Raw genomic sequence first — 60,948 nt, forward strand, 5'->3', positions numbered from 1 at the left:
TTTCAGGGCAAACTTTGAGACAACTGTCACTATGCTCTTTATCATTGTGTAGAATTATTCAAATAGTAATGATTTGCCAACGCTGTTTATAAGATGTCACCTAAAACAAGAGAATCTTATTAATTCACAAATGAATTAAAAAAGATTTTAATGTGAACAGGGTGACAATAAAAGCAACTATTATAAAGGCATTATGATACACATAAAAGTCCTCACATCCCAGTTTAAAAAAGGGGGCATGATTATAATAGAAATCAGGGTAAAAACTGTATAAAGACTTTAAAGTAAACAGAGTGACAGTAAAAGTATTATGAAAGGATACAGTATGATAAAACCTAATGAGTTGTGTCTTATCTAAACCTCTTCTGTCTGGTGGTACAGTCAGTATTGTTCAGGTGGAAGATTTGCTATACGTAAGTTACAACTTTAGCAATCCAGGACTCGCTTATAATATGCCAAGGGTTTAAACCAATCAAGCAATCCACCGCATATTTTAGATGAAATTTTAGACAGCTCCTTCCTACAAATCAGTTCGAGATCATAAATATTTGTGGATTGTCTAGACCGCACTGCCCTCTTTAGGTTTCGATACAACATCTCATCCAAAGAAACAGGACCCACAGCAGGAGCACAGTATTGGTGTGAGGGATATTCAACAGATGGTTTGGTGTTTTCTCTGGAGTTTTAATCAGCCATAATCGCCTATGGTTTGCAGAATTAGTTTTATTCATATTTTGATAATCGATCTATGAGGCATAAATGGATTGTTTTGAGACTTTGGGAGGTCCTATGTAAATCGCATGACGAGGACATTGATAGTTTAACTGAGTGTATTGCAGACTGTATCAACTTTTGAGTTGATAACACAGTACCCACCAAAAAGGTCAAATGTTACTCAAATAACAAGCTATGGGTTACTCCAGAGTTAAAGGCGTTATTAAGCGGAAAAAAAACTTTTTAGTGGGTGACAAAGAGGAACTGAAACGGGTATCAATGATTAAAAGTTAAGATTAAAGGGGGGGGGATGTTATAAGTTAAAAATGGAACAAAAATGACAAAAAAAGAATGTGAGAGAGGTATGGAGTGAGTGCAGGGATATACTGCCTCTAGTGGACAGATGTGGGTGGATGAAATGAATATCTTTTTTAACAGATTTGATGGAGGATCTAGTGATTTAAACAAAACTTTTCCTTCAGATGGTATACCGCTGACCTATGTAGATCCCCCTTCAGTCTTAAGTTCATCCTATTTTCCCACTTGTGAGTCTGTATCTTGTGAGTTTATACGGTATCAATGAAACAAGTAAGAAGTGGGTTAAGGAGAATTAAAAAGAAGAAATCTGCAGGCCCTGATGGCATTAGTGCTGGAATTCTTAAATGAGTTCATATTCATGATATTTTTTATTTGACTTTGCGCTTGGAAAGGGTACCCGTTTTATGGAAGACATCATAGTTCCATCATTTTCACTTTACAGACCAATAGCTTTAACGGCTCAGTTGATGAAGGTTTTTGAGAGATTGGTTTTAAATTATATTAAGCAGTTATTGTGTGCTGATGAGGATAAACTGCAGTTTGTTTACAAAACTGGTGTTGGGGTAGATGATGCAATTATTTCTCTCTTAAACAAATGTCTAAGTCATTTAGAGACGTCAGGTAACATTGTTAGAATTACATTTTTGTTTTATTTTTCTAGTGCATTTAACACTATCCAGCCTGCATTACTCAAGAATAAATTAGAAAATGCTGGATTACACCAGAGTATGGTCAGTTAACTGACTACCTCTCAAATAGACCACAGTATGAAAGGATGCAGAACTGTGTGGCCCAAGTAGTTACGTGCACTGGTGTTCATCAAGGAACGGTTTTAGCTCCGTTTTTATTCACTTTTTATACATCAGACTTTCAGTATAACTCCAAAAACTGTCATCTTCAAAAAATTTCTGACGACTCAGCAGTGTTGGCTGCATTTAGGATCATGATGAGAGTGAATATAGGGATCTTTTAAAGAATTCTGTGGACTGGTGTGAAACTAATTGTCTTAGGCCAGGGGTCTTCAACCTTTTTGAAAGCGAGGGCTACCTGAAGAGATTAAATCATCTAGAGAGCTACTTGTTGATAAAATACTTTCAAACTTTAAACATGTGATGCATTATTTTTTCGGCTCACGGATCAAATTGAGTTTTCTTTCACATATTTTTGCACTTGAATATATTAAAGCTTAAAGGGGTCATATGACACGGCTAAAACGAATATTATCATTTGTTTTAGATGTAATGCAATGTGTATACATCATTTAAGGTTCAAAAACGCTGTATTTTCCACATACCATGCATGTTTGTATATCCTCTTTGCCCTGCCTCTCTGAAACGTGCAGATCTTTTACAAAGCTCATCGCTCTGAAAAGCGAGGTGTGCTATGATTGGCCAGTTAACCAGTGCGTAGTGATTGATCGAATACTGCAAGCGTGTGACGGAAATGTAACTCCTCTTACCATATTTGGAACATCAGGTTCCAAAGCAATTGTACTGACAGGTGCGCCCACCTTAATTGAGTATACATTTGGGCGGTCTTAGTCAAATCATACCATGAACTGACGTAGATTTGTGGGGGTGTGGTTACACGAGGCGTTTCAGGCAGGTCTGGGTGAGCATTCTCTTTTAGATAGAATGCATCTTTTGTTCCGACGTGTCTAATACATGCATGGGAAATTTATAACACACCAAAGACACAGATAAACACGTGTTCGCACCGTATGACCCCTTTAAAACATGTGCCAATAATATTTCATGATGATGTAGCACTTGGTTGATCGGTATAGTCACAGATTCGTCAACTGTCCTGAGCATTATTGTTGAGCCCTGTGTTTGGCGGGCACCTTACAGAGTTCATGCTGGGCACCACGTTGGAGACCACTGTCTTAGGCTAAATGCTAGTAAGACCAAGGAAATTGTGGTTGATTTTAGTGGATATCCTCATCAAGTACTGCCGGTGAATTTACATGAGTCAGAAATTGAGATTGTTAAGTCACATAAGTACCTAGGTGTATACCTGAACAAAAAACTTGATCGGTCTGACAATACGATCTATAGAGTCTATAAGAAGGATCAGAGTCACATTCATTTATTAAGGAGAAGATCCTTTGGTAGATCCTTTTGACCTTTCTGTAGTATCATCTGTGATCTTGAATGCTGTCACCTGTTGGGGAGGGGGATTGCTGGAGTAGGAGAATAACAAACTCAACAAGCTTATAGAAAAAGGCAAGATCTGTTGTGGGGTGTAGGTTACCCACTGTAGACAAGATAGCACATGATAGAATGATTGATAATTGGTCAATATGACGAATCATGATTGTCATCCTCTTCAGTTCAAGCCTGTGTGAGTTCTTTTAGTTCAAGATTAATTCAACCCTGGTGTTATAAGGAACAATATAGAACGTCATTTTTACCAACAGCTATTACATTGTATAATCAATGTTATATTAGATGATTGATGTAGAACTTTAATTGTGTAGGGTATAAAGATGGAGGAGTGTCTACTTGATGCTTGAAAAAAAGGTGCTGTCTGAAATGCTGTATTTTGTAGAATTTTATTTTATTTCTTTTCTTTATTTATTATTGTGTTGTGAGCTCTGCTGTGACAAGTGAATTTCCCTTTGGGATTAATTGTTATTCAAATCAAATCAAAATTATTTGTTTATTTTTATAATAATATAATATAACATTGACTTTAAAGGGATACTTCAGACAAAAAAACAAAATTTCTTCCTAACTGAATATGAATTTCATCTTGAAAAATAATGTAGTCGGATTTATAATACCACGTATCATTTTTCTTCCAAGCGGTAGAATGGGAGTGAATTGGGGACAATTTTTTTAATCTCCAAAAAGTGCATCCATCGATCAAAGAACTGCTCGACACAGCTCCGCGGTCTTAACAAAGGTCTTCTGAAGCGAATCGATGCGTTTGTTTAAGAGAAATATCCATATTGATAGCGCTATTAACGTTAATTTCGCAAAACAAATTAAACAAAAAATCTTCGTTACAGCTCAGTACAGATCTGGTTGCGATGAAAAGCATCATTTTTTCTTGGGCTCATGGTGGGAAATGGAGCACTTCAACATACAACTTTTAATTTGACAGGAGAACTGTCTTGTTTCTTTTCAGGAAGACTTTAACATGCGTAGTCTGTAGAAAGAGCCACAAGGCGGCTAAAATCATGGGATGCAACTGCTCGAGTAGGCTACAAATCTACGTCAGTTTGTGGTCTGATTTGACTAAGACCGCTCAAATGTATACACAAGTAAGGTGGGCGTACCTGTCTGTGCAATTGCTTTGGAACCTGATGTTCCAAATATGGTAAGAGGCATTACATTTCCGTCACACGCTTGCAGTATTTGACCAATCACTACGCACTGGTTAACTGGCCAATCATAGCACACCTCGCTTTTCAGAGCGATGAGCTTTGTAAAAGATCTGCGCGTTTCAGAGAGGCGGAGCAAAGAGGAGATACAAACATGCACGGTAGTGAAAAATACAGTGTTCTTAAACCTTAAATCGTGTATACACATTGCATTACATCTAAAACAAACCATAATATTCGTTTTAGCCGTGTCATATGACTCCTTTAAGCTTTAATTCAAGTGCAAAAATATGTGAAAGAAAACTCATACACTGTATACACTTTGCATTACAACAACTACCACACAAAGCTCTGATCTGAAGATAACGAAATTCTAATCTGAAATTCACAACGATCCCTTTATCAGTACATGGACACCAGATCATTGAAATATAATAAAAAAGAATCATAACTTTGGTGGAGATATATACAGTTTTCATCAGAGCACCACCTCCAGCGAGAATAACAGAATATATTAATTGTTTTCATATGTAGTGAGTGATTGACACATGTTTTATTATATTAGGCTACTATACAATTTTGGTATATCTGTAGTATGTGACAATGCCAAGTGTGCCACATTGCTGACTGGTACAGTGCTTCATAAATATTAAGTGCAAATGTAGAACTATGTTTCTGTCATATGGAAAATTGCTTACTTGACCTAAAAACTGTGATTATGGTAAGTTTGCCTGTGTTTGATGTTCCTTTGAAACATCTATTTCATTTTGTTTTCTTGTATAAAATAATTTTTCCCACCATGCCTTCTGTGGAAAACAATACTTCTCTTATTCTAGACTTACAAATTGGCTATTTTTGTCTAGCTCTGTCAGAAAATGTCAATAAAAATGCAAATGCTGTAAATTTTGTAAATGTCATTTCAACTTTATTTTAAATCCTGACTAGTGGTGAAACCTTTCAATAATTTTGATGCGTTCAAGTAATATAAACATATATGTAATATATGTTATTTTATATATAGGCTATTGGTTAATATATGATCTTAAAAATATCTGCACAGAGTTTTAAGGTTTATGGATGTCATTATCTGTTTAAAAAAAAACAATTTAACGTTACGATCTACCACGTATATTAAATTACGAGATTTTTTTATAATAACTAACATATCCAGTAGATGGCGCGAGCGACTTATCTCTACCATCCACGTCACGTAAAGTCAGTTCTTAATATGGTGCACCTTTTTTACACATACACATAATCCTGTGGACTATTTATATACAATAAATAATCATCAATATACACCCATACACATTCCTACTAACTGACTATCAAGAAGGGTTTTGTAACTTCAAACTGTCTCTTATTTGTCGTCATTTATTATTTTCATATTGTTTCTGATACAATGTTTCTGCCGCTCAACTGGTTGAGCATTGTGTTAGCAGCGCAGAAAGGTCATGGGTTTGATTTCCAGGGGACAAACATAATGATGAAATGTATAGCTTGAAAGCAATTTAAGTCACTTTGGATAAAAGCATCTGTAAAAAGCAGCAATTGATACAAACAGATGAGATGTCAAATAGACAAGACAGATCATGCCCCTTATGTTTAGAAAATAAGTACAGAGCGATTTATGTTATATCTACATAAAATGTTATCTTTAGGCCTATCAAATGTTTTCTAGACAAGATGTTTTCTATGACATTGTGTGTAGCACATCTATTGCTAAACAAACAAGTGCTGAATCATTGCTCTTCATGCACAACAAATCATATTGTTTGTCTTTTGAGGAACTAACTAGTAAACTATTTGTGGTGTTTTTAAAAACATCTTCTCACTGATATTTCACTAACAGCGATTTGCCATGGGCTGGATGCAAAGAATTTCTTTGCTAAACAACTTGAGTGCACAATCGTGAGCACATTTAAAGCTATATTTAGACAGCAGGGTTGCAGACCCAACTTCCTATTAAGTCCACTTCTGAAAACAATGACAGTGCTACCGGGAGCCTTATTTTATCTGAATAAAGTGAACTACAAGCACTAGACAACAAACAGTGGTGAAAACCATAAGGGAGGAGGTCAGCCTTTACAATAAAACTGCTGTCATTGCTTCTTGTGCTATAATTTTAGAAGCTTCAAGGAAGTCAAAACCAGCATTTGGGTATTTAAAAAAAAAGTGTAGCTCAGCAGGGTGGGGCATTACTGACACTTTACAGTGCAGTCTTTTCTTTTGGTTGAAAAAGTTTATTGCATTTTAAAAACACTATGATAAACCGGTTTCTGAATAATTATGCTCTTCTTCACAAATTTTTGTACAAATGTTTACTGTATAGTCTTCTTGAATATGTGTTTGTCATTGTATACTGAATAAAAAGTGAACCCCAAGTGGCCACATTAAGCTTTTATCGTTGGCAAGTAATTTCCCAAAAAGTTGAAAATGATAAATGTATAAACAATCGGTCTCTATATTGTAAAATATAATTGTGTTATATTTAAAATATCCTATATTCATCCATTTGTATGTACCCTTCCATCTAATCGACAAAAAACCAGAATAAACAGCATCCAGAAATTCCCAAATTGCTTTGTTGCAGCGGTTGAGCGAAAGCAAAACTACACATCCCGTGATGCATCGCGGCGCAACTCAACAATCGCCGTTGCGATCTGTCTCTCCGCCCCTCTACATCTTTGAAGTGTAGCGGAGGACTGAGGGCTGGATAGAGAGTGAGAGCACCACCGGACCGGTATGTTATGTCTGGCACACATCGCCGTCCGCACTGCAGTCCTCGAGCTCAGTCTTTTCTTATCATATTTGAAATACGTTGTCGCGTGCTGCTGTGTGAACCTGCGCTGACCATAAAATAACTCACCACAGAAAAAACAGCTGATCCACGGATGCTCGTCTCGGGTAAGTGGTCATTCAATAACACAGCCCACTCGGACACTACAGGCTTCATGAGTGGAAAAGTTGAGCAGATGGAGAAATATCAGTAATAACAGTGAAGATTGTCAAGACATACGTGAACTTCTCATGTAACGTTATTTTAAACGTCGCGACACGTGAGGGTGAAGCGGACGCATCGCATTGCTGTGCGTACGACCGCATACTGACACTTTATTGTCGTACAGATCAACAACTGTTTTCACAAATTAAGAATTATGGGATGTCAAAATAACAATTAACACGTGATTAACTATAAACAAGAATGTATTAAACAATACACATTTGAAGACTGTTCCGTTTTCTGATGCGCACTACAGGTATCTACCTATACAGTATATGCAAAATCATTTGGCAGACACTTTTGTTCAAAGCAATGTACAGGGTATACTTTTTTAACCTTTGCACAGCTCTCACAATGCAGAATGTACAGTAACACTAACAGATAAGAGCGTGTTCATGTATATTTAATGGCAAATTAAGACCATTGATTTAAGTCATTTGTAGTTCACTAAATAAGTCTCGATAAAAAGAGACATTATCTCAGGCTTCTAGTCTATCTCTAGATCTTTTTCCGCATGCTCACTTTCTATTAATGAACGTTTATCTTTCACTGGTTTACGTTCCTGGTCAGAATGGTGGTTCTGTGTAAAGGCTATATGTGATAAACACATATCGCACATAACTCGTCATTACGCAGATTATGTGCCAGATGGTTATTTGTCTGAGAGTCAGCGAACTGCATAAATATCAGTTCACTGTAAATGTCCCGTCTCAGCACAAATAAAGCCTATTGTGACAGTCCTGTACACTGACAACACAGCAGGTTTTTAACTGGGATCACGGTGTATTGTCTTAAATCCACCGGTCCCTCGTCAGAGAAGCATCTAGACACAAAAAAGGTTGGAGTCAGCTTTACACTTTTATAGAGATAATGTTTTCCTGGTTGGATGAGCTCAGCTTCGTGCTCGACTCTTTCTGCGCTGCACCTGTCCTTCACATTGAGATTGTAAGGTTCCAAACTGCGGAATCCAGATTTTGTGGTTTTGTTACTCTTAAGAATGCTCAGAGCAGATTGTCCTATATATTTTTTTCCTTGTGGCAAGGGTGGACTTTGTTCTCAAAACCAGTGTAAATGAGCACCAAAGGAAGATGGTTTTGAATTCAGAATATATCGGTTACCGCAGTTCTGGTGCTTCGTTGAGTTTTGCTCATAAATGTCAAAAGAGTAGGTGGGAGTAAAGATTGAAGTTTGCCTCAAAGGGTCTGAATCTGAGAACTAGCTTGAACTGTGAAGTCTGTTTTTGCTCTTCAGAAATGTCTGATTGGATTCATGGATGTTGCTACAGCTGTGACTGGTATACTTTTACAGGATTCGCTCCGTCTGTGGGTTTCTGTTTTCGGGGGTGTGCTAAATCCTGCCAAATGGGGCATTTGAGACACAATGTGGCTACTATGCTCTAATGGAATATAATCCTTAATACATAAATGGATATCCTGTACATTGTTATTGAGTTTAATGTTAAGTGCTAGTCAGTAGTCACTCTGTTTCGCTTCATTGCAGCAGTAAGATGTGCTGTTTAGAGGTGAGATGCGATGTTTAGACATGTAATAGAACCAGATGTTGTGTGACTATTAAGAAAAACCAGGAAGAAAAGATTGCTTCTGTGAAAGCGGAGAACATTCATCCAGGTAGGTCAGCGATGGGTCAGGCCAGTGACCTGAGTACATCTGTAGTCAAGGAAACAGGAAGATCATAGAGCTGCTTAGAATTCAGCATTTCACACCTGATGTTGTCTGCAGGGAGTGAGAAAAACTTTGCAGACTGAGATATGAAAAACATTAGTTTTGTCCGTGGCAGATTTGTGTAAAGGTGAAGGTAAAGGCTGGAATGAATTGTCACTCAAAATCTAAACAGTCTGTCAAGTCAGTATGAGCAAAACATGCACCCTCCTGTTGATCAAAGACGTGTGACAGATATGTGCATTGCAATCATGGACATATTAGGGTTGCCTGTAATAAAAATATCGCAATAAACATTGCAATGGTTTGCAGTAAGTAAAATGCTATGCATATATATATATATATATATATATTGTCACGGTCCTGCATTCTTGGTTCTGTATTTCTAGTCATGTGGCAGGATCGGGACTGAGCCCTTAGGTTCTATGTGAGAAAGCCATGAGATGTTTATGTTTTTACCTCTCATGTGTTTTCTCGTGTCTCGTCATTGGCCCCGCTCCTCTCGTTTCCTTGTTACCTTTCCCTGAGTGTTTGATTACCCACACCTGCCCTGTGTCGTTATCCCTCGTTTGTGTTCCCTTTATATACCCTCATGTTTCATTGTCCTGTGCTCGTGTATTACGTATGTATCCCTGTACCATGTCTCTTGGATGTACTATGTTACGTTGAGTATGTTCTGTTTACCTCGTCGAGTGTTCCTTGTTCCTAGCCGTGCCCGTGTTCCGTGAGTGTTGTGTTTTACCCTTGTCGTGTGTTTGATTTAAGACGTTTGGTCGTGTCCTTTAGTTTAGTTTTTACTCTTCTTGTTTTCGTTTTGTCCCCCTCGTGGGAAGTCTTTTATTTCAAGTTTGTTTTCCGGTCCTGTTTTCGTGTCACCCCCTCGTGGGTATTTTGTTTGTTCTTTATTTATTAAAGTCTTGTCTGTTAACACCTTCAGCTGCCTGCGCTTGGGTTCTCTTCTCCACGCACTTTCTGACAGAATACACGAGCCAATACTGAGCCCAGCAGGCAGCTCTGTGGACATGGGGAGCCGGGCTAGGGAGACCCACCGCCTCCTTTCCCTCCGCCAGGGAGACACTAACATCTGGGTGTTCGCCAATCAGTTCCTGGCAGTAGCAGAGCGAGGCTGCTTTGGGGAGGAGGACTCAAGGTATGTTCAATGGCTGTCTTGCGGAACCCTCTCCCGGTCGGAGATGCGGATGCTGAGACCCCTGGGTTTCTGGAACTCGTTGTTACGCTAACAATCGGGACCGCCAGGGGCCTCAGCAGTCTTGCCTCTCCGACCCGTCTGGAGGGATTCCGGAGTAACGTGCCTTAACTTTGCACCATTACCTTGGGTCCCTCCGACCATCTGCCTCGGTGCACTCTGCTGCACCCCCAGCGACACCCGTGGCCGGCGGAGACGAAGGGAGTCGTGGGACTCCCCGTCCGACTCCTCCGGTGCGGAGTATCTCGGGCCTCCCCTCGCTTCCTGCAACCGGCCACATGTCCTGGGGCCGGTCCAAGGAAGAAGAAGCCGAGGAGGGGGAGGATCGTCCGGTGCAGCCGGCATCCAGCCGGTGTCCAGTCAGTTGTGTCCAGCTTGTGTCCAGTTCTGTGTCCAATCCTTGTCGTCAGTGTCCAGTCCGGTGATCAGCCGGCGTCCAGTCCGGTGATCCAGCCGGCGTCCAGTCCCGGTGATCCAGCGGCGTCCAGCCCGGGATCCAGCCGGTCCACCCGGTGTCCAGCCGGCCTCCGCTGGCGCAGCCGGTCCAGTGGCTTCCAGCCGGCGTCAAGCCCGGTCCAGCCGGCCTTCCAGCCGGCTTCAAGCCCGGTCCAGCTTCAGCCGGCGTCAAGCCCAGTCCAGCCGGCCTTCCAGCCGGCGTCAAGCCCGTCCAGCCGGCCTTCCAGCCGGCGTCAAGCCCTGTCCAGCCGGCCTTCCAGCCGGCGTCAAGCCCTGTCCAGCCGGCCTTCCAGCCGGTGCAGCAGCCGGCCTTCCAGCCGGCCCCAGCCCTGTGCGGCCGCTTCCAGCCGGCGCCCAGCCTTGTCCTGCCGACATTCAGTCGGCAGTTCCCCCCAGGACTTCCCCTCAAGTCCCCCAGGACTTTCGCGCCCTCGAGCGCAGCCGGGGACTAGGAATGTTCCCCCCACAAGCCGTTGTCTGTCCCCACCCCCCCTCCCATGTTTATTATTTTTGTTGTCCCACCCCAACCCAGTAATTGTATTTTCTGTATTGCCCTTTTGGTTATGTTGTCATGTGTATTTGGTTCCTGTCTTTGTCCCAGTCTGTCATGTCTTGTTTGTCAACCCCTTGGTGAACACCTGGGGGTGTTCATTAAGGGGGGGGGCTCTGTCACGGTCCTGCATTCTTGGTTCTGTATTTCTAGTCATGTGGCAGGATCGGGACTGAGCCCTTAGGTTCTATGTGAGAAAGCCATGAGATGTTTATGTTTTTACTCTCATGTGTTTTCTCGTGTCTTGTCATTGGCCCCGCCTCCTCTCGTTTCCTTGTTACCTTTCCCTGAGTGTTTGATTACCCACACCTGCCCTGTGTCGTTATCCCTAGTTGTGTTCCCTTTATATACCCTCATGTTTCATTGTCCTGTGCTCGTGTATTACGTATGTATCCCTGTACCATGTCTCTTGGATGTACTATGTTACGTTGGTATGTTCTGTTTACCTCGTCGAGTTCTTGTTCCTTGTTCCTAGCCGTGCCCGTGTTCCGTGAGTGTTGTGTTTTACCCTTGTCGTGTGTTTGATTTAAGACGTTTGGTCGTGTCCTTTAGTTTAGTTTTTACTCTTCTTGTTTTCGTTTTGTCCCCCTCGTGGGAAGTCTTTTATTTCAAGTTTGTTTTCCGGTCCTGTTTTCGTGTCACCCCCTCGTGGGTATTTTGTTTGTTCTTTATTTATTAAAGTCTTGTCTGTTAACCCCTTCACTGCCTGCCTGCGCTTGGGTTCTCTTCTTCCACGCACACCGCTTGATATATATATGAAGAGTTGTTCCAAATGAGAATAAGTCCGCTTTAAAAAAAATAAAAAAATCATGTTTTTATTGTGTTTATTTTGGAACCAAACTCTTCATATAAGATATACATGTATATAATATATATACACTCACCTAAAGGATTATTAGGAACACCATACTAATACGGTGTTTGACCCCCTTTCGCCTTCAGAACTGCCTTAATTCTACGTGGCATTGATTCAACAAGGTGCTGAAAGCATTCTTTAGAAATGTTGGCCCATATTGATAGGATAGCATCTTGCAGTTGATGGAGATTTGTGGGATGCACATCCAGGGCACGAAGCTCCCGTTCCACCACATCCCAAAGATGTTCTATCGGGTTGAGATCTGGTGACTGTGGGGGCCATTCTAGTACAGTGAACTCATTGTCATGTTCAAGAAACCAATTTGAAATGATTCGAGCTTTGTGACATGGTGCATTATCCTGCTGGAAGTAGCCATTAGAGGATGGGTACATGGTGGTCATAAAGGGATGGACATGGTCAGAAACAATGCTCAGGTAGGCCGTGGCATTTAAACGATGCCCAATTGGCACTAAGGGGCCTAAAGTGTGCCAAGAAAACATCCCCCACACCATTACACCACCACCACCAGCCTGCACAGTGGTAACAAGGCATGATGGATCCATGTTCTCATTCTGTTTACGCCAAATTCTGACTCTACCATTTGAATGTCTCAACAGAAATCGAGACTCATCAGACCAGGCAACATTTTTCCAGTCTTCAACTGTCCAATTTTGGTGAGCTCGTGCAAATTGTAGCCTCTTTTTCCTATTTGTAGTGGAGATGAGTGGTACCCGGTGGGGTCTTCTGCTGTTGTAGCCCATCTGCCTCAAGGTTGTGCGTGTTGTGGCTTCACAAATGCTTTGCTGCATACCTCGGTTGTAACGAGTGGTTATTTCAGTCAAAGTTGCTCTTCTATCAGCTTGAATCAGTCGGCCCATTCTCCTCTGACCTCTAGCATCAACAAGGCATTTTCGCCCACAGGACTGCCGCATACTGGATGTTTTTCCCTTTTCACACCATTCTTTGTAAACCCTAGAAATGGTTGTGCGTGAAAATCCCAGTAACTGAGCAGATTGTGAAATACTCAGACCGGCCCGTCTGGCACCAACAACCATGCCACGCTCAAAATTGCTTAAATCACCTTTCTTTCCCATTCTGACATTCAGTTTGGAGTTCAGGAGATTGTCTTGACCAGGACCACACCCCTAAATGCATTGAAGCAACTGCCATGTGATTGGTTGATTAGATAATTGCATTAATGAGAAATTGAACAGGTGTTCCTAATAATCCTTTAGGTGAGTGTATATACTGTATATATATATATATACAGTGTGTGTGTATTCAAGAAGAATTTGTGCAAGCATATAAGAAAAAATGTGAATCATGTCAGCTGGTTACAATTTCAGTTTTTTAATGTGCTTTAATAGAAATGTAGGTTTTTTTAGTGTTTTAATATTTAGCGAGTTATCTCACATTTATTTTTTTCAATATTAAAGGTTGTGTGTGTGAAAGTGGTGAGGTTGCGAATTGCAACCAACGGCTGAGTCCACGGCCCCCCCCCCCCTTTCGAAGCACTACGGTGGCTGACACAGAACTAAGATGTCGTCACGTTTTCATTTCTTTGCTGAAGGAGATAACGTATTTACGAAACGCACTCTGTAGAGCAGTTTGTCCGTTTATGGTTACTGTAAAAACAACATGAATTCCACGTAACTGTATGCAGATAGAAATAGCTCATTCTAAGATAATTAAAACATAATGCTTCATTATGTAAGGTCTTTATACACCTCTGAAGACATAGTTATGTATATTATATTGCATTTCTGTCAATAGATCCTCCTTAATCTCACACATTGCACCTTTAAGGAGCCCTAGCGCTTACATTTTTGGGATAGTTAACATACAAATGGCTAGTTTATAGTTGCATATTAAGCTGGAAGAAACATGATAAAACTAGACACTTCAACCTGAAATGCTACTTGAAATGGTGAAGTGTGCTCCTTATATTCAAGTGGACTTTCTAAGCATCAGTTACATATCTCTGAGTCACAAGTAATTGGCCTGTAATAAGTCCTAACTGAGAGGACGAACCAGCGAAATGAAAAAGTTATTTAATAATGTTGGTAAGAGCTATTGATTGACTCCTGCCCTCATCTGTGCTAGACTTTAACTTCTCTTGCGTTGATTCAGTTATAAACAGAGGTTTGTTACTCACCTTACATAATTCTAGTGTGACTTCATATTTTATCAGTAAGCTATGCAAATGAGGCTATTCAAATGATATAATTTACCAGCAGCTTTCTGACAGTGTACAGTGAAACATTGCTGAGAAGAGAAAACCCACAAGGCCTAAAATGATTCCTCGAGTTAAAAGATAACTTTCATGAGACTGCAGTTTTGCATTCTAGATTACTCAACAGTCACGAGAAAACAGGAAGAGCGCTAAATGAATACTAAAAGCAGTGTACATGTTCCTTTAACATAAAATACAGAGATCTTACTACATTGCACAAGTAAAAATCACAGTTTCCAAACATGAGACGTCAACATAAATACATTATAGACACACGAAAAAGCGAAAAAAGGTGCAGTCATCACCCAACGCACATCTCTGGTATAATGAATGTGAGCAATATCTCACCACGCTGATGTGATGTTTCATGTTGATGCCACAAACGTAACCCTGGAATGTCGATTCTCCACTCGTCTTTGTGTTTACAGTGTACGCTGTTATCAGACACGTTGGGCTGGTCTCAGACACAGCAGGACTTGTCTGATCTTGTCTGGCTCTGTTATCAAACGAGGGGGCAATGGCAATTTTCTCAGGACAGTAGGGTGGTACGTTTGATTGTTATTTTGTTGACTGCGGGCGCTCACTTCACTTTGCTTGAACAGAAATTGCTTCCGCGCTGAGGAAGTGAGTGGCGCTTTCATGTAAACATTGCAAATTTAATTAAAGCAAATTATCAGAGTGGAAATGAAAAGGTTTTGAGGTAGCGTGTAGAATGTGAATTCCCTCTGTTTCATTGGACTCTTTCTGCTGGTGTGTGGTCACGCTGAAGATAACCGACCTATCAAAATAATCTCATATCAACTCATGACTTCAGTGATGTGCGTGTGTGTCAAAACCACAGGCAAACAAAAACAAAGACTGCTTTTTTTGGATTTTCCATGGCGTCTTCGCTCTATAAACCTAGATTCGGTCTGTTTTGATGTTCACTGTATGAGTCACATTGTTTTCAATGTTACTTATGCGATTAACTTCACAGTCTAACCAAAGAAAACAAACACGGCTACTGCACAAAATAACCAAACAGTTCTTGGCCACCATTGACTACGATGGTAGGAAAATTGCTTTATAAATGTCTTTGTTCTGTTGAACACGAAAGAAGATATTTTGAAGAATGTAGGAAAGCAAACAGTTCTGGGGCACTTTTGACCACCATTGTCATTTTTCCTACCATGGTAGTCAATGGTGGCCAAGAACTGTTTGGTTTCAAGCATTCTTCCAAATATCTTTCTCTGTGTTCATCAGAACAAAGAAATGTATACAGATTTGGAACAACTCGAGGGTGAGTAAATGATGACAGAATTTCCATTTTTGGGTGAACTTTGCGTGTATGTGTCGCCTGTTTGTGCAAAACTCAAAGCATTGATTCTCAAATATACACTACCTGTCAAACGTTGTAGAATACTTACTGAATTGATTTGACATATTTCAGAATAATAGACTAATAACACAGGGGAGCTATGGGAATTATGTTGTGATGAAAAAATTAATAAAAATGAAAATAAATCAAAGTTAGTTGTATTTTAGCATCTTTGATGTACTCATCGTTTGCCTAGAATTTATTAAAATCAAGTCATTTATTTTTGCACAATTACAATTTTTGTCTATGAAGATAATTTCAGACATTTAAGAATAGACCTTCAGATCAAAAACTTTTTGAGAGTTTTTTTTTTTTGAGAAATATTTCACTCAAATGTTCTATAACTGTTGAACGATATTGTAAATTGATTGTAAGTAGGGCTGCACGGTATATCGAGAAATTATCATGATCTCGATAATAGTATATGCGATATCCATATCGCAGAGAGTTGCGGTAAATTAAATTTGTTTCATGTGTCAATCATTTGTGTGTTGCATGCTTAGATTGTCCAAATTGGACCAATCAGAAGGGTCATTACTATCTTTATACCCGCCAAGTAGGTGCTATTATACTATTGGCCAGATCGCGGCCCAAAGGTGAACCTAGCAGCTCAAAGCAGAGAGCGGAAAATAAATGTGGCAGGAATAGACGAGCGAGGAAAATGACAGCGACGAACTTGTGCCTAAAAAAAACGGTACGTTACGTCTGAAATATGGCAATATTTTTCAGGGCTCGACATTTACGCTTGTCCGGGAGAAGTGAATGTTTTGTATTGGCAAGTGAGAGAGAATTTTACTTGCCCCACCGGACAAGTAACTTGAACAAAAGAACAGTGCGACATATATGTAGAATAATAAGAATATGTGCACTAGACAGGGCTGCGTGTTTGTCGTGGTTGTGCTTGTTTGTGTGTGACAATAATCAATGGCGCACCGCATTGAGTCCACGCGGACGCGGAATCCTGTTATTTAAATGTCATCTGGCTGTTCTGCGTGTCTGAGTGAATTATGTGCATAGTTTAACATTCAACACGAGTGATGGTCGAGGATTTATCTGCGCTGCACTGTATGAGGATATGAACACATGAACTTCATCTCCAGAGTCGCTCTGAGAGTTTATTTTACAAGCGTTTTGTGTTTGAGTGAAGCTATCTGCAAACAAGCGTCTTCCCGAAGACCCGTCAAAATAAAAGTCCTGTTAAATTGAACGCTCAGACAAAAATACTGTAGTGTACTATTGAAAATTGAAGTGCCCTTGTTGTAAATTGATAAACACTGTATACTATAGTAAAGTTCAAAAACAATATAGTAGGAATTTTACTGCAGTTTACTATAGTAAATACTATATTATCCTACAGTAATTTATGTGGACAAATATACCACTATTGTATAGTAAAAAAGGAAAAACACAGAACTTAGAAATATTAAAACAAATTTAGGTAATCTAAAAATGATATGGCCCTAATTTATCTATCTGTATGTAACATTAATGTCTTTTGTCAGTTACATCAGAAGAATATATATTACCTGTTTATTTCAGTATGATAATTACATATATATAAATAATAAAAAATAGCATTTCTCTAGGAAATGTTATACCGCAAGAAATATCGTTATCGCAATATTCAACAACAAAATCGCATATCGCATATTTTCTCAATATCGTGCAGCCCTAATTGTAAGTATAAGAATTCTCTTTATTTCCACCTGTGTTATAATTAACAAGGTAATACTTATAAGTAAAAATATTTAAATACCTCTTCAAATCTAATGATTTAAGTTATCATTACTTTTTATAGCAGAAACTGTGAGGTTTTAAAAAGCTTTAAAAATCCCTGACCCCATATAAAAGCAATTACAAATACAGTAATCATATTAAAATCACACACTGACAATAGGGTTAGAATATACTGTACAGCCATATGAATGTACCCCACTATTCAGGAAGTACTAATGTTTATGGATAGTCTTTCAGTTATGACATGCAGCATCTGCCACGAATAGTTTAACCTTCCCAATTATGAATGATTTCACGGAGAGGGTTCGACACTGAATGTAGCGAGCATGAAGTCTGAAAAGCTATAGAGCGTGGCTTTAGTTTGGCACGCTGCCCGTGGGTTTATATGACACGCAGAAGGGTTTCATCCTCTGCCTCTATAACTATTCATGCATGACTTGCCTTGTTTCAGAACGGCCTCTGTATAAAGCTCATCTGTTTATGAAAATGAAAAATGATGCGTATGTGTTTCCCCCGCTTAACTGCAGCATCAGGTCATGTGTATGTTGAATGATGACGAGATCACAGCGCCCGTGGGCTGAGGCTCATGACCGGGCCCTACAAATGTTCTTCTGTTGTGTTCTCTTCAGAAGAAAACGAGAGGAGGCATATTTACTCACTGGCAGTGTTTGTGTCGGTCATCAGCAATGTGTGAACTCGGGTTTCTGATGTGCTGCTGAAAGAGCAAGAGTAAAGAAAAACAGCGAAGGAAAGCCGTTTATGCTCATCGATCGGCTTCATAAGCGAGTGTTGCATGATTTGTACTCGGTTGATTTCTTTGTCCCAGGAGACGTAACTTCTTGATATGGTGGCGGCTGGGGGATGGTGGTGACCGTATCTGAAATGATATTGTAATAACCTCTCCTGGACTTCTTTTAGTAACCGACCCTCCCTGTTTTTCTGTCTTTTGGAAATGTGCCGTTATCTACAGAGGGCATATTAATAAAAGGCCTTGAAAAACAATGTCTGGCTAACAGAGCACTGCCCTAGCCATGACTTCAAAGAACAACTGTGTTTTCTTGCCCGGGTACTTCAGTTTGGCACGCCAGTAGATTTTGGAACAGGAAGCGCATGAGAGTTTGGCAGCGGTGATGTCTGCTGGGTGACTGTGCAATATTAAATACTTTTCTGGAATTGAATCACTAAGGTTATGTAGTTTAGGTGTTCAGAATTACTGAACTAATATGCCAGGGTTCCAGACTGCGACCAGTTTTCAAGATAGCGCAAGCATTTTTACCATTACTCGCGCATGTGTGACCTGCAAATTTGGAATTTCTTCTAGTTGTTATTTCATGTGGAAAGACCCGCCACCAGTGCAGGCTGTGTGTGAAAGTCAAATGCGCTGGTCACTCGCGTCACTGATGTTTCCCGCAGCCCGCTGCCGTCACGGACGAGCACAATCCAGGTCGTCATTGACAAGTTTACACACACACAACGTGAGCGCATTACTACGAGTCGCTGTATGCTGTGATGGATTTTTTAAAACCCGAGAACGTTTTGATGTACGAGACGTTTAAAATGAAACTAACCGTGGTGGAGTTCAGGAAACGTCATTTATCTGTGGATTACTTGAGACAGCGCTGGATCATTTCAAATCCGTTCACATCAAGAACGAACGACAGGCGAATGCTCTTGTTAAGTTTTATTTGACGTTACATTTACGTGTTGTGAACATGAGGATGTTTCCTTAATACACAATAAAATAATCGTAAGAACACAAGAGAACTTTCATTTTGCTTTAATGTAACACTGTGAACAATTAAATATATACTTCTTGACAAGCACAATTTCTGTTGGTTCAAATGAATTCAGATAACAGTTTCTCTATTTAGCACCAATCAATTACAAAGCTTCTCTGTGGGCTCTGCCTCTTTAAATAAGCAGAACCAAATCTGCTGTCATTAAGTAACTTGTTTGTCAGTATCAGTAATATAGTTGTTTTATGGAAAAATGTGAATAATTGCATTGCAGGGTGATTTAAGGTGATTTTGCTTGCGCTCCTAAAATATTCAGTCGAGGGCTCTACAGTGCACCTAGTAAAAAAAAGTTAGTCTGTAGCCCTGTATGCAGAAGTGAAAGTTGAAGTATTCGCCTGTGCTTACCATTTAAGCTTTCTGAGCTATAGATGTCATGTTTTGATTATTTACAGGACCAAAAGATCACACTTTTGCAACCTATACCAGTACGTGTTTTTTTTCCAACATTGGTCTTCCTCATACTGCAGACAGAGACAATTCAAGCATGAGCATACATAGACAATTTTCTTTTAAACTGATAGTTCACCCAAAAATTAAAATTTGGAAGAATGCTTGTAACCAAAACGTTTTTGGCCACCATTGACTACCATAGCAGAAAAAAAAGACAATTGTAGTCAAATGTGCCCCAGAACTGTTTGCTTTCCTACATTCTTAAAAATATCTTTTGTGTTTAACAGAACAAAGAATTTATAAAGCAATTTCTCCTACTACGGTAGTCAATGGTGGCCAAGAACTGTTTGGTTACAAGCATTCTTCCAAATATCTTTCTCTCAGAGGTTGCACTAGACATTTTTATTGTCCGTCATTTTGACGGACAGGCTAGCAAAAGATCGGTCATAATCTATTATTAGATTAGATTCATTATAAATATGAAAAAAATATGTCAATGACGGAGAATTTTCGGTTAACGCGACTTCTGTTCTCTGTCATCGGAACAAAGAAATTTATACAGATTTGGAACAACTTGAGTGCGAGTAAAATAATGACAGAAGTTTCGTTTTTGGGTGAACTTTCCCTTCAATTGGATGAAACCGGACTGCAAAATAACATCGCTTTGGACTCTGATAATGGTCCTGTAATGCGAAGAGGCCACATCATCTCATCTCTTTGCTTTCAAAGTGTACGTCAAAGCGAATCAATAACGGGAGCATAACAGCATGGCAGAATGATGCGATTAGGGCCATTATCCATTTTGTTTTTTTATTTGTTGTAACTCCGCTCATCTCTGAGGTCGTTTTCCGACAAAGTGAGTAGGACATTAACTTGGCGTTCAAAGACGAAAGCGTTTGTAAGCGATGGAAAAACACCAGGGGCTGGTATCTTGCCAGGGCTTGATAATATGGAAATGTGATGTGTTTAGCCTCGGACAATAGCTGGGGGCTCCGCTGCAAACATATTGTGAATCACAAAAGTACAAGCTCTGGCATGGGAACATGGGCTTGAAAGACTGTGTGCTAGCATCACATGCACTGGTTTTGGTACAGACTGAAGGCAACCTCTCCAAAAAAGTCTCAAACAAACTCGCCGTTCCAAATTGGAGTCTTGAGGTTCAATAGGATGTCAAAAATTCCTGAATGGGGGGAGCCTGTGGGGTAAAGAGTCTTTCAGTGTGTTTTTTTGTATGCACACGGTGACAGCCACTGCTCTACAGGCATTATTACAATGATAATGGTCTCCGTTTCTGATGCTTTCTGCTCACCAAAATAACTCCCGGTCATGGTAAAGCACTGGTGGAGGATTATGCTAATTCATACCAATGTGATTATGTGAATGGACAATACTCTACTCTTCAGAATTAATCTCGGTCTCTCTCTTTGGGTTCCTTATGCTTGTATGGAAGGATAATCTGCCCAAATGATACCAGTGTTTGTCATCAATCTAATGGAGCAGCCCTCCCCCCATATGTCTCATATAGGACCTGAACGAGCTGCAGTCTTCTCCCACCTGCTGCTCATTTGTATTAACACCAAACATCTTTTAGCAGACCAGACTGCTGATGTAAATTGTGCCTGTTCTCTTTCATCACCGTGTCAAAGGTACCTCTGTTTATGAGGTTCTGCAGCAGCACTGAACCTTTAGAACTTTGTCTCATAGTTTTCTCCTAAAATTTCTATGAAATAATAGATGACGATAATAGAAGGTTTATTACTTCAGATTGACAACTGGAGAGTATTTTGGTATTTGACATTGAGATCTGTTTTGAAACTCATTTACTAGGATCATTCAAAAGTACATGAACTAGTATCTTCTTTAGAAAAATGGCAAATGAAAAGGTCAGGTTACTGTCAATTAAAGGGATACTTCAGCCAAGAAACAACATTTCCCATGTTTTACTCACTCTCAGGGCATCCTAACTGAATATGACTTTTTTTTGAAGAATAAAGCAGTCAGAGTTATAATACCACGTATCCTTTTTCTTCCAAGCGGTAGAATGGGAGTGAATTGGGGGCAATTTTTTGAAGCTCCAAAAAGTGCATCCATCGATCAAAGAACTACTCGACACGGCTCCGTGGTCTTAAAAAAGGTCTTCTGAAGCGAATCGATGCATTTGTTTAACGTTTGTTTGAGAGAAATATCCATATTGACAACGCTATTAACGATAATGTCTAACTTCCGTTATGAATGCACTTTTTGGAGCTTCAAAAAATTGCCCCCTATTCACTCCCATTCTACCGCTTGGAAGAAAAGGGATACGTGGTATTATAACTCCGACTGCATTATTCAAGAAGAAAGTCATATTCAGTTAGGATGCCTTGAGAGTGAGTAAAACATGGGAAATGTTGTTTCTTGGCTGAAGTATCCCTTTAATTCTAAACAAATGATTCATTTACGGCTTTTTTCAATTTGTCCAACTCTGTATGGAACAGAAAACCCCACCGTCTAATATGGAGGAAGCATATAAATGCTTCTGCAAAACAACAGAAAAAGAAGAAAGGCTTTGAATGCTTTGTTTTTTAATCTAATGAGAACTCCAAACCTGGATGTTCCACCTGTTATATAACCCGCACTACTTCATGTGAAGTTTGATATTTGACAAGTCATTACAAAAGAAGCGTTTAGAAGCAGATGCAGGAAGAAAGAGGAGGTGGGGTCGGTGGGTGAGTCAGGCTTTTTTTGAACGTGTGGCAGCAAATGGGGAACAAATGGTAGTAACAGGAAGAGATCAAGGGCAAGTAAAAATGGAGTGAGGGCAACGATTCCGGATGTACAGAAGGTAACGATAATCATACATCAGGACATCACTGAGAGAGCAGTTACCATACAGAGAGATGAAGGTGATTTAGTAAGTGTCCTGTTGGGTAAGGCACTGTTACGTTACAGTGTTACTGTAAATGGGTTCATACTTCATTGCTTTTTGGGAGAATCTAACAAACACGCCAAGAACATGTGTGGGTGATGCAGTATTTTATCCTAAAATCAACAGAAATATTGGTTATGTTTATTCATGAAAATGGTTAATGGTTGAAATGGTTGTTTTAAAACAACACATTTTGCGTGTTGTCCATAAATTGAACACATCTGTTGTTTCTGGGACAGCCGCACATTCACAAGTTGTGTTAAAAGTACCACAAAATCTACACAAAATGACACATAATGCGTTAAATAGCATAACACAAACAATGTTTTACACGATATTTAACAACCTTTTTGATTGCTTTATTTACTGTGATGTAATTTTTATTATTTTTATTATTAATGTAAACAAAAATAATTACATAAAACTGTTTTTTAATATTATAATAAAATATGTTTTTAAAGGTATTTTTTACAATGTGGCAGTATTAGTTAAACTATCTTTACAATAATTGCAATGCAGATATATATGTTTTATAATTATTATTTTTACTGTATTATAGCAAATATAATCTAATGAGAATCATTGAGAATGATAGGAAGTACAAATAATAAATGTCAAAATTAAACAAACATGTAAACACAGTGTGTTCAGAATAATTTGAGGCAAAACCTGCTTTAGTGTCATTGAAATTATGTTTCAATGCAACACAATTATAATTATCTTACATTTTCTTTTGAATTTTAAATGAAATATGGCATGGAAATGTTTTCTTGACGTTGGGATATTTTTTTTAAGTTTTCACTTACCATAAAAATACTTTGATGTTAAATAGACCACTTCGGATTACGTAAACAACGCTAGTCCAGAAGAATTTCAGGTTTTAACACTACACAAACATTTGAACAAATACGCACAACAGAACATTTATAACCTTATCAAAATGTTAAACCTCTTTAAGATTTACTTACGTATGTACGATTTAAAAAATGAAACTTGAAGGGCCCCTGGGCCAGTGTTTACATCTTGCAAAGTACCGTATTCATATACCATAGTGTTATTTACATGGGTATGCATTATGACATCTCATCCCTCCTATGAGCTTGAAATTAAAACCTCCGGGTATTACCATCATGGCACATATCCAAAACACAACGGTACTACCATGACACTTTTTTGGTAATGCTGTGCATGTCATCACACAGCATAGTTTTGGTTTTATGCTTCAACCCTGGTTAGGCAGCCCACTATTTAAACCACGGCAATCTTGCCATTCCAGCACCCATCCTTCCACCCCGCTTATTTTCAATCACATTCCTTCAAATAATATATGACAGGTCATTTGAGACCTTCTCTCTTCATCGCTCGAGCACCTTCCAGGCAGGACGCCAGCACTGTAAAAAGCAGCCTGTGGTTGTAACGGATAGTTTATAAGTGAAGAATAACATCTCGACACATGTAAATCTTCAGTTAAGCTGTCTGCCACGGTTTTTGTAAAACCTGTACATTTTTTCATTTTGACCCCCATTTGTCATTAGTAGGGAGTATCAACACACGGGACCCTAAATCACACACACACACAATAACAGTCCCCCGTGACAAACCAAATTCCACCCCAGCTGTTCCTGTCCGTTTAACCGCCTCTGCGCAGAAATAATTGGTACAGAACGTTCCGGAGAGTGACTTTGCGACCGAATCTCGGCAAGAACTTTGAGGCCGGCGAGAGGAACAGACCATCAAAACAGATGCCTTGTGTTCCCTCCAAAACTGTGAATGAGGCTTTATGGTTTGGACCGGTTCTAAAATCTGTCACATTAAACCCGTTCCCTCTTTTCTTTTTAGCAAAATATAATCTCTCCTTTACCAGGCTGAGAGTTCAGGGTTATTGTAGGTTATATAGAGAATATTTTAGAATTCACCGGCTACTGATTTCTCACGCTGGCACGCTCTCCTCTATTGTCTCTTTATTTATAGCTATTTTTTTAGATCTCTACAATTGCTTAGTCTGTCGGTGCTGGGATTTAGGGAGGACACTGATTTTAAGGCCATGACCCATGTGTTTGGTATTTGTATTCAGAGGAATGGAGTTGTTCAGAGATGGGTGGGCAGTTAGGGGTCTGCCAGATGGGCATTCAGAGTCTCTGTCGACCTTTGACATTCCAGACAGTACTCATCACGCAGAGAACTTAGCAGAACTTTGGCCAGAGGCTGAACGGTTTGGGACGTTTTTACCCAAATAAACAGTCATTTGAGAAGGTATGTGTTTTAAAAAATGTTTCATAGTCTACAATACTTTGGCTGTACTGGCACGTATCAAAAAATGTATGGTCTCTTTTGTGGGTAGGGAAGGTTTCCATATCTAGTCTTAACGTTTTTTTTTCGGAGTTTTCTTTTAAGTTGATGGCCATGATGACTTTCAAGCTAAGGGTTATGGGAAAATAATAAGCAAGCATGTTACTTCCTCTGTGTGAACTCTGACTTTCAAAGGGTGCGAGTGATTGGACACAGATGTGACAGCTAGAAAAAGACGTATAAATATCCATAGTGTACTTGTGCTTGAACATGTCAACCACAATTGCTGGAAAAAATTCCTGAGGTACATTGTGATTCAATATCCATTCAAAGACCAACATTTTTTTACCATGCTTAATGTTGTATGATAATGAAAATATAGTCTCAATCTCTGTTCTAAAACCTATTAAGCTGCCTACATAGAAAGTATTTTAGAGTAGTATAGACCACCTCGGAAAACAAACAACGCTGGTCCAGAAGAACTTCCTGGTTCACCTTTTTAACACTACACAAACCTTTGAACAGAATACAACAAAACATTTACAACCGAATAAAAATATATCTTTAAGATTGAATTGCATTACGTAAGTAAGGTGAAACCGAAGTGCTTCTAGACCAGTTATCCGTAAATCCGACAGTGAAACCGCTGTACAACAAATCAATACGGAATATTTCTTCATATTAAAGGGATAGTTCACCTTCAAAATGAAAATCCTGTCATATTTACTCGCCCTCTTGTCATTTCAAACCTGTATGACTTTCTTTCTTTCTTCTGCAGAACACAAAAGAAAATATTTTGAGAATGTTTTGGACAGATAACCCTTGGTCCCCATTGACTTGCATTGGTTTTTTGTCCATACAATAGAAGTCAATGGGGACTAACGTTTTTTGGTTACTAACGTTTTTCAAAATATCTTCTTGTGTGGTTTACAGAAGAAAGTCTCACACGTCATTTAAAATGACAACAGGGTGAGTAAACGATGACATAATTTTCATTTTAAAGATGAACTATTCCTTTAATACAGTACACTGTCCCCTATTTTTATAGATTTTATTACAGTGTAGGTACAACCCCAACATAAAAGTCTAACACAAAAAGACCTAATTTTGTATTTTTTTTGTGCTAAAGCAACATGTTAATGTCAATAAGGTTCAATTTGAGTAAGAATGCTGTTTAAGAAAGTGATATAGACTGTGAAGGATCTCACTATAGGACTTGGAACAGCGCTTTAGTCTCAAGAGTGAAGTACAAACTTAATAATAAAACTTCAAGATTTGCAGCTGTTATTGTAGAATTAACGTGAACTAGTTTTTGATTTATAGAATTACAAATGTCATTGGGTATGTGTACCCATAATTCATCTTATAGACTTCTGACATAGTCTTTTACCCCTTCAAAACACAACACTGTTTGATGATTTTCATTTTTGGAAAGCTGAGGAACAGTTTGGTTAGTGAGGTGAGCAGTTTTCATACCGGTTCACAAGCTATCCCTCCTTCTAAGGGTCTAAAGAAGTCTCACTCAGCAGAGACGGTTTCACTCTTTCCTTCATTCTCTTTTTTCTCTCTCACTTCCTTTTCTTTGTTGTTCACTCGCTCTCATATTAAATAAACCACATGAAAGAACACCTCCGGTGCTCGTCTGCAGGTGTATGGCTTTTATGGCCGCTCTGATATTTCTGTCGTAAAAACACCTCACATGGTCTTGATTTGGTGGTTTGTAAAGCAACGGGGGGTGTACCTTTGGGGTCTCCCTTTTTAAATGAAAAGGAAAGCAGGTTAATGTGTTGTTTTTGAAGGGCTGGCTATTACATTCATGTGGCCTCTGTCTGTTGTGAGTACAAAAGTTAAAACTTATTCATCATGATGTTATTTTTTTAAAGAGTATAACCAAGTAACCAAAGTCCATCACAGTGACTTTGTGAGAGAAATATCCTTGCAGCTAATCTTTCATGTTACAGTAAGTGAATGTGACAGTTTCCATACTGAGCACCTGATGAGCGGTCGCGCTTCTGAAATTTCACAGTAATTGATATTTCCCTCAAGCGCTCTCAGATCTAACAGAAAGTGGAAATACAAAGGAGCTAAATTCTGTACAGGTTGAAGGAATGCATCACTTATCTGATTTGGGAATACCCAACATCATTCAGAGTCAATTGAGGTTAGTTAGAGGAGAGAATAACCTTATACAGAAAGCATTTCTGCTCTTGGCTTAAACCGATAGTTCACCCAAAAAACTCACCCTCATGACATTTCAAACCCGTGACTTACTTTCTTCAGCAGAACACAGAAGAAGATATTTGAAATAATGTTGGTAACAGAACACCGTTGGTCCCCATTGACTTGCACTTTTTGTGTGCCCATACAATAGAAGTCAAAGGGGACCAACGGTGTTCTGTTACAAACATTCTTCAAAATATCTTCTTCTGTCTTTTGCAACTGAAAGAAAGGCAAACAGGTTTAAAATGACAAGAGGGCGAGTAAATGATGACAGAATTTTCATTTTTGGGTGAACGATTCCTTTACATTCGGCTTTATCCGAGATCTTATAATCTCTTCATATGACAGTAGGACATTTGACATTTGTCATATGACAAATATTTTACAATCTCTGTTGACCTCACTAAGACATTAAAACGTTTAGCACTTTTTAAAGATGAGGTAAAAGCAGATCGTATCTTACTGATGATACGAACAATAACACAAAAAGCAGAACATTTTCAAAAGAACCACAAAAACGGTTCAAAACCGCACATGAAACAGGAACCTACAGTTCTCTCTTAAAACAACAGCTTATGTTTACAACATGCTGGATTCTCCCCTGTTTTTCATTCTTATGGTGACTGTAAAAGTTGATCTATTTGAGACCTCATTCAGACGCTGTCATAATCTCTTATTGACCCAGAAATGTATTGTCCCAAGCAAACTGTCAAGTAGTGTACACTGCTGTCGCTTGTACCACAAATGTACAGAAAGTATTTTCGTGATCTCACAATTTCACTTCCACTATTGTATGTTTCGAGTATTTACACATTATCAACCAAATATCAGGATGACGTCCACTAGGCTTGTGCCGTATCAAATTTCCATGCTGCGATTAATTGATTAAGGTTTCATCGCGGTAAACGGTATTATCGCAGTATTCAATTCTATGAGAAATGCAGGTTGAAAATATAAACCAACTTCAGTGTTTTCCTCTTGATAACTTTATTTTAAATAATAAAGAGAACCTCAAACATTTAAATATAAATAAAACAACACACAGTAATGACGTATAAAGTGAGTTTATTCAAACAGAATAAAGTGCAAACTGCAAAAGAACAACTTTTGTTAACTGCTTTTAAATATACTTATGTCTGTACAACGCTAGTACTACAATTCATGTTATTATTATTATTATTATTATTATTGTTGTTTGAATAACAAGCCAAGCCAGTGTGTTAACTATTATAGCAAGCTAAACATTTATAAACAGCAAATTCACTCGCACTTTGAGACAGTGTATGACTTTATTGCGTTCCATCAACGCATAATTAAAATAATTATTCTGCCACACTGTCAAATTTCATTACTCGGCTTACTTTTAACCCAAAATATTTCCAAACCTCAGACTTCACGCTTTTAGAAGGGGGTTAAATCGTCGGCAGCGTTCCTCCTTCCGCCATGCTTCCTCTCCGTGTGGTGCTGTTTACATCAGAGTGCGCACGCGTCTTTTGCTCAGCAGCGCGCGCGCACACACACACGCACACACACACACACACACACGTAGACATCTCCACATGGGGAACGGGATTGTTTAGATCAGAGTGCGCATTCCTACGCAGTGTACTTTTATCCGGTTGATGAAAAATAAACAAATACACGTTCTAAAAAAATCTATATGTTTTCGCGGTATTTGCTATAACAACATCGTGCTAATTCATTACCGCAATTAATCGCATTACCGAATATCGGCACACGTCTAACGTCCACATACATTTCATGTCCAATTTCAGCAATCGTGGCCTAATTGAAGCCTTGCTCCACACATCCACATTCCTTTAATTCCATTGGGAATACTGCTTTGCATTCCTGCATTCGTACTGTATGTCGGTGTATTTTTAGCCTGGAATCTTTCTACGCTGCTGTTTTCTTGTGGCCTTGTGCGCCGGCTGGCTTATGGTTTATTTTTATATTTAAGACCCTTTCGGGTCCCAGGGCCATGGCACTAACCTTAAAAGAGTCCTGGCAGTGGCATTAAGACTGGATTTGCTATCTCTTTTATTATAACAGGCTGTACTTACTCTGTTTACAGCTGGGGAGAGAGAAAGGAACTAATCCATCATCCTGTTTGTCAACTCCGGCGGGAGTCTGATATGTGGAGAGCTTTCTGAGAATACACTCGTAATGATGTGAAGTCTATTCAAAAAAATCTAAAAAAAGATATTTTGAGAAATGTTTCTGTGTTTTTGTGTACATACAATGGAAGTCAATGGAGTACAATGCTGTTTGGTTACCAACATTCCTTCATAATATTGTCTTTTGTGTTCTGCAGATGAGAGAAAGTGAAACAGGTTTGGAACGACACACTAAAAAAAAGATTTGTTGGATTTACATAAAAAAGTAGCGTCGAGTGGTTCCACGCAAATATGTCGAGTAGTTTCTACAAATAACAATTTAGTTGTATGAACAAAAGAAATTCAGGTAAAGTTGACGAAACTAAATCTAAACCATTCAGATTGTACCACTAACTTTAAGTTAATGAAACTCAATATTTAATCTTATTATTCTTCTCAATGGTCATTTTTGTTGTCATCAATTAAATATAGACTTACTGCATGTAAGTCTAATGTACAGTTAATGCTCATTGGATGATGCAATACACATCATGGATGCGCTTTATCCTCTCACAGCCTTAGCACCTAAACAATGGTTACCCTAAAACTCAATAATACAACATGCACTTCTAAAAACTCAAAGATATATGAACATTAAACACAAACAAGTCTTTATATTTACTGAAAAACACTTAAAATAACACAAAATTTTGAAATTTACTGCCTAAATGCAGTCTGACACAAAGCATGCTGGGAACTGGAAATCACCCTTAACCAGTCATGTTGAATTAACTTGTTTATATTAAGTAAACTGAACAATAGGTTCAGTACTATAGGGTTTTGCGTTTTACTTAACCATTTTAAGTTGACCAATCAAACACTTGCTAAGTAAAGCCGACAGTACTACATTTTTAGTATAAATAACATAGTTAACTTACATTAATGTAGTTACTTGCATTCTTTATGTACTGCAAACAAGGATGGGTTTAGTAAAACTAACAACAGCTTTTCATTTTTTGAGTGCAAGTATATGATTGAAGAATTTAATTTTTTGTGACCTTTCCCTTCAACTGGATATTTACTTGATTCTCCTCAGCTGAGCTTTAACCCAGCCTGACATTCAGATGGTTACCGAATTGAGGTCAGAGCCCCCCCGATGGATATGACATTTTCCATCTTGAGAGGAGGAAAATATGATAGCTGTCTCAGAATAATTTTAACAGAATTATTAATGACCCTGTAGGTTTGAGGGAAACATGTAAAGCTAGCTGGCGGACAGTGCGCTGGGAATCGGTGCTTCATCATATTTCATGCTAATGACTCGGGCATTGACCGCCTGCTCAAATTACGTCCTGATAGAGTGATCAGGCAGAAAGCCAGGCAGACATGATGGGCAATATGTCAGCAATGAAGAATCGTGAGAGAGATTGAGTGCAGGGTTCCATGTGTGTGTGAGTGTGTGAGTTTTACCAGTTGTGCTTTAAGTGTCCTGGGGATTAATGCTGTGATGGAAGACATTAAAGCAGTCAATTGAGATGTAATTGCTGCTAATGGAAAGTGGTTTTTTAAAACCTTTCTGGACATCTCTCGGTACAGACACCAGGAGAACATGTGAGGAGCCCTGGGGCTCTGTGGCGCAGGTGTGAGGTGAACTGACAGCTTATTACAAAATGTTGAGGCAAATCGATTTGCATTTGTTTCAGGAAATGCAGCGCATGCAAGGCAGCATAAGAAAGTGGTAAAGTTTCAAGTCAGCTTTCATTTCTCTGAACTTCTCTTCTGTTGCCATGACGCTTGGAGCATCTTGTTTTCTGTCAGTTGTGCACAAGCTTTAATGCGTAACGTGACAGTCTTTGGTGTAAAGAAATGGTGATAAAGATTTTTTCTTTTCTTATATTTCCTACAGCTTTACACATTTCATGAAGACCAAAATATGTGGGACTATTAAAGCTGAAATCTTGTATAAAATGTAGTTTAAATGGAGTGTGTAAATTAAAGGACTAGTCAGTGAATTCTAGCGGCATCTAGTGGTGAGTTTGCGAATTGCAACCAACGGCTCACTCCACCCCTTCTCTTTCAAAGCACTACAGCGGCTGACACAGGACTAAGAGGACGTCACGTTTTCGCTTCTTCGCTGAAGGAGATATCGCATTTACGAAACGCACTCTGTAGAGCAGTTTGTCCGTTTAGGGCTACTGTAGAAACAACATGGTGAATTCCATGTAAGGGGACCCGCGGTGTATGCAGATAGAAATAGCTCATTCTAAGATAAAAAAACATAACACTTCATTATGTAAGGTCTTTATACACCTCTGAAGACATAGATATGTATATTATATCGCATTTCTGTCAATTGATCCTCCACAAAATTACACACTGGACCTTTAAAGGAAAATGATATGCAATAGCTTAAGTATGCACTATACAATATGCAATAAGATAATGGTTTGAGTTTGTAAAATCAATTTAAATTATACTAAAAAAATGTAAAACTGAAAATTATAATCAACATACATGTTTCATGTACTTTCCTAGAAAAGAAAGCATCATTAGCACTTCCAAAAGTGAACAGCACTTGCGGTACATACAAATAAATCTGACTTTGTTATTGCAAACTATTGCAATATTTGAATCATTTCTATACTGTATATTGTGCAGCTCTACAGTGCTGCTTTGCAACCACTGTAATAATAGTGTGTTCATGTCATGTTGAAATGACTGTAATTACGAGACTCTGAGATTCTTCTCTATTTACGTCCATAAACTCAGAAATTATTTGTTACTATGGCAATGCTCATAACACCAGAAAGGATCTGTGTGGCTTTGTTGTCCGTGACAAACATAAACGTTGATTGCTTCATTATTTTATCTTTTAAGTATAAAGGACATTGATCAAATATGTGTAGAGGTTTTCATTTTACATTTCATCACTATGCGGGAGAAGTCAGAGCTTTCATACAGAATCTCCAACTTGTAATTACTAGTTGGACAAGGACGTAAATGCCTTTTTAAGTGAGAAGCTTGTAATTATGGTAACACATCGTAAGCCTCACCAATACTGAAGGCGACAGAATGCTTTAATTATACATCACATGCCTAATCATTTACATCAGTGATTATTTTTGTTTAGACAGGGAAATAAAAAGTAAACATGCCTAGAGAAAGAGTAGAAAACAACAACTAATGATTAATCATTAATATTAGATGAATATTTAAACAAGTACATCATGTTTTGCAAACTATTATATTAGTCAAATGGTCTGTAAAAGTTGCCACAGAAAAGCATGGCTGTTGAAATCCCTTCTCCGCATGTAATTTCTGCTTGATAATCGACTGCTTTTGAATCTGCTGCTTGGACCACAACAGCTGAGCACCTAACAGAGTCAAACTTGTCCACAGAGTCACTTCGCAGCGTGCTAATGTATTCTCCTGCTCAAGCTGAGCTCCGTGGAGCAGGCAGTCACTTTAATTGGTTCATTTCTATTCTGTTTCCAGAAATCTCTGTCGTATCGGCTCAGCGCTGCTGAATTCCTCCGTATTGTGGATTCAGGCCCATTTTCATTCATTTGCTGTCACGAAATACTGCGTGCCGTTTTAAACGGGCCGTTTCAACATGCACTGCATGATGAGCTCAACGAGAGGAAAAATAACCAACCACAGACCACTGAAATCATTTTTGTCTTGAAGGAATTTCACCCAGTGTCATTCAAACTTACATGCTTTTTTGTTTATTTATAAAACACAAAAGATTTTTTCCCTATAATGTTGGTTCAAAGTGACCATGTCTGTCATGAAAATCACTAAATGCACTATAAAAGTAGTCTGTGTGATTTTTTTTGCTATATTAAAGTTTTGAAGTGATATGGTAGCTCTGCTGCTGCACGGATCGTTGAGTTAGGGATGTGAATTGAGAAGCCGATTCATGAAGGAATCATTCATTCCCATTTGTGAACTGATTCATTGAAAAGAATCAAGCTCAAATGATTCGTTCACTAGGGAATTCGGGAACATTATTATTTAAACATTTTCAGTCACTTCCTCATACACAGCTATTTCATGTCTTCTGAAAGGTAATATGCACCTTGCAGAATATGCAGAATATGCAGAAAATGAAAGGGATAGTTCACCGAAAAATAAAAATTCTGTCATCGTTTATTCACTCACGTCATTCAAAACCTGTATATGACTCTTTCTTCTGTGAAACACAAAATAAGATATTTTGAGAAATGTCTCGGTGGTTTTGTGTCCATTCAATTGAAGTCAATAGGGGCCATTGTTGACCAATGTTCTTCATAAGATCATATTTGCAGAGGAAAAACGCATGAGGGTAAAATGATGAGACTGACAAAATTTGGCGACTCAAAAGTGACATGTTTGATGTCTCACTCATGCTACAAATACAACACAATACTAACAGGCCTTGAACACAAATAGATCATTGTGACCTTGTCTGTCATTCGAACGACTTGTTATTCTATACTAAGGAGGTCACACAGCTTCCATGTTTTCATCTTTAGGCCGATGAAAAGCATTACTTGATGCATAATGTAGAAGCAGAGAACACGATGAGAGAGCGGGACAGAGGGAAAGAGACATCCAAACAAAAGCAATATGGATTCATAGCATGTAGTGGCTGTGTTGATAAATGGTGTTCAGGAAAGGTCATTGTAAACGTCAGCAGAGCTTTGCGCTAACCCCCCCTTCTACACACACACACACACACACGCAACAGACACACACTTGTTTGACCAGCACCCCCCCCACCTCCATGTCTACTAAATCAAATAAATCAGGACTCCTCCCCCCTCCCACCCACATCTCAAACCCTGCAAACACGCTTTCCTTCACATTTCAAGGAAACCACACAGATGGGTGGAAATCAATAATCCAGTTACTTTAAAAACCTTATTGCTAAACATTCGTTTAATTGTGATCCAGGAATTAACCAAAACAGTGGCGTCACTTAAAAGCAGTATATACCTGTAGGCTATACATTTTTGAACAAAACATTGTTAAATATGTAAGGCATAATGTACAGTCAGCTGACCGAGAACCCATTATCGTAAAATAAACCCTGATCTCTGTTTTTGTGTTGCGATAAAACCGCCTACCTGTACTTTTTCCAGCTTATTACACGACTACCTATCCAATAAATAATTAAATCAAAATTAAATATTGATTTGAGTTCAGATTGTTTTATTATGTCAAGAGAATGTCACAGGGATGAAACCAGCACGCAAAATCAGCGCTTTAGAGTTTAAGCATTTAAAAAAAATGGACAATTTTTAATACATATGTGCGCTACAGCAGTGGCTAAAAGTGATGTACCGGGGTGTATATTTGTACAATATTTGCTTTAAAATCTCCCTCAGGTTAGATTAAACTCTCAAAACATAAGGTGTATGGTACAAAATGTACAAAACACTAAACATTTATTTGGCAAAAAAAAGTAAACTACAGCATATCAGATGGGTTTTATTCGAATATACAAAAAAAATAGCAAAATGTGTTATTGAAACCAATGCAAAATTGACCACAATATTATCTGTTATTATGAATATTTGTTGATCCTCTTGTGTAATATTTAGAAGCTATTCTCCTAACTGGGTCTTTATAAACTGCACATGTGTTGCCTCCTTAAAGTCCCAGTGAAATAAAAAATGACAATGCCTATTTTTTCATGAAATATTGCAGCGTTTATGGTAAATAGTTTATCAATGTGGGTCATTCTCTTTTTAAAATTGGTGTGCCCTCATAATCTTTATCACTTTAATATGACAATCCAGTACCTCAGAGATGACGTATTTTTGAAGGCTAACCCGTAAGCGTGCTGGTTCCCTCGACCGAAAGCCTATGCATTTTTCCCGTACACTTTTGGAAGATCGCAAAAAAATAAGCTCTGTGATTAACAACGGTTTATGATGTTTACACGTTTCCTTCCTGAAATGATGTATGTTAGAAGGCTTGGGCGGGGCATCCGTTAACTCCTCCCCTTCAACTGTCAGTCTGCTGCCAGTTCCATTTCAAAATGCAACGGCTGTTTTATACATCCAATCAAATCGCAGAGAAAGAGGAAATCCACGCCCACTATTTTTCGCATTCCATTTCACTCTGAAATGCGTCAAAATACGGAACTACATGTAAAAACGATCGCAACTTCCGGTTCACGGGGACTTTCAATTCTTCTCAAAGCTGAGCTTCTGTTTATGCGAAATACAACTCTGCAACATGAATACAAAGTTTAAAACGCATGTTTAATAATATATTTGAATAAGGGGATTAGATGTCAATTGTCCATTGTCCATTTGGACATTACCACTACTGTGTATAGTATCCTTTTTCATTCTTACACTACTTGTATAATCATATTTCATGCTCATGAATGATTATTTCATAATCATCTTTCATACTCAGTTACTTAAAGTTTGTTAGGTTGCAACAATCTACTTGACAGTTTTTCATCTGACATCAAACAAATGAGAGGTTGTGGTGAATAAGTGTGTATTAAGAGGCTGGGTTTGTTTTCTAAGATCCAGCAAAGTGAACATCCAGCTTTTAATAAATCAATTTGCTTTGCTGTTGCTGGACTGAAGAGCCCTTATGAAGAAACATGATATTCCCATGTCAATTTGTCCATTGTCTTCCCCGCCCGCTGCATTAAAGGGACAGTTCACCCAAAAATGAAAATTCTGTCATCATTTATTCACCCTCGAGATGTTCCACACTGTATGTATTTCTTTGTTCTGATGAACACAGAGAAAGATATTTGGAAGAATGCTTATAACCAGACAGATTTTGCCCCCCATTGACTACCATAGTAGGAATTTTGGGGTGAATTATCTCTTTAAAGCCTCATTGCCTCGCAGTAACCTCGTTGGTGACGGGCGTGGTCATGAGGTTGTGATATGTGTCTAAGGTGATGATGATGAAAATGATGACTGATTAATCTCTTTTAAGGTGATACACTTGTACCTTCAGTACGGAGCAGCAGGGCAGAAACTATTCTCAAACTCTGCACTAATCCCTTTATCTGCACTGCGATGCCTCTCACTGGAGCTCCAATGTCAGACACCAAAGTTATCAGCATCTCTGTCAGACTAAAATATAAGGTCTCTTGTTGAGAGCCTGTTAATCTAATAAGCAAGCACCATCTCACTAAAACAACTGTCGCTTTCACCCTCTTCATCTTAATGCAATTTGAAATCTTTTGGGCTTGCTTTATTAATTTGACACAAAATGTGCATTTGCGTTGCCTGAGCAGAGCAAAATAAAATCAATAGTCAAACAACAATAGTGCAAATGGATAAAAAAATTAATAAATCGTGTCGAATAAAATGTTTAGAGTTGTTTCTAGTTGCGCCACAAGAGTCACAGATGAGATCTTTTAATATCAGACATCAATGAGAAACAATGAAGAGCAAATGGAAACTTTGCATCATTTTTCTCCATCTCATAGGAAGAGTTTATTTCCAAAATGATTCAAATATCATGTTTTTTTTATTGTGCATCGCATTTCAATTAATATCAATCAAACTGCAGTTGGTTTGTTTTGATTCAAGCCATAATAACTTAAAAAATACAGCTAACTAACAATAAAAACATGATAACATAATAAAAACATGATTTTTGAAAAAAATGTAAATTTTATAAATGTCTCCATTAGAGAAAAGATCTCAGCAGTGTTAAACTGAGCTCTGATTTGCCTGCGATCAACAGGCAATATTGTTGAAGATTTCAATATGAACTTCATTTCTCATCAAATTTGCCCAAATCTGGATTATTTGACCCACACAACATTTATTTTAAAGCCCCATACTCTTCGTGTATTTGTTTCTGATTTTATTTCTCCTAAGCAATTTTAGGAGAAACAGCTGAGACTAAATTGTTACGTGAATGAAATACAACTGACTCCATCATCAAATCTCCTGAGCTGTTAAAGAGGAATAACATTTTACTCTTTCCTTATACCTCCAGTCAAAAGAACCTGCAATGTTTCTCAAATATGGCTTTGTCCCTCCTTCAATACAAGTTTGGGGTGTTTTATAACATAATTATGATGACTATATCTTTAAATCTGAGGTCCAAACTGAGGTCCAAAAAAAAAGAACGACTGAAGAGTTCAAATTAAAACAAAATCAGGTCCTTTATAAAGGAATGTTAGGATTGTGTATTCCCTGCCATATAAAACAAGAGACTGGAAAAGCCATTTGATAGGGGAATGTATTTGGGAAGCAATAGTCTCAGACCCAGGCGAGCAACTGTTGCCTTTGGCAACTCAGACCGAGCAAGCTATTGGTCATTTTTTTTGCCAGAGCCACTATGAAGCATCAATGGATCACATGTAAGAGTCTAGTCCATCTGAAGCGTGTACCTTTACTTTACAATCAGACAAACTCTGTGTATCTACATTCATGTATCTGTGTCTGTAGAATCTGCAGTGTTTGGCTGGCATACAAGGTCAGAATAGAAAAAAGTGTGGGAAAAGCTTCCATACATAGAAATTTGGCCTGAAGTTACTTTAAAGTCATGGACAAGCACACTGCAAAAATGTTCCTCCCTGGGGATCACAGAGAGGCTGTGATGATTTTGTGGAAAAGCACAGCTGGATGGCTCCCGAAAACACATCCGGTGATGGATTCTCATGCGAACGCCAGCGGCATCTCCTGAATAAATAATTGCATTTGAGCGGGGCAATTCAATAAGGAATTTCTGGATGCGCTGTTATCCTGTGCTTTTCTGCTAACAGAAGCTTTGATAATAACTCATCTGCAGCAGAGGAGGGATCTTGCTCTAAAAAAAAGATCTTAGTTATACTGCAGTATTTTGCAACCCCTTATGGATAAAAGTTGCCTAAAACTATTTCCAGTATGAGTCAGATAGGATAGCACAGTTTCTATCGGTGAATAACTTATTAGCTTATAAAAACCCAACAGTTCACAGCTTCTTTCTGGCCGACTTAGAGGAGAATGACACATTCAACATACAGTATGTTATTTGTTAGCTTACAACTTCATGTGACAGAAAGCTCCTTCTGTTTAAAGGCCCAATGAACCGGAAGTCACTGTCGACTTTACCTTAGTATAGGAAGCCGAGGAGATGACGTATTTTTGTATGCAAAACCCGGAAGCGAGTGAGCATTTTAGGACTTCCGGTTATATCGCTCCAAAGTCTATGGGTTTTTGGTAAATCACCTGAAATAAGGTCTGTGGTTAACAAAATGACATAATTCTATGACTTAAAACACACCAATTATAACCCGCTTGTGATTTTTTAAAGCCTTATTGTGTCTTAAAAACTGCGGTTGCTAGCAACTTGCTAAAAGCGACTACTTCCTTTGGCGGGGACGTTAGACGTCATCACGCATACAAAGCTCACAAATAATGCAACATGGGCACAAATCTCTTAAAACGTAGATGAGGATTATCACGGAACACATTTTTAATAAAGTTTGAAAGAGTTGTCGGAGGTTTGGTGGTGGTGACGTTGATATCGAGCGACCTTAAGTGTAGTCTGTTTATAGCATCTTGTTAGCTTTTTACTTCTGCCGATTGTATTTCGGCTTCAAAAGTAACAAATATGGTGTTCATTTGTAAAGATTATCTTGATAGACGAAAGTGGTAAACATCGTAAACCGTTGTTAATCACAAAGCTTATTTTTTGGGATCTTCCAAAAGTCTATGGGAAAAATGCATAGGCTTTCGATCGAGGGAACCAGCGCGGCGCTTACTTCCGGGTTAACCTACAAAAATACGTCATCTCTGAGGTACTGGATTCTCATATTAAAGTGATAGTTTACCCAAAAATAAAGATGTAAAAGTCCTCATTTACTCACCCTCTTGTCATTTCAAACCTGTATGAGTTTCTTCTGCAGAACACAAAAGAAGATATTTTGAAGAAAGTTAGTAACCGAAAAGTGCCGGCATCCATTCACTTCTATCGTATGGACACAAAACCAATGCAAGTGCATATGGGTGCCGGTGACCAACTTTCTTCAAAATATCTTCTTTTGTGTTCTGCGGAAGGAAGAAAGTCCTACAGGTTTGAAATGACATACGGATGAGTAAATGATGACAGACGTTTTATTTTGGGGTAATCTATCACTAAGTCATATTAAAGGCAATTGAGAACCAGTTCCCAACACCCAAAACCCTCACAATAGCCAGTCTAACCTTAGAAAGCCTGGACACAACCCCCTCACCACCGGAGGTCAATTCATACTAAGAAAAAAACAGACAAGGCTGACCATCATGTATCTGGCTGCAACGTGACCATGTGTCTGGGAGAACAGAAGGAAGAAGACAGAGACCAGCCTGTTTTGTCCTGGACACAAGAATAAACCAAATCATTCGATGTTCTCAAGATGAATACGCCCCTGAAGATAAGATTACATCATCAGTAAACTAATGAACTGTGTACAGTCTCATTATGAGCAGTCTTGGGGGCAGAAGAAACAGGAAATCATTTCCTTGGGTCAGTGACTCATCTGTGCCTCACAGCACACAACTAACCAATCGGCGAGCGCCCGGCCCACCACGAGCCGGAGGGCCCGTCCAATTAAAACAGCCACATTTGACTTTGTATCTCTATGGCAACAGCTCTCATCCCATGGGTTAATCATCTGGCGTGGAAATTGATACCCGGTTGGTTTGCATAGAAAGGGATCTTGCAGTGGCATTTACTATCAGTGGCGACCATTGAGGCAATCTGTGTGAAGGTCAGATAGCCACTAGGATATGATGCTGTGTTTATAGACTATCTCCAAACAAAAATGAGAGGAAATATCTATTTACACTGATAGAGTCAAAGTGTCTGTTTGGCTTTGAGGTTTCTTAGAAACGAGACAGATGTTAAAAAAAGGGCACGTTCCTCTTCAAAAGCCAATGAGTTGTAAAACAAGTGTTCCAGTGTGTTGGAGTGTGCATGCAACAGCTGTGCCCCTCTGTTCATCCACAGATAGAGTGATTACACTTCAGAATGACATCCCATTACTGCCCGTCTCCAGACTTAGAGACACTGTCATTTCCTACCGCACGTACCAATGGCAGTCTTGACCACCGTCGCAGGCTGCACATAATAACCACACAAAAAGACGCAGTGATGCTTACAGTAGTTATTATCTTGGACAGATTTTTTGCCTGGTTAAAGGCGGGGTGTCCGATTTTCGAATTACGCTTGTTTAGACAAAGTCGGGCCGAGTACCAAAATAACCTTGTAGCCAATCAGCAGTAAGGTGTACAGTGCACAGGACAGACATTAGTCGAGCCGAGCGCTGACGAAAGCGAAAGATGGGGGTATGGGTGTGTCTGTTTTGGTGATTTGAAAATCAACAACGGCTCAGAGAAATCGGACACCCCGCCTTTAATCCAGTTTTGTTAAAGTGTCTAAACGTTTGGCTGATCAAATCTAGGTCCATGATATTATTTCCCGTTTTCATAGCGAAGGTCATGTCAATCATATTGCATTGTGGGAAATGGCAGATGTGGACATTGCTTAAAGGAACAGGTCGCCCAAAAATGAAAATTCTGTCATCATTTACTCATCCTTGAGTTGTTCCAAATCGGTAAATAAATGTCTTTGTTCTGATGGACACATAGAAAGATATTTGGAAGAATGGCCACCATTGACTACCATATTGAGGAAAATTACAATGATAGCCAAAAGTGCCCCAGAACTGTTTGCTTTCCCACATTCTTTAAAAATATCTCCAAAATATTTTTTGCACACTAGCACGCCAACACATACACAAACTAGTTTATATATGATCTTGTAATGAACTGCAGGCACAGAGTTAATGTTTCACTAGAGATCTTGTTTGCTGAATGCTGTAACAAACCAAACAAAATTACTTCCGTAAAAATGGTGTTTTAGGTACTAATAATAAAACAAAACAAAAAAGCACAGCAAGTAATGTCATTTTAAGGAATTTGTGCTGGGATTAAAGTATTGGCAGTCTGATCAAAAAAGAAAAGTCTTCCATGATATTATTTCCGTTTTTATTTTATTTCCGTGTTTTCATAGCGAAGGTCAAGTCGATCACATTGCATTGTGGGAAATGGCAGACGTGGATAAGGAACAGGTCACCCAGAAATAAAAATTCTGTCATCATTTACTCACCTTCGAGTTCCAAATCTGTATAAATGTCTTTGTTCTGATGAACACAGACTAAGATATTTAGAAGAATGCTTGTAACCAAACAGTTCTTGGACCCCATTGACTACCATAGTAGGAAAAATTGCTTTATAATTTTTGTTTTTCTGTTGAACACAGAAGATATTTTGAAGAATGTAGGAAAGCAAACAGTTCTGGGGCACTTTTGACTACCATTGTCATTTTTCTTACTGTGGTAGTCAATGGGGTCCGAGAACTGTTTGGTTACAAGTATTTGTCTAAATATCTTTCTCTGTGTTCAACCAAACAAAGAAATGTATACAGATTTGGAACAACTTGAGAGTGAGTAATTTATGACAGTATTTTCATTTTTGGGTGAACTGTCCCTTTAAGAGTGTGTGCTAAGTAATCCCTAAATTGGGATTTTGTGTGTTTGGCAGATTCTTACAGACCCCTTTCTCTTTCTCCTCTTTCAGTCTCTCTCTCGCCAGTACCCCTTATTCTTGGTCAAATTAAAGGAGTGAAGCATTGGCTCACTTGGCTGTTTGTCCAAATCAGCCAGTGTAAAGATCTCATTTGCTTACTCGCTCTTTCCCACACACACAAATAGACTCACACTTCAGTCAACACCAGCTTAGGTAAATGAATTTGGTGGAAAGTGTAAACGGGACGAAAACAAATGAACAGAAATCAAATTATCCTCCAACAATGCTGAAGATAACAAACGTTCAGGTGCGTAAAGCAGAATGTGAAGATTAGTGCAGCGAGTTATAGCGCTGGAGATGTTGTTTTAAAATGCTAATCCCATTCAGCAGTGACAGATGAACAGTGACATGTTGCCACGGTTACAGCGAGTGACCCAGATTATTCTTGACCTTTATCTCATACTTCAATACATTTACACCAGCACTGAACCACTGAACTATGCTGACAGTGGGCAACAATGTTAATAATACCCTGAAAAAATCATTACAATACATGTGTGTGTTAGTGTGAATGAGGATGATTATTTAATGCTGTGATATTCAATGCCCCCATGTTGTGGAATTAAATGATTTTACAGGTGTGCTGTAACTTTTTTGAACTTTTTTGCCTTGCCGACTACAAAACAGCCCAAAACTCCTATACACATATATTGAAGAAGCCAAACTTAGAAGCCAAATTTAGGAATCAAAATGGAAAAATACAAGCGAACAATCCAAATTTGCATTTGGATAATAAGCATTTCAATATACATTAGTTCAACATACAGAAAGCAAACCTCAGGAGTGAGATAAAGTTACCAGCAATGTGAACAACCGAGAGAATGTCAAGACACTTGAAAGCTTTAATAAAAAACGTAGACTTTTCTTAAATACATGGTAAACATATTGTGTTGTTAAAATGAATATGAACTTGTTTTCTTTGCAGTACTCAAGGTCTAAAAACAACTCTGCTTCTGCACTCTGAAAGTTTTCACTTTTATTTTTTGACCTATAATATTATACTTTTTATCATATTTAATATTTGTATATATTTGATATTTTGATTTCATTTGATTGTTTGACTTTTTGCAGTCAATACAGCCAATGTACTTGTATTTTGTAATAATACCATATATCCTACATTTCATATACTTTTTTGCCTGTATTAAAGGGAGAATCACCCCAAAATGAAAATTGTCATCATTTACTCACCCCAGGTTGTTCTAAACCTGTGTACATTTTGTTGTTCTGCTAAACACCTGGAAAGATATTTGGAAGAATGTTTTAAACCAAACAGTTCTGGGGCACTATTGACTTCCATAGTACGGAAAAAACTACTATGGTAGTCAATAGTGCCCCAGAACTGCTTAGTTTCCCACATTCTTCTAAATATCTTCTTTTGTGTTAAACAGAACCAAGAATTTGATGCTGTTTTGGAAAAATTTGAGGGTGAGTAAATGATGACAGAATTTTCCTTTTTGGGTGAACTGTCCCTTTAAAAGCTGATTAAATGCAATGCAATATTGAGGAAAGCTTCATAGAAATACATTTAAATTCAATTAAAAACATGCAGATACAAAAATATTTAGAAACTGGTATGAATACTGTTAGTAGTTCACAGAATAAAACAAAAGCAATCATTTTACCTGATGCACCGATGCCATTTTTACGAGTACATTTGCATACTGTTTTGCACTATTTGCCTGGCCAGGGGGGCTGCTTTGGAATTAGAATTTTAAAGTTTTACTTAATTAATATTGCATATAGGAATTTACAGTCTGTTTATTTGACCTGTGTTTCTCTCTCCTTTATCTTAAATGTGTGCTTTTCACTGTGCGTGTGTGTCTGTGTGTGTGCGTGCGTGTGCGTCCGTGTGTCTGCACATCCGTGTGTCTATGTCTATGTGTGTTAGTACGTGTGCATATTGTGCGTGTGGCGTGTTTTGTATGTGGGTGTGTCTGTCTTCTGTGTTTTTACAGGTATAACTTTAAATGTTTTGCTTATAGTCAGTATGTCTCATGTACAGCTGCTTTGTAACAATGAAAATGGTAAAAGCGCTATATAAATAAAGTTGAGTTGACTTGAGCTTAGTATCGATACCAGTATCGGTGCATCCCTAATTTTACCTTAACACATACCTATAAATAGTAAATTCCAGATCTGTATATGAGGATGGGCTCATTTGACTGGACCAGTAAGCAACCACCTAGCATGTCATCCAAACACCCTTCAGAACACCCTAGCAACTGCATAGCAACGCATGGCTGCAAATGATAAAATCCAGTTTTTCTCGGTTTCCATCAATCTTTATCTTCATTATTGTTGGAGTCTGACTCTCCATACAGTACACTCATTAGATTGAATCATTACACTGAGGATATGCAGTCTTTGGTTGCTATAGTGATTTTCCTTCAGAGTTTGCAAGGATCTGGCTGATCTAGCTGACAAACACACAACAGATTTGGTAGAAGGGCTGATTGTCACACGCGGGTGCTTACATGCATTACAGCAGATGTCTGACATGTGCTCATGCTGAGAGACTCATAAGAGCTCTGCCATGGGGTGAGGAGCCAATGATCCACACTTCATCTGAACCTCAATGCTGAATTTCATGCCGATTGCTCAGTGTCGGAGATGAATTCTATACTGTATTATCATAACATTTATGATCGATCTTTAATCAGTTTTACTGTATGAGGATACAGTAAGTCACACATGTCAAAATGTTCTACAGTGTGTTGTTTAGTCATATATTGTAGACCTGTCTTCCTGAATCTAATGGCTTGCTCCTTTTCTCTGTTTCCCTGCAGGCAACAACCACCAAAGACAAACAAGTGTTCAGGTAGGACTTGTTTGTCATTTTTGGTTCGGGGAATTGTGCAAGATCTGAATTTTAATCTTTGTGCTCTCGATTTTGGGATATTATTTTTCCAGCGTAGAATGCAAAAAGCATGAAATCATGTTTCCTCAAAGGAGAAGTGTGCAATTTTCTGCCTTCACACACAAAACAGGAAAAAACGAATGATTTAAAATACTGAAAACAATCTTTACAGTAAGGTTGTATTTGTTAACATGACTAATAAATGCATTAGCCAACATGAACTAACAATGAGCAATATAGTTTTTCATCAATTATTAAAGGGGTCATATGGCACGGCTAAAACCAGAGGTGGGTAGAGTAGCCAAAATCTTTACTCAAGTAAAAGTACAAGTAACTAGAGAAATTGTTACTCAAGTAAAAGTAAAAGTCACTATTTTAAAAATTACTTGAGTAAAAGTAAAAAAGTATGCAATGAAAAAACTACTCAAGTAGCTAGTTACTTAGTTACTTTGTATCTGATTATATAGGCCTACTACATAAAATTAATATTAACGCCAATATTTTAATATTACATTTTAATCAATATTTTTAATTATCATAAGCAGATATCTTTGCAATATACATACAGAGACTAAAGAATAGACAAACACAGAAGAGACAAGCATTTCTGTACATTTCATCTAGTCCTGATGTCAATGTAGTTTACACAACTTATCTAGAATAATAGACCATGTCAAACTAAAGCATGAACTAAACTCAGAGCATTTAGATGATCTAGAACATCTGCAGTGCTCTCTTAAATGAAATACACACTTTTGAACAAAGCTCATGTTTTCTCGTGTTGTCACGTGTGTGTTGTGAAACGCTCTTACTTGTAAACAAACAGTAAACAGTGAACCACACGCCCATCAACAAGTTTTCTTCCTTCTGTTCTTCAAATGTATATTTCTGCAAGCCCACGTCTCTGTGTCTGACAGGTAACGCGCATGTTGCTGTGTCTGACGAACAGGTCGCGCAAATGGCGGGCATTTATCATTGCTGGCAAACAATATGACACATTTGCAGTTTTGATTGTATAGATTTAGATTAATATCCACTTCATCCAACGCTCTTTGTGTTCTGCGTGTTCTTAAGTTTCGCGCTACGAGGAGTGAGTAATCCTGCTTCAGATGATTCAGATCGTGCTGCGAACTGAACAAATCATTTGAACTGATTCATTAGCCTATTCAAGTGGTTTTGCCCATTGTTCAATTAATGCTTTCAAAAGAATCGACTCAAAAGAATCGATCACTCGGGAATGCCCATAAAAAGAGATGACAACCTTGAAATAAACAACGCGTTTTAAAAAGCATATTTTAAAATGAAGGAACGAAGGAACGTCACGCAATGTAAGTTATGTAACGAAGTAAAAGTACAGATTTTCTATGAGAAATTTACTCAAGTAAGAGTAAAAGTACACACTTTTAATTTTACTTAAAAAGTACATTTTTTCCAAAATGTTACTCAAGTAAATGTAACGAAGTAAATGTAGCGCGTTACTACCCACCTCTGGCTAAAACTAATATTATTGTTTGTTTTAGATGTAATGTAATGTGTATACACCATTTAAGGTTCAAAAACGTTGTATTTTCCGCATACCGTGCATGTTTGTATCTCCTCTTTGCCCCGCCTCTCTGAAACGCGCAAAGCTCATCGCTCTGAAAAGCGAGGTGTGCTATGATTGGCCAGTTAACCAGTGCGTAGTGATTGGTCGAATACTGCAAGCGTGTGACGGAAATGTAATGCCTCTTACCATATTTGGAACATCAGGTTCCAGAGCAATTGTACTGACAGGTAGATTTGTGGGGGTGTGGTTACACGAGTCGTTTCAGGCAGGTCTGGGTGAGCATTCGCTTTTAGATAGAATGCATCTTTTGTTCCCACACTTTCATTTTTGCAATTTTACGTGTCTAATACATGCATGGGCAACTTATAACACACCAAAAACAAACAGAAAAACACGTATTCGCGCCATATGACCACTTTCATTTTTGTTATTGTTAATTAATGTCAATACAATTATTCATGTTAGTTCATTGTGCATGAACTAATGTTAACACACACAGCTTTTGATTTAAAAAATGTATCGGTAAATGCTCATATTAACATGTACTAAGATTAATTGTTCGTTCATGTTAGCTAATGTATTAACTAATGTTGACAAATACAACCTCATTGTAAAGTGTTACCAACAACCTAATAGGTTGGTTAGACCGAGCTATACTCAGTTTTATGAGTTCACTTAGTAGTTTGTTTAACAAGGACTTTTTAGGAGTAAGGACACAGCGCCGTTAACATGTAAATGCCTACGCACCAGTTACATTTGCATTGGATCTGATGTTGCACAGTTGGGTGTTTCATCTAATATTCTCACGGCATGCATTAACCATGCAAATTTAAACAGTAGGCCGAACATGTTTGTGTTAAAAAACTAGCCAACGGAGAGATTCCATCCGATATAATTTGTACAGAATCAATGCCAGCTTTACCCTTCAGGACTTTGGTTGGCTTTTCGTTTGCTCTTATCGGAAAGATTGAGTGATGAGGAAAGTCTCACCGCTATGAGAGACAGTCCATCCTCCTCTCCCTTCTCTTCTGCTCACACAAAAGATCAGACGGGCTGCAGGCCTCGGCCTCCGCTGGGATGCCAGATATGTGATGGTTATCAGTCTATTCAGCTTGTGGAGGTGGGGCACGGCATCACACAGCATCCTGGACCAGAGCTCTGGCATGGATTTTTGGATCGCTGTCAAATGAAAGTAGCCGACATGTTTGGGTTGCTAAGGGAAAAAGTTTAAGAACCGTTTTTTCAGGCCGAGTTGTCTGCGGTACGGGAGAACGGTGGGTTTTGCTAGAGCTGTATTTGTCTGCCCCCTTGTGGCCGGCTTGCAAAACTTTTTTTACTTTAGTGAGAGATGTTTACAAGTTTGTTCGATGACGTCATTTCAGTTTGACATTATCTGTCTAGTCGATGTTTAGAGATCAAATTTGAATGCTAACTGTTTTACTTACTATTTAAAAACGCAGCATACATTGTATTCATTCACAGGCTCTATTAGGAACAAAATGATGAGGTTGCACTTTTTTTTCTAATTTATTCAACTCGTTCTATCAAGTGCAAAGGTCTTTTAGTTCAAAAGCATCAAACTGTTTTTTATTCTCTTCCCCTCCCCCATTCTCTCTGTCCATTTTTTTAGTATCCAGCCTCGGCAGTGAGGTGTGTTTGGTCGATGAAGGCCACTCACCATTGTGATGTATAATGGCTCCTGTGCTGAGTGCTGTGTTGGGGTCAGGGGCCGTGGGGTCAGAGGTCGCAGTGCTGGCTAAAGGGGAGCTGGCTCTTATTGGAACGCTCACGGGACTCTCTGCTTTCCTGCTGCTCTCCGTGCTGCTGCTGCTGCTGTGTGCGAGCTGCCAGGGGTGGGTAACACAACATGAAAACACTTGCATTTCTTCATACTTCTGCTATTTGTGTTGTGCAAACATGATTTCTAAATTAAAATTGCATAATGGTGTTTCAAACTAAATGTTTTCCTTATAGACGGTTTCATCGGACGCACTCGCCTGGCCCGAAGTTAACTTCCAGTCTGTGTTTGGTTATACTATTATATATATAATCTTTTTTTTTTTTAATTTATATTCATATTAATTTATATAAATATTTTATTGTATAAGAATTTGACTAAATTACATTAAAACTATTCAACATTCTTTGCCGAGGTCTACTGGAAGTTAAGTTTGGGACACTTAACGTTTGTTTATGTTGTTGCTGCTAAAACCGTCTATATATATGTTGGTATATGTACATGTATAACTCATATTTCCATAAACACATCATACAAGACATCTAATCGCAAATGGAATAGAAATGGAATTGAAATACAAAATTAAGTTAAAATGTAAATATAATTGTTATATATAATATTTATATAATTATTATAGATAATATCGTTAATTTTTATATTCTTACATGTACTGTATATTCATATTATTTTAATTTCTTTAATACAGTATTCGGTTAATTAATATTTAATTTCTAACTTCATGTTCAAAATGTTCCAAAAAATGTATATTGTTATATTCTCTAAATAAAATGAAAAAGTTCACTCCAATTGTTAGTTAGTAGTTAAAAAATTGCTAACTGTTGGCACTTCTGTTAATCATCAATCTTAAAATGAGTTCATTGTTGCAGATTATATATCTGTTATATGCAGTTGGCCTATATATCATATACTGTAAATAAAATGTCGTGCAAAGTCTCATGTGTATATTTACATTCTATACATCACAACAAACTCAAAATGCTGAGTTCTTCAATGCAAATGAACCCTAATCCCTTATTCAGATCCATTTTAATTTGCTGTCTAGAACAAGGTTTTAATGTCTTGGAATTTGGTGCTCAATGATTCACAAGCAAAGCTTCAGACTTAATCAAAATTTCTTCACATTATCTCCACAGGCAGAAACAAGGGAGCGGGCCCCCAGGAGACCATGAAAACCTGATGAATGGGGTATGTAAGCATGAGTCTCTATAATGCTTTTCATTTCAGGGGATTTACCCTTAACCCTACAGAACTTCTTATTTAACATTTAAAAAGGCATTTTTAATTACACAAACCCCAGGATTATGTGAACCGTGTTTAGTGTGTTTTGGCATCAGTGTTTTTGTGTGACCGCTGTGCTTGGGGGCTTGGTAAAGTCAGGGATCGTGGAGGAGAATGGACGGTTATTGTGAACCACGAGGTTTGTGGGAGGAAAGCGTGAAGCACACAGATGATCATTTCTGTTTGACCGGGGGGCATGAGAAACTTCACGCATGAGTCGTCTTGCTCTCTGGATCTACTAAGTGAAATTATCATCTGGGGGAAGGAGTTCAAAAGTTCAGTAGATGTTTAGCCATCAGTGGATTAGTGTGACCTACTGGGGGCATAATTGATTTAAAAATACACACACACACACACACGCACACACGCACCCACACATACACACACACACAAACAAACAACTGCATACGCATGCACATAAACAGCTGTATAGACGGGGCAGATAGGAATGGATTGTGGTTGAATCGCTGATTGTAAATGTCATTATATGGGCGCGGTCACTGCCAGTTTATGTTCATGGCTTGTTGACTGTGAAATATACGATGAATACAATAAATGTATTTTGTGCCAGATGTTTAGTTAACTTTGCTCATGTTAACTTTTATGATTTTCACTTTATTCGTTTTAGCTATGCAAGCTAAATTTGCATGGTGTGCTATATTAACCTTTCACATTCTTGTATCTACACTATTAGATATTAACTATGTACGAGTTAATATTCATAGGTTTTTTTTAGATAAGGGTAAGAGTTTGCGTGCCTTTTCATTTTATTCGGTCGTTTTTTTGGTTTGCGTTACACTGAATAATATGGCAGTTGTTTTGGACATTAAGGCTGGAAACAGATTCAGCATCAGGCAACAGCAAACGTTTTCAGTAACGGATAACATTGGAGAAATACGCGAATCACTTTCAAGCATGATTCATTTAAACCACATAACAGTAGGGGATCGCATGATAAGTACAGCATCTCAATATGTTCGCCAACACGAGGTGACAAGGGTTAAACATGATAGTCAACTAACTGATCGCTTGAAATAAAATAACCAATACATTCTGACATTACAAGACTGTAGGTTGTAAAGTTGCTAAATGTGACAAACGTGACAACAATAGATATAAATAAATCTTTCTAAGCTGTGATGCAGTGGGCTGTGCACGTGCACTAGACACAAGAGCTGTTGGCTCACGAGTACCTGGGTTCAAGTCCGACCCGAGTGATGTCCTGATCCCATATCCTCATTCTCCCGTGTGCACAAAATAAAGGCAAAAGGCCCCTAATATTGATAATAAATAAAACATGGACAAGCAGTGAAACCATTTTAATTATTTGTGCCCCAATGTACAGTAGGCCTATTTGATCGCAAAAGATAATAACAAACAAAAACAAACATTTTATGGCAACATCTAGGCCCCTATGCAAATGCTATAAATGAGAGACATGTACAGCCGGAGGAAAATAATGTTTTTCAGTTTTTCTGAATTTACTATTTTTAGATATGTGTTTAAGTGAAATGATTGTTTCTGTTTCATTCTATGAACAAGTGACATTTCTCCCAAATTCCAAATGAAAGTGTCTCTTTTTATGTGCATTTATTTGCAGAAACTTTAACCGGGACAAACGGATAAAAAAACAACGTGAATACTGCAAAGAAAACAAGTTCATGATCATGTTTAAACAAAAATACTAATGTTTTTTGAATTATTTATATGAACTTACATGCATCTTTGCATTCTCTCAGTCTTTCACGTTGCTGTTTATTGGTGATTTTATCTATAATTTCGGTTGAAAATCGACAAACAAGCTGGACTGGAATTTCCACAATACATGCAGAAAATGGCAAAACTGTAGTGGTCTCTTAATTTTCCCTGCAGCTACAGTATATATGACAAAACATACAGTATTACATAATGTGGGTGTTAATGATCGCAAAACTCTTCCGGTTTGATATGATCTCTGTTCACACTGTATTGCAAATAAGCATCAATGATCTAAAGCTTTGAAGAACCCTTTAGTTTTGATGGATATCTGGAGTCTAACCTTTGCACAATAATGTACATCTCGCCCGTGATTGTAATGAAGAAGAATACACTTAAACGTCGCTGTCTGTCACAGACTGACAGGTTAAATGGAGTCTATGTCTTGCTTTGACAGTCTGAGTGGCTCTCAGCTTTAACCTTCTGTCTTAAGGACTTCATCACCCTAGCAACAGGCTAAATCAAAAGACTGCCACTAGGTGGTCCCATAGAGCCACTGTTGCTCTGCTTTGGTTTAAAGATGCAAACAAAGAGCTCGATCCAAGTGTCTTTGTCTGAAAGGTGACTGCATCACCGAATAACATTTAGACCGCACATAGTGCGTATATAACATTATAACCCCATTCTCCACAGGTGTCGGAAAAAGAAACGTGCAGCCAGTCGGCACAAAGTCACGGCACTGATTTGGAGGTCAGCAGCTCCCATAATGGGCCTCTCACAAGTGGTACAGGTACAGGTAACGGTTATCCAAATATTTCTCATTGAAAGCTTTTTAACCAACTTTGAGAAATATAAACACCGTCCCCCATTCTTCGTCCCCAGTACTCACGGACACGATGGACACGAGTCCCCAGCCCTCAGAGGACATGCTGTCCAGCCAATCGGAGATCAGGTCATCCAAGTGTCATCAGGACCGGGAATTACCCAGCATCCCACCCACGGATGCCCTCAAGGCAGCTGTGCTCAACGGTCAAGCTGCTTCAGGTGACGGCACGTATGAAGTGCTGAAGGACGGCGCCTCCCGAGACGTCAGCGTGGAGGATTCTCTGTACGAAACAGTGAAGGAGCTGAAAGACATCGGCCTCCCCAACGGTACGCTGAGCCCGGAGGAGCCGCCCGCACCTCTAGTCAACGGTCACCCCAGCCCCGCCACACCGGATCGGAACGTGCTGCCCAACGGCGTTGAGTACGCCTCTGTGAACCTCAGCAAGAAAAGCCGTTATAGCACTGATATGGAAGCCAGGCGCTCGGCTGCCATCGTGGATCCTGAAGAGCTGGAAGATGAGAAACCACCTCCCGTTCCAGATAAAGTTTTGGATGAAAATGACAACCAACAGATTAACGACCTTCCAAATGGACAGGTGGTGACCTCATCTTATTTTTATAACACCTTTAAAAGTGCATCTTAAAGCTCCTTAGAAGAAGAAGTAAAACAACAACAACAACAAAAAATGTATAAAAATGATGCAGTAAACCATTCAAATATTAAAATGCCATTCGTAACTATTTTACGAGATAATTCGTACAATCTTGTTCGCACATTTTAGTACGCTTTGCTTTCGCCCAAGTATCGGGGTGGGGTTAGGGGAGGGGCTTCAGTATTGCTTTTCCTAATAATTCACATCGTACGAATTCGCCACCTCGTAAAACAGTTACGAATTCTCATGAGATCGGGTTGGTATTTTCATCTTTATGTACTTGAGCGAGTCACCTCATCTCATTCCATGAGAGATGCAACCCATCCCACACATCGTTTCATAAACAGACGACAGGGAATGCGCTACTGCTGCTCACCAGCCGGGGAACAATAGCAGGCAGCGCGTTTAATTATGATCTTTTAAGATGTGATATATGTGCGCCTGTAGCATACAAATGAAGCCGTCTGTAGAGGAGGGCAAACCGCAGTCGATGTCTGCGAGTCGTGTGAGCAGCCCGGCACCTTCTTTGTTCATCGCTCCCTCTCGGAATCTCGCTCAGTGTCACTCTCTCTCTCTCTCTCTCGTGCCCTCACATTTGCTAGCATTGCTTTGTTTTTCCAATTTCCTGTTTTTTTGGTCTTTGTCTTTGCACTCTAGATCAGTTATAGCCCTTAGACAAAAAAATAGTGCAGGACTAAAACTCAGTGAAAGAGTCTCACTCGACCCACATTTCGACTGCCTGAAGAGCCGAAAGATGACGTAACTGTGTTTCTACCTAATCTGCCCACAGACAGCGCACTGCGTTGTTTACAAGCGATATAAGTGATATTTAAGAAAAACTCATTTTAACATCCAGAGGAATTTAATTGAGCATCTTTATGCGCTACAGATGCAACAGGCAGACTAGGGCTGCACGATTAATCGTATTTTAATACACACAATCCCACAATAAATTGAGCATCATCGTTGTGATATTAATGTTTTTAAAGCAAGCACAATAAGCACAACTCCTGTAAAAGTCAGAAAATCATCGCCGTCGGACTAAAAGCTTGTGTCTCTTAAACTGCCACTTTACAGGAAAAAACCCCACTACATTTCTACTCTGTATTTGTACTATGCTAATACATTTTTTTTTCAAAACCCACAGACAAGCATAGGCCCGGTTTCATAGACAAGGCTTAGCCTAAATCAGGACTATGAATTAGTTCATTTAGGCTGTTTAAATCGCTTTTATTAAAATGCCTTAGAAACAACATTACAGATGTGCATCTTGAGACAAAATAATGGCAATGACATATTTTAAGATATGTCAGGGCAAGATGTTTTCAGTTAAGACAGCTCAAAATTCCTTTTAGTCTGGGACTAGCCTTAAGCCTTGTCTGTGAAACCGGGGCATAAAGTGTGACAAATAGTAATGATTTAAGAAAAAAAACAAGAAATCAATAGAGTAGCAAGGTTTCATTCCGATGGTCACATAATGTTAATTTTTGGAGCAGAGTGTTTAGATGACAGCGTACACTTTTTTTAATGGCAGCAAATTGAAACATTTTAATTGGCTGTAAAGTATATTAAATATGCTGAAGTGAAATGAAAAACAAAAGTTCTGAACTGGCAGACTAGTCATGATTATTAATTAAAAGTTTTTATTATGAAAATCATTTTGCCCATAATCGTACAGCCCTCAGTCAGACAATCATTCACACAATAGATTTAGACAGCCAAATTAAATTGAGTTGGGTTAGGACTCGTATGGTGGACGGCAGTGTCCATCAACTGAAGTGATGTGATCTATTTTTGCGTCGTTTTTAAACCCAGCCCCTAACGTTGGCACGTGGGATCCAGCACCATGTCGGTGCGCGAGGGGCTTAAGTGAATCACACGCACGCCTCCCGTGTAAACTGTCCTCCACAGGAAGCTGGAAAGTCAGCGCTCTACTCTATTATCCTCTCGATCACTCTGACTGTTTCTACCCCCGCTACAATGTGGGTTTAAAATTGACACCTGTCACTCCCTATTCCATTCCCTACGGCTTGATGTCCACACGTAAACGTACGGCAGTGATGTCTTATCGCCCGCATGCGTTTGATGGTGATATATGCGCACGGACATCAGCGCAGGCCGCTGCCCACTATCTGACAGTTCACCCTCGTGATGAATGAGATGGCAAAGCATGTGTTCACAGGTACATCAGTTTGTGTATGAGCAAGCGGCTCTGTCAGGTGGGACGTCCACGTGCACACGCATGAGCGCCAATTATGCGTTGGTGTCCCTGCCTCCATGCGAGTGTGATAGACTGGGGGCAGATGTCTTAGATAAACTGCGATTCCAGCACGTCAACACTCAGAAGTCTTTCGCTGAAGGGAAGGACGTTTATTGTTAGCGAGGACGCGTTGGCATGCTGGTGTCCGAAAGTGAATAGTAATCGACACTATTGAACACAACCCTAGAAGCAATGTCTGGTTCCTTTGTGCGCAACCTCACACTGAGTGTCTTTATCTGTCATTTTCTCTCTCTGGATCTTTCTCAGCACATGGTCTTAAACGCTTTTGATCGTTACTTATTTCGTATACGACAAAGTCAATATCAAGACGGCACTTTAATTAATATAAAGGGCTGGACAGAGACAAAGGAAAGAGCGAATTAGTAGATAAGATGTAGTAAGAGGCGTTTGTTAGATGCGATGAGGTCAGGGGGTGTCTTCGCGAGTTACGCGAAGGGGGCTATTAAATTAATTGCTTTGCTAATTAAAGCGATATCAAAGCACATCTGGCGAGACCCGGCACGCATCCCACGTAATCGTATCAAAGCAAAACACACTTTTAAAGTTCACGAGGTGAGATGACTTAATCAAAACAGGCTTGAAAGTTTTCGCTAAAACGGCGTGACTTTAATCGTTAAGAGGTTACCGCTAATTTTTCATGTTACTGTAATTTCTGTGTCGACGAGGTGATTGGGAACAGCGATTGATGTTCTTCCCAAACAGCCATGGTGTCTGTTATTGATCTGCTGTAGGATTTACTTTGTTAATTAATGACTCCGTTATCGATTTCCTTTGAAAGTTTAAAGGCACTGTTGCCGAGAAAGGAACTGTACATTTGATTTCAATCATTAACTCTTAAGTAATGAATGAGTTGTTCCGTTATGCATCAATCGACTCTTGACATCGGCATGTGTCAGCTGATGCAGCCGATTTCCTCCGCTGCTGTACGTCGAAATTGATTTAGTGTGGGTCGGTTTTAACTAATCGTCTTGTTTCAATCATTGTCTTGCAGTTACACTCCTCATTGTTGACTCCAGAGCTGCAGAATAACGTGTCTCTGGACAGTGAGGTAAGTCTTTAAATCAGCATCTGAGAGGCCCTTGTAATGTCCGACTTAAAGTAGTTATTGTAGGTTTTAGGGTCAACTTTACAATTTTTTTTTTTTTCTTTTAATTCCTTTTTAATTTATTTTGTTTTTTTTTTTTATTTTTTTTTTTTTTTTTTACTGCGTAGCTTGTCCGTGAAGCACGGCTCTGGGATCAGTAGGAAATGCTGCTCGATCTAAAAGCAGTGCGAGTTTGAGTCGCTTTTAATGTGTGTCATATAACTTCACACCGTTATATGTAAATAATAACTTTATTAAAACACAGCCCGAGTTAGGCTCACATGTCACATACACTCGGCTAACGGCACACATCCCACACCACTTCCGTATGTGACGTAACACCCCCTTACGCCAAGCAGTATGGGTAATGTAGTGAACTCCACATCATCACATCTCCCCCTTTTACATGTGATGATGTGGAGTTCACTACATTACCCATACTGCTTGGCGTAAGGGGGTGTTACGTCACATACGGAAGTGGTGTGGGATGTGTGCCGTTAGCCGAGTGTATGTGACATGTGAGCCTAACTCGGGCTGTGTTTTAATAAAGTTATTATTTACATATAACGGTGTGAAGTTATATGACATGGTGTCAGAAGTGCGTCGTACTCGCTAACTCAAGTACCAGAAGATGTCGATGTTTCAAGCTCCGGAGAAGTTTGACTTTAGTCAGCCCGCCACATGGCCCACGTGGATACAGCGTTTCAAGCGATTTAGGATTGCTACAAAGCTGGATAAAGATATTTGAAAAAGCAACGCCCGTCAAACATGATCATTATAAAAATACCTTATTATTATAAAAATACCTGATGAGGCTTGAGTAACAGTGATAAAAGATGTCCTTAGGCATTTCATGGATTCTAGAAGGTGTTATGGTCTTCTTCTGCAGTGCGTATTTGGAGTTTCTGCACGAGAGCGCCCTCTGGCTTTCGGATGCAGCAGCATTTTCCCGTACTTCACTCAAAAGCTGTGCATAAATCACGTGATATTTATCGTCGGTTTATCGTAAATTTGCTTGTGTTGGAATTTAAGGAGGCATTTCTGTAAAAGAATATACCAGACTTTTAGATGCTCATGTAAAAGCTAAGGTAAACTTTATAATAACTTTATCTACGAAATAGTTAAAAAATTAAAACGACGTCTAACAGGGTGGAAATAAAGACCTCAAAGCATTGTCAATTTTTTAAAAAGCTTATGTTTAGCACTTGAGGACATGAGAAAAATATCTACAGTCACTTAACTGAGTCATAAATTATTTTTAATAATACAATATTATAATATTCCAGTACAAAATATTTTATAATCTAAAATATTTAATTAAATTATAATATTACATTAAGTATATATGCTATTTTATATTTCTATGTTAAATTTTGAAAGGCTAATACTTATATTTAATAAAAAACGTAAACATTAATATAATGCAAATATAACTGACATTATAATGTATTTTAAATCATGCTATAATAATGTGACAAAATTATTCAACCCGTCCTATGGAATAAAGATGTCCTATTAATAACTCCATTCTCATTTCCAGTTATCAGACATGTACTCCAAGGTGGCTAAGCCGGTTGTTAAGGAAACAGAGCATGACTACAGCAGCATCGCAGAGATCAAGGGTTTAGTGCCCGAGTCGACGTCCAGTGATCTTTACGCCACAGTCAGGGAGGAATTCCCTTTATCTCCTGGCTCCCAGCCTCTGGAGCTCACAGAAAACGGAGAACCTGGGTACGAGAGCATCAAGATTCCCAAAGCAGCTGAAGAGGATCATCAGGGTAACGGGACAGTGGAACCAGACTATGAGAGCGTTGGGGAACTGGGTCTGAGCAGGGAAATCTCTCGTCTTTGACCACCCACTCAACCGGAGACTGTGGAATCTGGGGTGATATTGTGAGCATAAGGCACTTAGCCCTTGATGACTGAGGAGGCGATTCACTAAAAATGTACTGCGGTCACATATAGCATACGGTTAACTTGCACGTTTTAGCACTGTAATCCAGGCACCTAAATTGACCATTTAAAATACCTGAAATGTTCTCTTATATCAGAATTATTGCTGTGATCAAAAGAAAATCATAGATGTTTTTTAAACATAAACATTTAAATACATTTGTTAATAAATCCCATTTACTTTTACAGCGATAAGCAAATAGTGCCGTGCATAATAAAGCGCAATCTATAAAAAGTCAAATTTAGAAAACAGAAGGGCGTGTTTGCTCAGAAAAATAATAACAATACAACACAATTTAAATACGCCACTTGAATGCGTTTAGTGCCTGTTTAACTGGAATGTTGGTGGTTAGTAAAAATGACACATGCAAAATTGGTGCAATTGTTTAGTGAACTCACCCCTGAATGTTTCGGAGTGATTTTAAATGTTAAAGTGACAATTAAAAGGGTTTATTTGGTGTCAGGGCCATTGAAATCTTCTAGTAAACAATACTGCGTCGACCAAAGTATGCTTCAGTGTAAGACCTGTGACCCAGCACAGGAAATGAAACACTGCCGATTGGCTCACAAGAAGGTTTGCTATGCTATTGATGTGAATATTTGGGCACAACAAACCCGAGATGCCCTTTTAACATCATCTGTGCTCACATGAAAAATATTTGATTCATAACGTGTACTAGAAGTTCTAGCGTTCTCGCACGCTGCACCTGCTGCGAAAGGCCTTATCATTTTCACATGATACTATTCAAGCAAAGAACAAGTCTGAATGGGCTGGAGTTGTGTCCTTACATTACCCTTAAATACAGCAAGACTTTTAGATGAGTCCAATGAGGAACTACACTCATCCGTATCATTCAGAACAGCTGGAGCGTTAAGTTCCACAAAAGATCACGCAGTAAACAGGTTACATCACATGACACGTATCAAAAGAGAAATGTTTAAATGTAGCCGCCATTCTGAGCCTCTGAGTTCAGGTGAGGAAGTGTCCTTTTAAGGTACGCAGAGTTAAAGTATCCAACTCATGTACGAGTGTGTATTATTGAAAAGTTGGCTCTTATCTTTTGCTGATGTGAATTCAACTTCTTTAATCGTCATTTGTGATGTTATCGAGTTATGTTACATAATATTTGTAAAAATACATTTTAAGATTTTTTAATCGACGCAGCTGTATTGATTGTGTTTCAAATACATTATATATTTCAGATATTGTTTGGTTTTTACATATAATAGGTACGTGGCATTTCAAAAGACTGATAAGCACAGGGGGATTAAGAGAAATCAATGGTTCTGCCACACTGCAGCTTTGCCTGGCAGCTTTATTATGTACTTTATTATCAGGTATGCATTTGAGTTTGCTGCATTTACTTGTAGCAGTATAATCGAAAAAGCGTGTCCAGACGCCGCATGTGACAATTTCATGCCAAGAGACACTTGTAAATATTCAAATGAGCTGTTAAATGTCACTGTTTAAGTATGATTTTAAAGATCGTTACCATTGGCAACAGCTACTTCCGATTGACAATAAAAGGAATGTTTTGTTATAGTTTGTTTGTTTGTTAAAGGAGGTTTATTTACATCAGGCATTTATTAACAGGATTTCTTAGCACTATTTAAACGTAAGGTTTACGTAATGGACTGTGGATGGAGTCCCAATGTTGTCCGTGCTTTGTAATGATGGTACATTGTGTTGGTACAGATTCTGTATGAAAAACATCCTTGTTTTGTTTAATATTACGAGGAAACATTCTGTTTCTCCCTCTTACCAAATTCTGTGCATTTGGTTGTAAATACGTGAATTTTGCATTTATTGCATAATCATCTTTGTATTGTTGTATTTGCTTATTAAACAGTACAGTCATGCTGGACTAATAACATGCATGCATGTATTTTCACATCAACTATTTACCTTCTAATTAAAGTGTTATTTATCGATTAACATCATGTTTAGTCCTATGTTTACATAAGGCATTATTATTACTAATTTATACTGCATTGCTACAAATACACATTCAAAATGTGTTAATATTGGATCTGTCAGTACAAACTAGTAAATTCTCAAGTGTCTTCATTTGCTAGTTTTATTACCATGTCACACGTTATTAAAGGACCTCAAATAAAGAGCATATTCCACTCGGTTGCCTAGTATTGATTGAGCCTCATGCATTTTAAATGTGACTGTCATAAGGGAAGTGTGGTAAAAGGATATTGAATGGAGTTTTTCATTCTCACTTCAAAAGGAATAATTGTTTCTTCATTAATATTCATCAAATCTTTCAACTATGCTTAAGGGCTAATTCTTATGGTTTATTATGACCACAACCACACAGTAATTACAATACACACAGGTATGTTCTTGAAAGGCATAGGCTAGTTCACCTAGAAATAAACATTATGTCATCATTTATTCCCCCTCATGTCATTCCAAACCTGTATGATTGCTTTCCTCTGCAGAACACAAAAGAAGATATTTTGAAGAACGTTGATAACCAAACAATGCTGGATGCCATTCGTTATTTTTGTGTGAATTCTCACTTTAACAGGATCAATGTCATTATCAGTTTAGGTAGACATTGTCATGCTGACTATATGTACATATTAATTGTGTTGAACCAGACACGCTTGAACACCTTTTAATACAAACAAGATAACAATTATCCTCATCAATAACATCAATGACACTACTGCCCTTTAGCTGTTTGTAATGTTTAAAGTAACTAAACCTTATTTATCACAATAAATTTTTTAGAGAGTGACCTGCTGTGAATTTTTATCTGGATGGTTTATAGAGACATTAATTATTTACTTAATAGTAATATTTTATTGTATAATAATTGTATTAAATAAACAATTTGTTGGCTTTTATTGTATATACATTTTTTTAAATAAACAATTTGATGAATGGGTCGTGTAACTTTGTCGCGTTTAAGTTTAGCCGTAACACTGTTAACTCAAATAAAACCAGTTAGACATACGTTTAACTTGCTAGCTAATTTACTTGTTATTTATTTTGCTTGTTATCAGAAACAATTCTTTGCTGACTTTACCGGAAGTTAACTTAGGGCCACAAAAGCGCACATCCGCAGTAACGTTTTTACTTTGAAACCGTCTGTTTTAGGCTGATCTGCTAATGTATAAATGCTATTACAGCTAGAGTGTGAACATGGTGTGATAACATAATGGAAAATTAAATAATTTATTTTCCAACAACAAAGTTATGTTAATAATAGTATAAAGGCGTAGAACTGTTCCCACTTCAGACAGACAAGGTGACAAACCCGCCAAT

At 38.5% G+C, this 60,948-nt stretch overlaps 1 protein-coding gene across 4 annotated transcripts; it reads left to right on the forward strand.

The window, feature by feature from the left end:
* The first annotated feature begins 7,037 nt into the window (after positions 1–7,037).
* pag1 (phosphoprotein membrane anchor with glycosphingolipid microdomains 1) lies at positions 7,038–60,423 on the forward strand. Of its 4 annotated transcripts, XM_057354596.1 has the most exons (9): positions 7,038–7,267; positions 44,521–44,552; positions 47,181–47,411; positions 47,768–47,990; positions 49,030–49,081; positions 51,563–51,665; positions 51,752–52,290; positions 55,620–55,676; positions 57,253–60,423. In XM_057354596.1, the coding sequence occupies exons 4-9, from the start codon at positions 47,830–47,832 to the stop codon at positions 57,562–57,564; spliced, it is 1,224 nt and encodes a 407-aa protein (XP_057210579.1). In that variant the 5' UTR covers positions 7,038–7,267; positions 44,521–44,552; positions 47,181–47,411; positions 47,768–47,829; the 3' UTR covers positions 57,565–60,423. The 4 variants fall into 4 exon arrangements, with proteins under 4 accessions (XP_057210579.1, XP_057210578.1, XP_057210581.1 ...); XM_057354595.1 differs by lacking the exon at positions 47,181–47,411; XM_057354598.1 differs by lacking the exon at positions 47,181–47,411 and having other exon boundaries at positions 51,563–51,659.
* Positions 60,424–60,948: the final 525 nt, after the last annotated feature.

Source organism: Triplophysa rosa, linkage group LG16, assembly GCF_024868665.1.
Source record: "Triplophysa rosa linkage group LG16, Trosa_1v2, whole genome shotgun sequence".
Lineage (NCBI taxonomy): Eukaryota > Metazoa > Chordata > Actinopteri > Cypriniformes > Nemacheilidae > Triplophysa > Triplophysa rosa.

Bases quoted from the DNA above. Each gene is read 5' to 3' on its own strand.
- pag1 (XM_057354596.1), top strand. From the start codon at position 47,830: ATGGCTCCTGTGCTGAGTGCTGTGTTGGGGTCAGGGGCCGTGGGGTCA. The intron at 47,991-49,029 runs GTGGGTAACACA...TTATCTCCACAG, and splicing joins CTGTGTGCGAGCTGCCAGGG to GCAGAAACAAGGGAGCGGGC. The intron at 52,291-55,619 runs GTGGTGACCTCA...ATTGTCTTGCAG, and splicing joins ACGACCTTCCAAATGGACAG to TTACACTCCTCATTGTTGAC.